Source organism: Corylus avellana, chromosome ca1 (genome assembly GCF_901000735.1).
Source record: "Corylus avellana chromosome ca1, CavTom2PMs-1.0".
Taxonomy (NCBI): domain Eukaryota; kingdom Viridiplantae; phylum Streptophyta; class Magnoliopsida; order Fagales; family Betulaceae; genus Corylus; species Corylus avellana.
Window position 1 is genome coordinate 49,280,151 of NC_081541.1, and position 69,859 is coordinate 49,350,009.

General features: G+C 35.7%; 8 protein-coding genes across 14 annotated transcripts; 5 read left to right on the plus strand and 3 right to left on the minus strand.

Moving 5' to 3' along the window:
* The first annotated feature begins 2,794 nt into the window (after positions 1-2,794).
* On the plus strand, positions 2,795-7,027 carry LOC132180119 (uncharacterized). Its single transcript, XM_059592978.1, has 4 exons — positions 2,795-3,490; positions 4,374-4,529; positions 4,651-5,322; positions 5,406-7,027. Exons 1-4 carry the CDS (start codon positions 3,158-3,160, stop codon positions 6,474-6,476), a joined length of 2,232 nt encoding a protein of 743 aa, XP_059448961.1. The 5' UTR covers positions 2,795-3,157; the 3' UTR covers positions 6,477-7,027.
* LOC132180133 (uncharacterized) lies at positions 5,991-16,028 on the minus strand. Of its 4 annotated transcripts, none has more exons than XM_059592984.1 (11): positions 15,925-16,028; positions 15,632-15,773; positions 15,172-15,232; positions 14,517-14,649; positions 14,103-14,226; positions 13,817-13,873; positions 13,562-13,658; positions 12,018-12,225; positions 8,807-8,867; positions 8,165-8,254; positions 5,991-6,065 (listed from the first exon to the last, which is right to left on the minus strand). In XM_059592984.1, the coding sequence occupies exons 1-10, from the start codon at positions 16,023-16,025 to the stop codon at positions 8,189-8,191; spliced, it is 1,050 nt and encodes a 349-aa protein (XP_059448967.1). In that variant the 5' UTR covers positions 16,026-16,028; the 3' UTR covers positions 5,991-6,065; positions 8,165-8,188. The 4 variants fall into 4 exon arrangements, with proteins under 4 accessions (XP_059448967.1, XP_059448966.1, XP_059448964.1 ...); XM_059592983.1 differs by lacking the exon at positions 5,991-6,065 and adding an exon at positions 7,256-7,673; XM_059592981.1 differs by lacking the exon at positions 5,991-6,065 and adding an exon at positions 7,256-7,744.
* Positions 16,029-20,831: 4,803 nt separating this feature from the next.
* On the plus strand, positions 20,832-25,007 carry LOC132191695 (zinc finger protein GIS2-like). 2 transcript variants are annotated; one of them, XM_059606790.1, is made up of 4 exons: positions 20,832-21,024; positions 21,837-22,091; positions 22,958-23,050; positions 24,187-25,007. In XM_059606790.1, the coding sequence occupies exons 2-4, from the start codon at positions 21,967-21,969 to the stop codon at positions 24,740-24,742; spliced, it is 774 nt and encodes a 257-aa protein (XP_059462773.1). In that variant the 5' UTR covers positions 20,832-21,024; positions 21,837-21,966; the 3' UTR covers positions 24,743-25,007. The 2 variants fall into 2 exon arrangements, with proteins under 2 accessions (XP_059462773.1, XP_059462781.1); XM_059606798.1 differs by having other exon boundaries at positions 20,833-21,024; positions 21,904-22,091.
* Positions 25,008-27,591: 2,584 nt separating this feature from the next.
* Positions 27,592-45,639, plus strand: LOC132166923 (zinc finger CCCH domain-containing protein 19). Of its 3 annotated transcripts, XM_059577799.1 has the most exons (12): positions 27,592-27,715; positions 28,057-29,597; positions 29,726-29,805; positions 32,223-32,410; positions 35,707-36,622; positions 36,726-36,853; positions 37,349-37,408; positions 37,498-37,548; positions 41,372-41,442; positions 41,995-42,149; positions 43,299-44,456; positions 44,610-45,639. In XM_059577799.1, the coding sequence occupies exons 2-12, from the start codon at positions 28,099-28,101 to the stop codon at positions 45,494-45,496; spliced, it is 5,193 nt and encodes a 1,730-aa protein (XP_059433782.1). In that variant the 5' UTR covers positions 27,592-27,715; positions 28,057-28,098; the 3' UTR covers positions 45,497-45,639. The 3 variants fall into 3 exon arrangements, with proteins under 3 accessions (XP_059433782.1, XP_059433767.1, XP_059433776.1); XM_059577784.1 differs by having other exon boundaries at positions 27,593-27,715; positions 43,299-45,639; XM_059577793.1 differs by having other exon boundaries at positions 27,593-27,715; positions 41,995-42,125; positions 43,299-45,639.
* A 4,609-nt stretch (positions 45,640-50,248) lies between these two features.
* Positions 50,249-51,705, minus strand: LOC132167143 (uncharacterized protein At3g28850-like). Its single transcript, XM_059578047.1, has one exon. The coding sequence runs from the start codon at positions 51,504-51,506 to the stop codon at positions 50,379-50,381; it is 1,128 nt and encodes a 375-aa protein (XP_059434030.1). The 5' UTR covers positions 51,507-51,705; the 3' UTR covers positions 50,249-50,378.
* Positions 51,706-55,375: 3,670 nt separating this feature from the next.
* On the plus strand, positions 55,376-56,074 carry LOC132174176 (agamous-like MADS-box protein AGL61). The gene has a single exon (XM_059585871.1). The coding sequence runs from the start codon at positions 55,376-55,378 to the stop codon at positions 56,072-56,074; it is 699 nt and encodes a 232-aa protein (XP_059441854.1).
* A 1,245-nt stretch (positions 56,075-57,319) lies between these two features.
* LOC132174184 (cucumber peeling cupredoxin-like) lies at positions 57,320-58,539 on the plus strand. The gene is made up of 2 exons (XM_059585878.1): positions 57,320-57,542; positions 58,070-58,539. The coding sequence occupies exons 1-2, from the start codon at positions 57,320-57,322 to the stop codon at positions 58,537-58,539; spliced, it is 693 nt and encodes a 230-aa protein (XP_059441861.1).
* A 4,288-nt stretch (positions 58,540-62,827) lies between these two features.
* On the minus strand, positions 62,828-63,340 carry LOC132174192 (putative RING-H2 finger protein ATL71). The gene has a single exon (XM_059585886.1). The coding sequence runs from the start codon at positions 63,338-63,340 to the stop codon at positions 62,828-62,830; it is 513 nt and encodes a 170-aa protein (XP_059441869.1).
* Between the last annotated feature and the right edge of the window lie 6,519 nt (positions 63,341-69,859).

The following is a 69,859-nucleotide window of genomic DNA, read 5'->3' on the forward strand; positions in this document are numbered from 1 at the left end:
ACTAAAAAAGCGCATAGCATTTCCCAAAATCTAATTTAAAAGAATTTTATCCATCTAAAATTAAGGTGTTACATTTTAATTAGTACTAAAAAGATAAGCCTAGTTCTTATTAATGCCCACCTTTTAAGTTTCTCTCACATCACTAATTAATTTCACTACTAATATCTTTATTTGGGCATAACATATGCTAAATAAAATACGTAAAAAGGTCAGAATTGATGAATAGGGGCATGTTAAAAAAGAAAAGTCATGAGATAGAATTGTGAGACGGAACAAGTACGTTTACAAAAGTACAGTTAGATAAAAATACGTCAATAAAAGTATGTATTTTTTTCATTACTTTGTCCCGAGTACATCCAACTAATGGGGACTAAAAGAAAAGAAGAGAAAAGCTATGAGATAGATTTGTCATTGGCAGGGGTCATAGTACAAAAATTGATATTTTCATAACGGTATTCAAAATTCTTGGGGTTACCATGGACCCCAACACAAAGGGTAGGTCCGCCCCTGGTTGTGGCGTAAATGTGAAATTAGTTTTGATTATTTTGTAAAAACTAACTTTCACCTTAATTTCATTTTCTAACTTCCTTCTTTCATATAATTCGAATGATGTGTTGGTCATAATTATTATGAGACTGTCATACAAAATGTTATCAAAAAGCATGTTAACATGCTAATTAAGTGAACATTGGAGTTTCATTGCACAGGCGAAGTGGGACTGAATTGATATAAAATGACTGAAGATAGTGTTTTATAATATAGTGCTTTGATGTTTACAAATCTGAAAACATAGAAATGAGAAAAATGGTAAGATATTGTAGGAAAATAATTTTTCTCTTGAATGTGATTCTATGAAATAAAGAGGGGTTGATAAAAAACAATATAAAGGTTTGTACTCTACATTTCATTCGGCTACTATTCATGTTTATCTTTTTTAATAATATTGATGTTTATGACACGGATATGACAATGGTTGATGAATACTTTTATTATCTTCCTTTTTTTTTTCTTTTTTTTTTTCATTAAATAAATGGAGAATATTAAACATGATCATGAATCTATTCGATGTAATCGAAGATTAAGGGATGATGATTTAAAATATTCAAACAACTTTAGAGTTAGATAATAATATTTTCATTATCGTTATTACCTTGTTATGATGTTTTGCAATTATATCTAATTTTTTAGTAATACTACAAGTATCTCTTGTGTCACTTTTATGTTCCTCCAAAAAATGATATGGCTCTTCTCACCAATGGGTTCATGATTGATCATTATTAAATTTTGATCAAATTGTGATTTTAAGAGTTACGTCATTCTTGGAGGGACACAAAACGGACTTATAGAATTACTCATAATTTCTACATTATTCCATCCCTTTTCTCTTATTAGTTTGTTTTGGTGTAAAATGTTGTCAAAAAATGTTTTAAGTAGAAGACATTTTATTTTTTGGAAAAAATTGATTATTTTCCGCGGTTTGTTTGTAACTCTGAAAATTGTTCAAAAAAATATATTTTTTTAACGTTTAGTTCATATAAAAAATTACCAAATATGTCTTATATCTCTAATAGCTTATTTGGTTTGAGATTAACAAATAGGTCGTTGATCGATTAACCTATATTTTTTTTTCTTTTTTCCTTTTTGTAAGTTTCCAATCTTCAATGTTTTACCAAGGAAAATTAGAAAATGAGGAATGCTGCAAATTTTACATGAATTTAATATAAAATTAGCGAATTAGGGTTAAAGTGTCTGATGTGTTTAAGTAAATGAGTTTAGTTAGAGTTTATCTATATATATATATATATAGCATTAATATCATGTATTGGGTTCAAATCATGTTGGGATATATATATATATATATATATATATCCCAACATGATTTGAACCCAATACATGATATTAATGCTAGTAATTTTTGACACGACGAATATAGTACTCCTACTTCAAAATGAGATAGAAATAAGATTTTCCTTAATAATAGAAAATAAATTGAGCAAGAACGAGAAAAAGAACTTGGCAAGCAATAAATTTTTTTTTTTTTTGTTTTAAAATTCAGTCTAACAATCATTTCATTAATGAAAACATGCTTGAACAATACATTCAACTAATGTTCAAGCTATTTTCATCAATGAAATAATTGTTTGAAAGAAAAAAAAAAAAAAAAAAATTAACGTCTTCCCACGTCTCTTTTTTTCCGTCTTTGCCCAACTTATTTTCTATTATTAACGATTAATCTCATTTTCTCTAGAAAATTCTTCTTTTGAGTTCCGTTAGAAGAATCTTTCAAAATTCAAATAAAAAACTCTTGCAATAATATAATATTGATAATACTCCAATTTTTTTTTTTTTGTTAATATATTAATTCACTATTTACTCTAAAAAATTAAATTAATAAATAATAGTATATTTATTTAAATTAATATTTTAACACTTCTATCAAAGTCCCCTCCAACTTATAAAAAATATTTCAATTAAAATACGGAATAAACTGTAAAATCAATTTTCGAAGTCATGATCTTAATTTTGATATATATTAAATTAACATTAATCTTAAAAATTAATCAATTTAATTTAATTATTTAAAGTAATATTTTAAGATAATGTGTAATTTTCAGTTTTATCCGTAGATTTATTTTTACCTGTTTTTAAGGGTATTCAAGAAAATCCACAACTGATAGAGAGAGTCAGAGAGAGAGAGATGAGGCATGCTACCGGGTTGACAACTTGGCATTGAATAAAATAGAATAACAACAACACGTGTGCTAAACCACTTTGCAACTGATTGTGGAAATAGAGACGTTAGTTCTGAGGAAATTCTACTGCCGGGTTCGATTTGTCTCTCATTTTCCAAAAATATATGTTTATTTGTTAGTAGTTTCTCCGAATTCATTCTCTCCTTGAATCTCCCATCAACTTTCAAAGTCCATTTGTCACTATCTACACTGAATCTTCTTTCCCTTCCGAATCCCAACCTTTTAGTTTCACTGTTCATTTCCTGTTTTCAAACTGCTTCAAAAATTCTGTTAATTTATTATTCAGTACTGAATCTTCGATGCCCATTTCATTAAAGATCTCAACTTTATTTCAAAATCTTCAATACCCAGTTCCTCAAATTTCTTAAATTTCATTCTCTGCCACCCCATCTGGAAATCTGCAAATGGGAGTGAAGCTGATACGGTGGCCGTCGTGGCCACCACTGTCGTCGAAGAAATTCGAAGCAATAATTGTTGTCCGCCGGCTTGAAGGATTAAGTTTAGCTCAAGATATGGGAGAGAAGTCACTGATGATGTGTGAGATCAAGTGGAAAGGTCAGAAGGTAGCTTTGAGGTCACTGAGGCGACATGGGAAGAGACATCTCACCAAAGAAGTGGGCGTTGGAGATGGTGGGGTTGTGGAATGGAACGAAACGTTTCGGAGTGTGTGTAATTTCTCGGCCGAGAAGGAGGGTGTGTTTAGTCCATGGGAGGTTTCATTTACAGTGCTTCTCTCTGTGAGTTTGTTATTTTTTTTTCTTGCTTACGATTTTTCTTTTAATTCTTTGTGTTTGGATGATTTTGGGATTAATTCATAATATTGGTTTTTTTAGAGGGATTTGACTTTTGATGCTACAGAAATTTTGGATTTTTTTTTTTTGGTTGCAAATTCTCTTGTTATTTCTTGTTTATTCACCCTAAACAGAAATTTCTTTGTTTTGGATTGTTGTAAATGGTGGATTATAGGTTTTTGTGATCGTAGATTTATTTTATGGTATTTTTAGTTTGTGGATTATAACCTATTCTTGGTTATTATATTGGAGATATTGTGGATGATTGGTTTGCTCAGTGTAGATTCATTAGTTTCCGTAAGAATATGCTCATGTGTGATTTTGGTGCTGCCTTTATTGTTGATCCTTTTTGAATTAAAATTCAAAATGTCCTTTATGGTTTCTGAATCTACCAATGCTGAAATCTTTGTTGTCACGGCTTTACAACTTGGTTCAAAGATGCCACTTTGACACTTTTAGATGTTTGGCTGGCACGCATATAGGGATGAATGATGCTGGCATACTCTCCTCTACAGAATTTGGTCAATTTTGTTGCTTTAGACTTTTCAATATTTGAGTAAAGGTGCTAATAAACTTGGACATGCTTTATTTATTTATTATTATTATTTTTTCTCACGAGAAAATCTAGTCGGTGTTGTGAAATGGTGTGTGGTGTGGAGCTTGCACTTTTTATCAGAATGTTGTAATTTGTCTCCACCAATTTAAGGGCCATGTCCAACGTTTTATATTGCTTCTGGAGGTTTGTGTTTAGTGTTGATTTGTGGGTTAATTGCTGATACTAAGATTTGGATTTATTTATTTGCATTTGGATTTGTTCTTTTGAATTTAGGGTATGAATGAAGGGTCCAAAAACAGGGTTACTGTTGCTGGAACTGCATCACTGAACTTAGCAGAATATGCTTCTACCGCTGACGGACAAGGGATTCGAATCAATTTTTCCATCAAAGTACCTGTTAGGATTACTGACTGTAGTCCCTCACTTTGTGTAAGTGCCTTATATAGTATTTTAGTAGGATTTTTATATGATTTCTCCTACCATTTATCTCTTTATGTGTGTTCGTGTTTTGGAAATTTGTTTATCTCATTTAAGTTTATTCATAATGCAGTTATCTCTCAATTTATTGGAATTAATAACTGTTCAAGAACCTTCAGAGGTAGTGCATAAATCAATAGTGTGCCTTGCACTGTCGCCCTGTTATTCGGAAGCTCACCCAACTGAGAAAAATGAGTTGTCTGCCCTTAAAGCTGGTCTAAAAAAAGTGAAATCCTTTGCAGATTATGTGTCGATTGGAAGAGCAAAGAAGGCAAGCCGTGAAGGAGAGAGCAGTGATGGCAGGTGCTCTGACAGAAGCGTGGATCTTGAATTCAATTATCCCTTTGACACAGATTCACTTGAAGGTGATGATATCGAGGGGCAATCAAAGGAGGATGATTCTAGCATTAGGCAACCGTTCAGTTATGAAACATTGGCCTCTGCAAACTGTGCCAAAGGATTATCATATTCCAATACAATAAACAATGGTCATGATGAATGTTGGATCTACTATAATAACTGTAAATTCTACAATATTGAGAATTTACATGCATCTCTCTCTGAGCAGATCCTGCAGCGAAATTTGAAGTTTAATATCCTTTCTTGGAAGAAAAGGAAACTAAGCTTCAAGTCTCCTAAACCCAAAGGGGAACCTCTTCTGAAGAAACATTACGGCGAAGAGGGTGGGGATGATATTGATTATGATCGTAGGCAGCTTAGCTCCTCTGATGAGTCTAGCCTTGGGGTATGTATCAAACATTTTCCTCGTTGATGTTCTTTTAAATAAAATATTTATTTTTCAACTAATGTCAATTTATTTTCTGGCAGCGGCACAGGGCTGAAGAAGGTTTCAACACTAGATTGTCAATATCTGAATTTGGGGATGACAAATTTGCTGTAGGTAGTTGGGAGTGTAAGGAAGTAACCAGCCGTGATGGACAATTGAAGCTCCAAACTCAAGTATTTTTTGCTTCAATTGATCAAAGGAACGAACGTGCTGCTGGAGAGAGTGCATGTACAGCTCTGGTTGCAGTTATTGCTAATTGGTTGCATTCCAACCAAGATGAGATGCCCACCAAGTCTGAATTTGACAAGCTGATTAGAGATGGATCATTAGAATGGAGAAATCTTTGCAAGAACGATGTCTACATAGAACAATTCCCTGACAAACACTTTGATCTCGAGACTATTCTCCAAGCTAAAATTTGTCCTGTTTCTGTTGATCCAGAAAAATCCTTTGTTGGATTCTTTCATCCAGAAGGATTGGAAGAGGGTGGTTTTGACTTTCTTCATGGTGCCATGTCCTTTGACAGCATATGGGATGAGATCAGCCTTTCTGCATCAGACTGCCCAAGCAATGGTGAGCCTTTTGTCTACATTGTATGTTGGAATGATCACTTCTTTATCCTGAAGGTCGAGGAGAATGCTTACTATATCATCGACACTTTGGGGGAGAGACTCTATGAAGGATGCAACCAGGCATATGTCCTGAAATTTGATAAAGACACAATAATTACAAAATTATTGAATGAGGGTCAAGCATCAGATGAAAAGCCTGCCAATGCCAGTGATAAGATGCAACCTAAAAGCTACGAGAAAACCTCAGGTGAGGAGACTGTGGTAGTCCAGTCTAATGAGTCATCTGATGAAAACAGTGAGAGTGAAAATATTGTATGTAGAGGGAAGGAATCATGCAAGGAGTATATTAAGAGCTTGGCTGCAATTCCCATACGGGAATTAGAGGCTGATACCAAGAAGGGGCTGATGGCTTCTGCCTCTTTTCCTCACAGGCTACAAATTGAGTTCCATTATACCCGGTTCTTGCAGCCGATGGTTGAATCTCCAGTTGCAGAAACAACAATGGTTGATCCGCCAACAATAGCATTGGTAGTTGCATAGGTGACTGGGATAGAGCTCTATAAATTGCAGAAATTGTTATTATGCTAACCATGTATTTTGCCTGGTTTCTTGTGTTGTGTGTTTAGGCTAACGGTTTAAAAAAAGAAAAGTCCTCTCTTTTTATTCCCTTTTTGTTCTTTCTAGTGTTGCTTTCAGTTCTAATTGTAAAGCGAGGAAATGGAAGCATCTCTTTTTACGCTTTTTGGAGTTGTGGCTATTTTTTCTTGTAAATGACTTTTTATTCATATTGCTAATATTTCTATTTAATTAGTTACATTTCCTTGATTTTTTTAACTTTGACCCTATAGCCCTTATTCAATTCTTTCTTCGGTCAATAATCACATATCCATAGCTCTACCTATCCACGTTGGGGGGGCATGTTTGCCTTGTACAGGTTCAGAGAGTTTGCCCTTTAAAGGTGTAGATGCAAGATGTTACCATTCTTCAAAATCCAACATATTATATTTGTTGTTTATGAGTTGAATGTCAAACAAAAATTTATTTAAAGTATGGTTATGAATATGAAGATCTCAATTCCTTGACAGTGTAAATTATTTTAGTAGTTATCAATCAAGTAGGGCTAGGGTTGTAAACAAACTAAGCCATTATTAGTGATCAGGATTGGGTTTTGCACAAATAAGCTCGACTCGAACTCGGTTTATTTAATAAATAAGCCAAGTTTACTTATAAAAACATAAATAAATTGAGTTTGAACACTAAACTAGGCTGATTATTAAACGAGCCGAATTCCCAAAAACTCGGCTCGACTCAACTTTGGTAATGACCGCCAGATTTTGCGCAGAGATAGAGCACCAGCATAAACATATAATAGGAGTAAATATTATTTAAGATGCTACATGTTAATGAAGATCATGAAAATCTAAAATTAGATCATGGTGCTGCATGTTAAAGAAGCTCATGAGAACCCGATAGCATCTAGTTAAACATAAATTATGGGCCACCATTAGCAAGCTAACTGAAAAGGCTTGTGCATAGGAGCCTGGTAAGTCATCTGGGACCTTGTTAAATTGAATCAATCAAGTAAACTTTGCTGATGTTATCTTGTGTATAAAATTGCTGTCAACCTAACAAAATCCGCACTGAAAAATTAGCTCCATCATCATAACTGAAGTTACTGCAGGCATATGGGCATGGAGCTTCCTAGATCAACAGTTGCAATGCATGAATCCCAATTTTCTAGCACGAAGAAGTTAATTAACATGGAGGCACCATATCGAGCCCAAAAGACGACCATGAACACGCGATAGCTTCGAGTGTACGAAACCAAAATCATATATAAGAAAATATTTCATGTAGTTGTAAATCAACCAATACCATTCTAGTAAAAATTTTTTAAAGGCCCTTAAATGATGAAAACTGTTCATTGAAAGAATAAATAAATAATATAATCCCAGATTCCATGTTAGCATAGCTTATCCTATGAAGAAATGCTTCCTCCGATGAATGAGTAATGCTACTCTTCACACTTATTTATTACGCCCATTCCACACCAGCTGACAGGGAGTGTTTTAAGTGACTTCCCATGTCCGCCACTTTAAAAAAAAAAAAAAAAACAATAATAAAACTACTTAAAGCATGTTACATTAGCCAGTGTGAAATAAGTGTAATAAATGGACATTAGCTAGTTTGAAATAAACGTAATAAATTGGTGTAAAGAGTAGCATTACTCTCGGTGAATTTGCATATAGTAATCAACCACCTCCAGCTGGACAGAGCTGTGAAGCAAGCTCGACTACTCCCCACATGGGTGCATCATTCTGCAAGTAAACATAAGCTGAAATTAGTAGTATAATCAATATAGAGGACATGACTTCTTCTACAAAAGTCTCTCTCTCTCTCTCTCTCTCTCACGCACACCCACACCTCCCATTGTAGGTGGCACCATGGAAGTAATACCAAAATTTTGTGATAGTGCAGGGATTGTCCCCTGTAGCAAAAGCACTTTCTTAACTGACCCTCATTAAAGATTGTACTCGCACAATTTTATGTAATGAGAAATTCTCTTTAGTCTAGGCCCTGCATACGAAATGCTTCAAGAATCGGATGTTGCATGGCCAAGATAATTACCTAAGGACAAGGGTATTCTTAACAGCATAAATATTGCCAAATTCACAGATTCATCTAGATAGCTTCACTACATCTGTCATAAAATCCTTTATTGCTTAATTTAGCCAGATGAAATCATACCTAAGGTTGTAACAGCAGTCCAGGAGAAGATTATCTATATTAGCAAGACTATTATTCTTCAGGCACCCAAAGGAAGGAAATAGACAAACCAAAGACATTTTGTAACAAGGCATTCAACTCACCAGGTAAACAATATCAAAGGATTTTCTGTAGCCATCAAGAGAGTTCTCAATATTGTCGTTCCTGAGACAGCATTTCATAGGTTCAGTTACTGAATTAATTTATATAAAATTATAGTACTCCAGCATTAACTTTTAACCCAAGCAAGTGATAACAGAGTTAAATAATAAGCAAAGCAGATGCATAAGTAAAAGAAGCATCAATTTTACTATGAAAAACCAAAAACTAACTTGCTTATTTTCAGTAGTGTTTGATGCTTGATTACAATGGTACAATATAAACTTCACATAAAACATGTGATCGCTCTATTCTGCCTTTGAACATGACCACACAACACCACCTTCCATCTTACATTTTCCAGCAGAACCAAATCAATGATCCCTTTATTTCGGCTGCTCTTAGACTCCACATACTTATAGTCATTTTTATTCATGTTCTGACTTTCCAATCACTATGGGCTTCTATAGCATACTTGTTTCCTCTCTCTCTCTCTCTCTCTCTCTCTCTGTTTTCCCTGTTTGGGAAGGGGAGGGGGGGCGGAATTGGTTCTACAAAACCAAACCCAAAGGAAAAACGATTAATGCACCCACCTCAAAAGTATTTGTCAGTCTCAGTGCACCTTAAGCAGTCCCTCTTGGTAATCTAACCAAGCATCTATAATAAAACTCATCCAAACCAATCCCTCATGGTAATCCAACCTCCGTAACAAAGACATTGCTCCTCTGAGAATCGTTTGCCATTAATCAAAAGCAATCCCTCTTCCCCTTCTTACAAAAATAACATTTCATTTGTTAGCATTGCGAACCTCGACAGCCTGATGATTGCAAAGTACTCCTCTACAAACCTGACAAAGTGCTTTTTTGTCTTGCACGGACACAGTCACCAAGATCAACAAAAAATCATGTAATTTAATAAACCCTCTTTCAGCAATGTAGACAATTTCAGAATTAAAAATTAAAATCAACAACTTTGACAACAAGGGGTCCTCAGTCAATGACTCACAGTCTGGAAAAATAAAACAAGGCTTAAAATTAAGTGTAACTTGCAACTAAATTGTAATTACAACTTCAGAGAACATTAAAGGAACTTTTTTTTTTTTTTGATAAGTAAAGATATATAGATCAAAAGCACATAGGGGCACAATCCTAGTATATCGAAAGTATACAAGAGAGCAACTAAGAAGAAGAAAAAGAAGAAGAGAACATAAAAAGAAAATCATGGAAGCTGATCACTAGGGGCACTAGCCAACTAGCAGTCCAAGTGAAAAGGGTGTACAAGAAAAAATGAATAAGGTCCTCAACAGTAAGGAACTAAGACAGTAAGGAAAGCAATCCCCTATCTTTCCATATAGTTAAAGGCTGTTGGATTAGTTGCAACCTCTACTGATTACAACAGCAAGTATGCACTTCTGAGCACAATCTATTTTCCACCCAGGTTGCTACCATTAGAACAAGGACATCAAAATTGCTGCCTTTACTTTGTTTCTTTCAGATTTCCTTTATATTGGTATGGTGGGACTGCATCCGTGCCTTGGCCATCATGAATTAAGCAGCAATATGTATGGACCTTCCTAAAAATTGATTCAATGATGGGATCCAATGCTGAAACCAACTCTTACCCTTTTATAATTAGATCTTCTAACAAAGAATTGCAAGAAGTTGATTAGAATGGTTACACCCATTGCTGGAGTCCAAAGACAATGTGAGCAATCCCTAGTTCATTCTATGTTCCCAGTTTCTTGGATTCCCATCATTTTACAAAGTAGTTAAATTACATTGCCACTCCAGTTTGATCAGTATGATACTGAACCTAGGCTCTGCTGGTTCACTCATGCCTCATCAACAGATAACGTAGATTTTAGTGCTCTTTTTTGAAACCACAAGCGACCAAAGTAGTTTGTTATTCTTATTCTTAAAATGGGTGAGCACTTCCTTTTTTTAAGTGATGGTTTACATAATTATATACATAGCAAAAATTTGGTTCACACACACACCCACACACAAAACCCACCACCCAAAAGATTCAGCAAAAGGGCTAGTAATATTAGAAGATTTGTGTCTTACTAGTGAACACTCATGTCCACCTTTGTCCAACAACACTTATTTGGATGCCTATTGAAGAATTCAGCTTCATTCACCCAAGATGTTCAGAACTTGAGTGTTTGGAATTCTTTGTCAAGAAACATATATAACACAGTATATATATACATGTATACATCTAATAATATAAGTCACGAAGGGAAGCATATATAATTGTTTCTCCATGTTTAGATTTTTAAGAGTTGCCTTGTCTTTGCTGAAACACAACATGCATGTCCATGTCCATGTCCACACATTGTAGTTAAAAGGAGAGTTTAAAACTAGAAGAGGAAAAGAAAAGATTCACAACAAGAAATAATGTGGTATTGTCCCATCCGATCTAATATAAAAAATCGAATCATGAATTGATCAAGAACATTTCTGAGCAAATAACTTGTTGAATATATTGCTATGCTAAAGCTGCTAAAACAAATAAGCCTAATAGGAAAAGAGCTCAAACATGAAAATAACAGTTCAGGAAAAAAAAAATTATAAGTAACTAAATTTCATTAAAAAACCAAAGGGTACACGTGAAGTATACAAGTTCATGAAAACTAGAAATATGAAAACAATCACAGGCAGCCATCAAATGGAAGAGAAAAAGTATTTCGAAACAAAACACGTAGTTTACGGAATTAGACACATTAGATGAAGTGCAAAAATATTTAAAAATGCATCTAGCATCTTTTACTAGGATTTGAGAATTGTACATGTTTGATTATTTTCTAAAAGTATGTGAAGGTACTATGGAAGTATTATCCACTCAATAAACTTCTATAGACTATAACTATGAGCAAGTGATGTTAGTCTAAATAAATTTTAACTCAAACTTGTTGTAAATCTTGGAAAATATATTTTCCAATTACAACAAAGGAAAATGATAGCAGCTCACAAGCATCTCCACATTCTGTGGATTCACTGGAGAAGATGCATATAAAGGTGAACATGACTAACTATTGTGAAACGTCATAGAAGCAAGTTTATTCAAAACCAATGAACTTTACAATGAATTTAGACAGAACAAAAGACCTATGTTTTTTAAAAGATGCTTTAAAAAGTGAAGGTAACTTTACAATCTATCCAAGTGACAAAATATATATAAATTGCTGGGGTTGAGGAAGTTTTACAAACTTACAGAAAACCCACAGATATTCGAGTCTCGTAGTTCAAACCATCAGACATTCCCAAGTCCCCAATGTGATCACCAAGAAGCAGCACATTGGTCCTCTTCTTCACTAAGGCACTGCTGTCAGTTGGCCCATCGATATCACCCAATTGATCATGCAAAGGAGCAGCCATATCAAGAGCATGCTCATTTTTATTAAGGCTATGAATTGTCTTCCCTGTAAAAAGTTCCCAAGCAAAATAAAAACAGATATTACATGCAAAACCATACACAAATCAAACAGAATGAATGTATAACTCCCTTCGTCTCAAAATAGACAATGTGTTGTCCTTCTCGGGTTGTTCCAAAATAGATGAAAATTTCCCAAAAAAAACCATCCATTTAACTTTCCATGTTATCCTTAAATTTGAACCCACAATTTTTCAAATTTGAACTCACTTTCTTTTTCTTCTTCTTTTTTTTTTTCTATTCAAAAAGGGCAAGAGGGGGGTGACCAACTATGGCTACTCTACGTGGGTATTACCATGGTAGCACCTACATGCTCAGAATTGCTCAGGAAGGGTCTAGACGATGGGAACCGCATGCATTCTCTCAAGACCAATTGAGCCATAGCTTAACCCAGCCCCACCAAAACATCAGTGAATTCCCAAGGTGGATAATACTAATTAGGCTTGTGTCAGTGATTTTCCATTGCAGAAATTCAAACTCATGTCCTAGTACGTGGATGTTATCATGGTAGCACTTACATGCTGAGAATTGCTCAGGAGAGGTCTAGACGGTGGGAACCACATACACTCCCTCAAGACTAATTGAGCCATAGCTTAACCCAACCTCACCAGGACATTAGTGGATTCTCAAGGCAGATAATACTAATTAGGCTTTTGTAAGTGATTCTCCATTGCAGAGATTCAAACTCATGTCCTAGTACATACCTGGACCTCATGGGGATTTGCTTGAGATCATTGAACAAATTTGAACTCTGCACACGTGTGATCCCATCTTTCTTAGCTCATCTAAAAACATTTTAGGAAGGGTGTTTGTTTCATTAAAATGCATTCCATTTGTAAACTTTCATCTATTTGTGTAAAGATTTATCAAACAAAGAATATATATAACCAAAGTACTAACACAGGTATGAAATGATTAAATACAGCCGTCCTACTTTTGTTACAAAATAGGCACAACTCCAGGATTATTCAATTAATTCCAGAAGAACTTCATTGGACTGAATGTAAACTTCACAAACAAAATAATAACGTCAATTTTTCCCTATATGACACTTTCTTGAGTGTTAGATTTGTCAAATAGACAAATTTGCCTCAAAAGAACTCATTTCTGGTACTGCATAAAAGAGTTGGTAAATACCACAAGATGCAAGCCAATTATACTACACTAGCACAACTCCATGGACAGAAAGCAACCTAATCAGGCTATTACAGATCCTGTTGGAAATTTGGGAGGTGCAAATTTATGTAGAATTATAGAAAAACGTGATTATGCTGAGATCAACCTCATTACTGCCCCCTTTTAGGGCAAGAAGAATCAAATGATACCTTTAAAAGAGACAAGGCAACCGTCACTGTCAAATACCATTTGGTTTGAGACAACCTTAACATTTTTAAAAGATCTGTGAAGTTTCTGCCTCAGGACCTAGCACAGTGAAAAGAAAGCCACGGACAGATAAAATGGGTGAAAACCATACCTAAAATTAATGAATATATATATATATATATATATATATATATATATATATATATATATATATATCTGGAATATGACCACTCCAAAACATTTTTTGTTAAACTAACCTCCTCTATGATATCAGCAAGCCCTGCAGAAAATATAAGAACTGGAATGTCTCTTTCCTGAAAATTATCAAAAGAGAATAAAATATTAAAGGTAAGGTGGACTGTGTCAGATAACCAATAGCAACAAAATGCGATTAGCTACACCAACTAGGACAACCCAAAATCACAAGATAAAATTCCTCATTGGATTGCTAAAGGTAAGGTATATTTTGTCCCACAATCATGCATGTTCCAAAGTGTTGCTAAAGAAAAAAGAAAAAAAAAATTATAATGAAATCAGACATGCCTCCAAAAACTTAAACAGTTCGACAACGCCCTCTCTAAAAGCAATTCTGGCATTAGCAACGGATTGCTTTATCGCATCATATGTAAGGCCTCCCTCAATAAGAAGTGTATGAGTTTTTCCCCACCTGTACCAATGAAACAAACAGTTTTATTCATAGTCCATTTAACCCACATAACGGGCATTCCAAGGAACACAAATTAGTAATTCATTTATCTCATTTAGATGCTTATAAGCTATTGTACCAATGAAACAAACAGTTTTATTCATAGGCCATTTAACCCACATAACGGACATTCCAAGGAACACAAATTAGTAATTCATTTATCTCATTTAGATGCTTATAAGCTACAATAGCGCCTATGTTGAAGCGTATGAGAGTCACATGGAGGCAGCACAATTGCTGAATTCACATACCACTCCTCCATGAGCCTCGTCTTCTCTTCGATTGGAATTGTTGCAGAGAACTCCAACGGATGATAGTATTCATATAATTGCTGCCTCTTGGCATCATATTCCGGATTCCCCTGTTGCAAAAGGCCATGACTGCCTACACATGTTATTAAGAAAATTGAAAGCAAATCCTGTAAACAAAGTTGTAAGGAAGAAAATTGTAACATCCTTGCTCCAAGTGGTATGATATTGTCCGCTTTGGGCTAAGCCCGCACGGTTTTATTATTGGGTTTACCCCCAAAAGGCTTCATACAATTTAGAGAGAGTATATTCCATATAAATACATCTTTTCTATGCCCAGACAATGTGGGATGTCACAATCACCCCCTCTTAGGACCCAGCGTCCTCGTTGGCGACCCTCATGGGCTTGTACACGCTCCTCTCATTTCATGCTAGGCTATGGCTCTAATATCATATGTAACATCCCTACTCTAAGTGGTATGATATTGTCCACTTTGGGCCAAACCCGCACGGTTTTATTATTGGGTTTACCTTCAAAATGCCTCATACCATTTAGAGAGAGTATATTTCATATAAATACATCATTTTTTCCATGCCCAGGTAATGTGAGATGTCACAAAAATAATCAAAAAACAACGAAAATGTTGGAAAGACTTACTTTGCCCAGGTTGGCCGTCGATTGAATACCGTGTTAATGTGCGATCAAAATCTACAATTACCTGATATATATCGAAGATGTAAGAATACCTCACTGCGCTAAGGAGGTAAACAAGAATATCATTCCAAAATTTATTAATGCAAAATTGAATAATCTTTTTTTTTTTTCACTTCCAACAATTTTTTTTTTTTTTTTTTGTAAATGGAATTCATGAAATTTACAATTAAACATTAAATTTATAAATTCGTATTAGCTTAAGCTTTTGAGACATCTCATAATCGACATCATGGGACAAATTCCTTAGCAGGGTTAATATATAATACAACTAATACACAGTTATAATGTAATCGCTAATAGATTCTCGAATAAAAATCGAGGAGTCTTTCGTCTGAATTATTAATCCAACAATATTTTAGAGGAAATGCAAAGAACAGAAAGAAGAAAAAATGCATGAAAAAACCTGGAGTTTTTTGGGACCCGCGCTTCGAATCGCAGCGATTTTCCGGTCCAGAAGCTCAGAGTCACCGATCACGACCTCACAAGCCTTGGAAGCATCATCTCCGTCCATTCCGATTTGGCTCCTACAACAGCGAAACCAAGCCCTACCCAGAAACCAAAAGGCAAAAAGGAAGCAACACGTACGTGAAACAATGAGCATGTGCGTAACGCGAGTATGAAGGAAATGCGGAGAGAAGCGAAGAGGGAAGGCAGGAAATGAAGGCGTGCATGTGTTGTAGGGCGGAGATCACTGACCTGGGAGTGAAGCGGGGCAGAAGAGAGGAGTGTTTCGGAGAGTAGGTGAAGCCGAGACGGGTGTTGATGATGATGCTGCTGCTTTGGAGCCGATAACTCATTTGTGTGTGGGACGGGAAGGCAAATAATTGGCCGAGAGTCGAAGCTTCTTTACACTGTGCTCGCATAACAAAAGGTATGACGTAAGCGAATATGGGTTCAAGTTTATTACTTATAATCGGGTGATTATTCATTTTTAAATAAGGATTATTAAGTTTTCTTAACAACTTTATTTTTTGCCGTGAAGGTTTATTTTTTTATCACATGAGGTACTTCAAGTATATATAAAGACGGATATGGTACTTTCATCTAACTTTCGTCCAAAATTTGACGAAAATTCAAGTAGGGGCCCCTAAAAATTAGATACATGTCCATATGCCTAATTAAAAATAAAAAAATAATAATAATTTTTAAAAAAAATTTAAAACATTCAAAAATTAAATTTAAGTAAATTTTTAAAAAAAAATTTGGAGCCACCCTTTTGGCTCCAAATAATTCATTAGAACCGTGCCTACGAGCAAAAGCTTGAACTTTATTTGACCCATGTGAAGACGGCGCTTTGCACCTAATTGATAATGTATCCTCAAAACTTTTAATTGTGACAATGTTTTTTTTCAAAGTATCAAGAATTGTTCATATGACAAAATTACCCTGAGTAAAATAAAAACAAAAATACTAAACTTATATATAGAAAAAACCTAAAACTAACAAAAACAAATATCCAACCAGTGGCCAAATTTAAAATAAAAACAAATTTTTTTTTACAAGAAAAAAATAAAAATTTTGATTTTTTTATAAAAATTTAAAATTTTCGTTTTTTTATTCTTGTTTTATAATTTTTTTTTTTAAATAAAAATTTCCATTTAAAAATAAATAAAAATTTTCGTTTAAAAATATATATATATATATATATATATATTTTTTTTTTTTTTTTGGGTTTTTAGAACAAATTTTTTAAAAAAAAAATCGTTTCTTTTATATAAAAATTTCCGTTTTAAAAAAAATTCATTTTTTTAAATATATTATTTTTAAATCTTTTTTTTTTTTTTTGGAATTTATAGAAGTATTTTTATCTTATTAAGAAGGGTTAAATATTATTTTTCAGTACTTGTGGTTTGCACCAAAATCAAATAGCCACCTAGATTTTCAAAAAATTATAAATGGTACTTGTGGTAAGCCAATAAACCTACTTGGTACCTTTGACAAGATTCCGTTAAGTTTTTTAACAGAACGCCACGTTACTCTTATACGTGGGCGCCACATGGCGTGGTACCTAGGTTTTTTGGTGCCACGCATATATATATATATATATTAAATCCAAAAAAAAAAACAATAAAAAAAAAAAAACAAACGTTGGGGTCGCCGGCCACCTCGTTTGGCCTGGGGGTGGTTCGGCCACCCCCAGATCGGCCGTGTAGGGATGGTCAAACCACCCTCAAGCCAAATGGGGTGGCTGGCCACCCCAAAGTTTTTTAAAAATAAAAAATAAAAAAATGACATGGCACCAAAAAATCCAGGTACCATGCCACGTGACGCACACGTGTAAGGATGATGTGGCGTTCTATTAAAAAAACTTAACGGAATCTTGACAGGGGTACTAAGTGGATTTATTACCTTACCATAGGTACCATTTGCGATATTTTTTAAAACCTATGTGGCTATTTGATTTTGGTGCAAACGACATGTACTTGAATAGTATTTAACCCTATTAAGAAATCTATATGGACATTTTTATCTTTTTGCTAATCTTTGGGGATATTGACGATGCTTTGGTAATTTTAGAGGACACTGTAACAATTGAAAGTTTGACAATGATATTATCAATTATGTGGTAATTTAGGAACGATATGTAAACTTTACCCATTTGGGTTCCACATGCCTTGAACCATCTTATGGTGTCCCATAGGATCGTAGTACACCCATTTCATATAATATGAAGGTTTATTTTCCTAGTGGTCACGGGTTCAAACCCGCTTGCGATAGTAGTCTGCGAACCAGATGCTTCTAAGAAGGGGCTTTATCAACTTGCACTTTGGTGGGGCTGTGGTAACGGACTCGCCTTCATAGGCCGTAGCTATGGCTCAAACCGAACATTCTACAGCGGGTGAAAACCCCGATAGTCACGCCCAAGAGGAAAAAATTATGCTAGTCACCCCTTCCTGCCTTTTTAAAATTATAAATTAAAAAAAATAAATAAAAAATGAAGGTTTATTTTAATATACAGTTATGAGAGCGTCTTGGGTACTGAGGTTGCACAAAAAGTGGCACTTAAGCTAATCTTACTAGACTTAATTTTAGAAAAAAAAAAGAAAAAAAAAAAAACCTATTTCACCAGATTATACCAAGTTTAAGGAAATAAAAACTTCAAAAATTAATTTTTTTTTTTTTTTTTTAAAAAAAACAAATTAGAAGTGGTGGCTGCCAAGTGGGCGTTGGGGGTGGTTTGCGCGACCAACCCCACCTAGGGGGTGGCTGCGCAAGCCATCCTCCACCCATGGAGAGAGTTCCGGTGGAGAGAGAGAGTTTCGGCAAAGACAGAGATCCAGCCGAGAGAGAGAGGGGAGAGATCCAGACCACAGGGGGCGGCTTGTGGCCACCCCCCAGGCCACAAGGGGGTGGCTCGCAGCCACCCCCATGCCACAGGGAGCCATCGGCGAAGAGAGAGAGATTTGGTCGAGAGAGAAAGAGGGAAAAGATCCAAACCACAGGGGCGGCTCACGGCCACCCCCATGCCACAGGGCTAGGGGTGGCAAGCCATTTGCAAAACCTTTTTTTTTAAAATAAAAATAAAAATTAAATGATTAAACCTGATATAATCAGATGGTAGTGTGTTCATGTTGAGGTGGCAACTAATGAATGGTTTGCACAAAAAAGGACTTTTGTGCTACGGTTATTTCAAAAGAATAACTACAATAGTTCAACAATTTATGAATGTTCCGAATTTTTATAAAAAACCGTTAATAATTCGTCTTCTTAACGTTAATCGGTCTACCGGTTCCTTTATTTCATCTCTCATATCCTCTCAAACACTAATGTGTTGCAGTTTTTTTTGCTCATTTTTGGATTCGATCAATTTCTCATCATTTAAACCTGGCCTATGTGGTCCCAACGTTAGAGTAATTAAAGTAATAAATAATTGCTCAACCTAATCTCTAATTAATTGTTTAACCCTAACTCTTCAGTCTTTTTATTTTTAATAGTGATACTAATTTGGTGCACATCATTATCACAAAACTATATTTAAAACGAGAAAAAATACAAATAGGTCTCTCTCTTTTTCCATTTAAATAATCAGCTTTCAATAATCACATAACAATCCGTTACGGTTAACTATTAAACGATGTAAGGATTGTTGTTCCAATTATTTAAAAGGAAAAAATATAAAAAAGCCTCCAAAAGGGTTAAAGTAGTCCATCAAATTACAAAAGTGTGTCAAAAAGGCCACATCTTTTTTTATATTGCTATAATATCATTATTCTTTTAAAAACTAAAATAAAAAATTAATAAAATAAAAAAATAAACTAAATTATTTTTTAAACATAAAAGAAAAAAAAAGGGGGCGAATAAAACTACAAAATATATTGTTTTTTGGAATAAATAAAAAATTAGTTACTATAGTTGACTTAAATTACAAATCGCTCGTACGGTATAAAAAAATATTGATAAATACAAAATCAAATCATGTGGTTGGCATAAATTACAAATCGCTCAATGTCATATGAAAGTGAAATCAGAGGTTTCCTGTAGTCTAATTCCATAAAAACATTTGACAAATTTTGTTAAATGTCACATCAAAGCCAATAAAATAGTGACATGGGTCATTCTTAATAAAAAAAATTAATATATTAAGCTAAAAATTTAATTTTATGAGTTTTTCTTAAAAAAAAAAAAATCAGAAGAAAAAAGATAAAAAAAAAAAAAGGAAAGTCCACCACCTTGGGGGTGAGGCCACCTCCAGGAGCCAACCCTTTCATTTTTTATTTTTTATTTTATTTTTAAAAAAATTTTATTTTTTAGTTTTTTATTCTATTAATTTTTTATTTCAATTTTGAAAAGAATAAAGGTATTATAGAAATAGAATTTTTAAAAAATTGACATTTTTGAATTACGGGTGTCAAAAAAAAAAATGGGTACCAACTAGTAACCGGAAAACCAGTTTTGAAACCGATAACCGAGTACCCAGTTCCGGTTCCGGTTTTTGGCACCCGGTTATAATCGGGTATATATATCTATAATTTTTATTTTTTTAGGGCATTTTTAAACATTGGATTTTTATTTTTTAGGCCCAAAAAAAGCCCCCCAAAAAAAAGATTTTTTAGGATATTTTGGGATTTTTTAGGTTTTTTTTTTTTTTTTTTTTAACAATCACATCAAAGGCCAACTTATTGAGACAAAAATGCTAATTGTGTTTTTTTTAAAATGGGCAAAAAATTGTTAATTAAGCACAAGAATTAGACCCAATACCTCAAATAAGCCTAAAAATTAGGCTCAATGCCTAAAATAAGCCCAAAATGAACTTGTTTTAAAAAAACCTGTTACCCAGTCCGGATAACCGCGTACCAACCGGAACCGGCCGGTTATTGTATAACGGGTATCCGATTCGGGTTCCAGTTTTTCAAAATTAAAAAAAAAAAAAAATTAGGTACCTTAGTTCCGGTTTCCAGTTTTGGCCAATAACCGAAAACCGGGATCGAGTTAACACGCATAACTTTAATAATTTGATAGACCACTTTAATACACTTTAAATATCATTAGGCTTTTTAAAAAACGGGTATTACTTGAGGGATTTTTTTTTTTTTTTTAATATATAGTTTTCCAAAAAAACAAATAGTCCCTCAAAATTACTCCGACGACGTCGTTAGAAAGAAAAACGAAAAAAGAACACCCAAAACCCCAGTCCCCCAAACTCGGCCTCCGATCTGTTCGCTCACAAGTCACAACCACCTGTTTTGGAAACCCTAAGCTTCAAGCATCCGATAGCCGATCGTCCACCACACGAAATCTACCATCCTCGACGACGACGTCTTCTTCGTTTACCGAGGGATTGAGCTTCCTTTCCAGGTACCCATTTCATTTCTGGTTAAATTCTTTGTGTGTACTTGGTATTCGTGCTTCTGTTGTGTTTCGGAGAGAGTTTTAATCAGAAATTTGAATTTTGTGTGTATTTTTTTTTGTTTTAAATTGGTTCTTTTGTGTTTATGTGTGCGAGCTTTTGTTTTTTTTGTCCTTAGTTTGTTAGATTCATGAGTTTTATTTAGTATTCCTCTTGCTGTTATATATGGGTTTTGGCTGTTGTTCTTGCTAGGCTGCTGTGTGAGTGGAAATTAGGTTGTAATGTTGTGTTTCTCTGTGATGGTGATTGTGATTGTGAAAGTTTGGGCTTGTTTGTAATTATCCTTGGAAATTGTTTTATTTTTTTGAGTAGTTTTTAGTAAAGTTTGCCAATTTGTATAAATTTATGCCATTTATTTTTATGTTGAAGTAATTATAGACGGTTCGGGCCGATTTGGTCTCTGAACTTTAAACCTCTGCCATTTCTGGTTATTTGAACGGTCAGGTGCAGTCTGGATCTCAAAACTATGGCCACACCTACTGTTGAAAAGATTTCTCGCTTCTGTCAAATAAGGAATTTGTCCCAGTCTCGTCCTCTCTTTCTTTCTCTTTTCAATTGCTTTAGGCTACTATCTAAAGAAGTCCTTCTACTTTAGATGATTTCATGAGAAGTTGGGAGTTTGAATCGATTCGCTTGAATTTCTAATGATGGGTGTGGATGAGGGACTGGGTTATTGACATCTGGGTGCTGAGTACAGTGATACTAGTTGCTTGTTGAAAATAATTTGTTGTTTGCTGTTGGGGTGTTTTCTATTTTGAAGGAGAATGTAAGGGGTTTGGTTTGGACGAATGGATGTGATCTTGGGTGTGTGGTTGTTGTGTGGACAGGGAGGAGGCAGCAGCTGTTTGGTGTTGTGGTGGTGGTAGGTATTGTTAAGGATAATATTGAACATGAGTTCAGACAGCAGGAGCCGAAGCAGAAGCAGGAGCAGGAGCCCATTGGATCGTAAGATCCGTTCTGATCGCTTTTCTTATCGTGATGCACCTTACAGGAGAGATTCACGGCGGGGTTTCAGGTTTTCTGACTTTTGACCATTTATATATTATTTCTTGTCTACAATATGTGGGCTAGGGAAGAAAAAGTAAACTCTTATGCTTCACCAAAGACAGTGTATGAATATAATTATCATCCTATTTGTGTTGAGTAATGTTAAATTACCATTTTTTCCAAAAGCTTAAGTTAATAAAAAGAGGTAAATTTAATCATTTAATCAACACTTTAATACTCCCCATTACATGTGGGATCAAACTTCCTTTAATAAGTGAGGCCCAACACTTAGGAATATTTAACTGAAATGAGGGTGAATTGACTCAAGACCTTTGGCTTTGATATCATGTTAAATCACCAATTTTTTCAAAAGCTTAAGCTGATAGAAAGAGGTAAATTTAATCATTTAATCAACACTTTAACAAAGTAAGACTCTTACTACTTGAATTTGTTTTGGAAATCCTATATTATTTGTATTTTATAATTTTTCTTGTGGATGATTATGTGTTTTTGATTTATTTATTTTTTGAACTATTGTCTTGAAATACTGTAATTGTCAAAGAGCAGTGCCAATCTGATGAGGTTTCAGTTGCAGAACACACCCCCAACCCCGCCCCTCCCCCCCAAAAAAAAAAAAAAACTTGATGCTACATAAATAGAGATCTAGTATTAGATTTTGTATGTTATGTATACATTTGCTGAACTCCTAAAAACTGTATTTCATCTGCTTTTGGAATCTTTACAGATTGACAGCATATAAGTGACGTTTTGCATTTTCAATGCAGTTTCTGTGCATATTTTTATTAGATTATGCATATGGTTCTTCCCAGGAAGAACTTGTGTAGGACATTAACCCATTATTGTGGTGTTTTCTGTGTTTGGTTTTGTTTTCAGCCGAGACAATCTATGTAAGAATTGCAAACGTCCAGGTCATTATGCTAGAGAGTGCCCTAATGTGGCAATTTGCCACAATTGTGCCCTGCCTGGGTAAGTAAACTTATTCTGGCTCTGCATTCTCGGTGTTCATGCTGTTACATTACTCACGTTATAGTCCCACTTAGTTGTTCAACACTTTTTAGTATATATCATTCGAATAATATAGAGTAGTCAGTTTTTGTATTTTAGTCCATGCCTGTAAATCCTGGAATCTGTAAATTTAAGCCTCTCTTTTTGTCACTTCATCTAACACTACCACCTCCACTTAACCACCTTACTGCAGCTGCTGTTACAGATTCGGCTGCTATACCACCTTGCTACCCCTGCACTGCATTTGAGATACTGCCACCTCCAAAATTAGCTACTCCCTCACTACCTTTATCAGTTCACTATCTGATCCATCTCCACTGTTAAGCCAGTGTGGACGCATAAACCGCTTGCATCAATCAATTTGTGATGCAAGCATCTGTTGGCTTCATCAAAGCACCATTACTACTACTATTTTCACCACCCCCCATCACAATTTTGCCTCTGCTGTCCTGTCTCCACTCTGTTCTACTCCACTATCACCTCTGCCTCTGCCTTACTTTTGCATCTGCTCTCATCAGCTTCAGAAACAATGGAGGCGTTTTGGCCTAACGCCACTTTTCATCAATGGCATCCAACAGTACCACCTCTATTGTGTGCCTTACTGTTATTTTGACTGCACCACTCATCTCTCAAGAGAAAGAGGGATGGTCCTGGGCAATAACAAGGCTGCTGTGTATTAGAAAAACTGACATTCTTTTAGCTTTTGCTAGCATTTATAATAGCTGCAGCCATGGGATACCCAACCTCCACATTATTAAATTACCTTAAGCTCAGACCAATCTCTGTGCAAAATTATGTGAGATCCCCAAAGGATGAGAACAAAAAAATCTTCCAAGGTTTGGGTGTTCGAGAACTAGAGCTTGGACATCTTAAGACTTTCAGTATGTCTAGCAAAAGTAGAGCATGAGCTTATGAAGAATGTGGCAAGGGTGTATCTTACTTTGTTCATTTCACTCCAGTGATAATTATGTAGGTTTCATATAATGGGAATGTAATTTGTGTCCTCATCCAATAGTACTGATATTTCTTCTTTCTTTATTTTATTTTATTTTAAATGGGACCTTTCATTCAATACCGACATATTCCTGTCTTTCCAGGCACATTGCTTCAGAATGCACTACAAAGTCGCTTTGTTGGAACTGTCGAGAACCTGGCCACATGGCCAGCAGCTGTCCAAATGAGGGCATCTGTCATACCTGTGGTAAGGCTGGACATCGGGCTAGAGAGTGCTCGGCTCCCCAACTACCACCTGGGGACTTGAGGTTGTGCAACAACTGTTATAAGCAGGGCCATATTGCAGCTGACTGCACAAATGAAAAGGCATGCAACAATTGTAGGAAGACAGGCCACTTGGCACGTGATTGTCCAAATGATCCCATCTGCAACTTGTGCAATGTAGCTGGGCACGTAGCTAGACAGTGCCCAAAATCCAACATTCTTGGAGAGCGGGGTGGTGGTGGCGGCGGCGGCGGCGGCGGTGTTCGCAGTGGTGGTTACCGCGACATTGTATGCAGGAATTGCCAGCAGCTGGGTCATATGAGTAGGGATTGCATGGGCCCCTTGATGATATGTCACAACTGTGGTGGACGGGGACATCTGGCATATGAGTGCCCTTCTGGCAGGTTTATGGATCGCTATGCCAGGAGGTACTGATGATGGATGGCAGATCATTTTCTGGGAATCTCTTTTCTTAATTATGTTTTTACCTTAAGCACTAGTTGCTTAGTTTTTGGACAAAATTGAAGGTCGAGACTTAATAGATTATGAAGAGTGGATTTGAAACTTTATTTGGTAGGGTTGTGCTGATATTGATGTGGAGCTCCTATTTTTCCGCAAGAACTTATTTTGTATGATTGTGCTTGAGATCAGAATAGATTTAACTATTTATAAAAAGCTGTATGCCAATTATGTTGGATGATGTGATCATGTATAAACTCTTCTTGTAATGTCTTAGGTATTCTATCTTCCATGATTTAGAAGCTTGCAAGGTGGCTAAATATTTTACTTCTGTTGAAAAGGTTCCTGTTTTACTTTGGTTATACTTATACTGTTGACCCTTGGAATGTGCAATCTATGGTAATGAAACAGGAAATTGCACTCAGCTTGTGGAGTTAGAAAACTGCTTTTCCTCTTACCAGAAGCTGGTGGAGTTAGAATTTTACCAGGAGCTGCCCAACCATTTCTTGGTTTCTTTTTCTGATGACTGTGGCGTGGTTTCAAGGTATTCAATAAATATTTGAGTCTGGTTAATCAGGGTTCCTTATCAATAAAAAAGAAATAAAAAAAAAAACTAAACTAAAATAAAAAAAACTCGGGTTAATTACTTTTTTAGTAGTTCTCACTTTTTTTTTTTTTTTTTTTTTTTTTTCACCTATGTTACAAATCGTATAACAGATGATATATGACTTATGGGAACAGATCAACTTAATACTTTTATCACATTTTGTTAGCCCAAACTAACGGATTGTCGCGTGTCACCCCAAAAAAATGCCACATGTCCTAAAAAAATAAAAATAATTAAAAAACCAATTAAAAAAGATAAACCCTAAAAACAAAATTAAAAAAATTATGGTACCCCATTTTGGCCTTTGGGAGTGATTTCGGCCACCCGCCCCTAATAGCCAAAATGGGGTGTTCCGACCGCCCCATAATTTGCTTTCAGTTTTTTAAGGACGTGGCATTTTTTGTTTTTAAATAATTTTAATTTTAATTTTATTTTTAAGGACATGTGACATTTTTTTGGGGTGACATATGGCAGTATGTTAGTTTAACATAATGTGACGGAGGTACCAAGTTGGTCTTTTCCTATAACTCAAGAACCATCTGTAATACAATTTGTAACCTAGCTGAGAAAAAAAAAAAAAATTTATAAAAAGTAAGAACCTTGGTATTAAAAAGGTAATTAACCTGAGTTTTTTTTTTCTTTTTTTTTTAAATGTTTACACTTTACTCCCCAAAGTAATTTATGTTTAGACTTTACCCCTGTGGGCATTTTCAAACTTTTTGGCTGAAAAATGTCACGTGGCTTGGTTTCCGTCCAAAGTGACAGCCAAAATAAACGGATGAGCTTTTTTGTTAACGTCTAAAACTTTGGGACGGTCTTATGTCACTTTTTAAACATTGGGCGCCAAAACGCAAATGTGTTGATACTTCAAGAGTAAAATGTATTTTTCTCCAAAATTAAAAATGTATAATAAATTATGAGTTAATACGGTGTTGATAAAAAACAAACAACAAATTCTCAATACTCATCCTAAACACAAAGCCCACAACAAAAATTAGAAGTTTAAACTATAAAAAATTTAAAATGTATAATAAATTATGGGTTAATACAATATTGATAAAAACACAAACAAGAAATTTTCAACACTCATCATAAACACAGAAGATGCCTTATAATTTTCGCAACCCATGAAACCTCATCCTGAAATTTTTCACTGTTTGAACTGTTTTCACAATCATCGATTGCTCACAATAGCAAAATCGCTGCAGTGAAGATTAAGCACTGCTTTGAGTAGAACCAAGCAATGCATCGGGACTTGAGGTAGTATCCATCGTTTTTCCTTTCAGCACAAGAACCCTAGTTGCTCTAAGTGAGGTGAGATGCGTGCTGGTGATGGACTTGATGGTGATCTAACTAGGGTTGAGTTGTGAGCTTGGGTGAGGGTAAGGCCTAATCGTGTGGGTGGAGGCATTTTGGGGATCACATGATCACATTTCCGTCAGAGAAGATGACACTCACTAACGGATAGACCGAATTGAAAAAAATTTACACTTTGGGGGGTGCACTGCAAAAATTGAAACATTGAGTATCGAATTGAAAATCGGCTCAAATTTTAGAGGGTAAAATGTAATTTTTCTTTTTAAAAGGGGAAACTTCACTTTAGACCTTTGAACTACTACACGTTTTGAGAAAACTCCCCAAATTTCAAAAACTCTTAATTTAACCACCTGAACTTTCAATTTGATTCAATTGACCCCTCTATCAAATCGGTTGTTAACCCCTAACATAAATGAGTAAAAAACCCAAATTATCCTTTGATTTTTGTTTTTGTTTTTGTTTTTTTTTTTAATTTGAAATTTGAAATTAAGGGTAAATTTGAAATTAAAAAATTAGTGGTATAAAATGTAATTTTATCACTTTTAAGGTTTAAAATCTAACGGAAATGGGTACATTGCATCAAATTGAAAGTTTAGGGAGTAAAATTGAGAGTTTTTTAAATTTGAGGGTTTTTTCAAAATGCGTAGTAATTCAGAGGTCTTAAGTAAAATTTTTTTTATCAAAATATTTGATTGTTCAGGGGTCTTAAATAAAATTTTATTTTTTAAATTTTACGTTTTGAAATTGCAAATCCAAACCGACGATAAACATCCCTAAGGCTAAAAGAACCATACAAAAAAGCATAATGTATAGGATAAAAGCCCATTAAGGCACTCTTGGCCCAGTAAAACAACGGACTTTTCCTAAAACTGAAAAAAACAGAATCCGGGCCTGAGCTCCAACTCTTATAACCGAAGGCTTCAATCGCCGCTCTCACCCAAATCGCGCTTTTCACAGACTCGAGACTCACAGTTTTTGTGCTCGTTCGTCTAATTTATCCGCTGCTCTCGACGCCACAGCATCAGGTTCCTTCCCCTTATCTCCGCTATATCAAATGATTCATTGTGCTGTCTTTCATGCGATAGATTTTTAGGGTTAGGGCTAAATTTCTTTTTCCCTTTTTCGTGTTTAACCGTTTTGTGTACATGTATAAGTGTTTTTTGGTTTTATTTTTCCTCAGTAGTGATAATTAGGGTTACTTATGATGTGGCATTTCTGCGTGATTCGAATTGTTGTGAGGCTTATGGTGAAAAGCAAAGATATTGTTTGTTTTTCGTTGTAAGTCTTGTGGGAGCAAAGCGAATGCTTGTGGGATTGCTGTGGGAAAACCAGAAATATGATTTCTGATGGTGTTGGAAATGTGCAGATAGGTTTGAAGGAGATGCTTAGGAGTAGGGTTGAGTAGGATATGGCTGATGTGACACAGGAGACGGGGGTGGTTGAGGAGGCAGGAGTGGTTGGGGATTTGGCCGATGAGACGGAGCGGACAGAGGTTGTGGATGTGGCTGGCATGGCAGATGTGTGTTATGTGGAGGAGGAGGAGGAGGAGGATGAGGGTTGCTCGGTGGGAATGAGGGAGGTTGTGGAGAAGGGGGATGTGGCTGGCTTGGTGGATGGGAAGGAGGTTGGTTTAGAGGAGGAGGCATTGGCTGACTTGAAGGAAATGACGGAGGTTGCTAAGGAAGAGGATGTGGCTGACTTGGCAGAAACGAGGGAGGTTGCAGAGGGAAATGTGTCTGACTTTGTGGAAACGACAGAAGTTGCAAAGAAAGAGGATGTGGCTGACTTAACGGAAATGAGGAAGGTTGCAGAGGAGGAGGTTGTGGTTGACTTGGTGGAAACAACAGAGGTTGCAAAGAAAGAGGATGTGCTTGACTTGGCGGAAACAACACAGGTTGCAAAGAAAGAGGATGTGGCTGATTTGGCGGAAACAACACAGGTTACAAAGAAAGAGGATGTGGCTGACTTGGCGGAAATGCGGGAGGATGCAAAGGAGGAGGTTGTGGCCGACTTGGCAGAAACGGGGGAGGTTGCAGAGAAGGAGGTTGTAGCTGACTTGGCAGAAACGGGGGAGGTTGCAGCTGACTTGGCGGAAATGAGGGAGGTTGTTGAGGAGGAGGATGTGGCTGACTTGGCGGGAATGAGGGAGGTTGTCGAGAAGGAGAATGTGGCTAGATTTGCAGAAGTGACAGAGGTTGCAAATGAAGAGGATGTGGCTGACTTGGCGGAAATGAGGGAGGTGGCAAAGAAGGAGGATATGGCTGACTTGGTGGAAATGAGAGAGGTTGCAATGGAGGGTGTAGGTGACCTGCCAGAAATGATGGAGGATGCAGAGGAGGAGGATGTGGCTGAATTGCTGGAGGAGACATATTTGGCTGGCCAAGTGGTGGAAGATGGGGATTTGCCAGGCCCAGTAGCTGAGGAAACGGATTTGGCAGGCCCAGTGGCTGAGGAGACAGATCTGGCAGGCGCAATGGGTGAGGAGACAGATTTGGCAGGCCCGGTAGTTGAGGAGACGGATTTAGGCGGCCATGTGGATGAGATAGAAGAAGCAGCAGATGAAGCAAACGTGGCTGAAGTTTCAACTGAGACCATGGAGGCAGAGGAGGACTTGGCAGAGGAGGAGGCCATGGAGGCAGACGAGATAGAAGCCGTAGAGATGACGGAAATGGCTGAGGATACCGTAGAGGCAGAAGAGATAGAGGCCGCAGAGGAAATGGAGGTGACCGAGGAGATGGAGGTGACAGAGGACATGGAGGTGGTGGAGATGAGTAAGGGCAGTGGTGGAGGGAAGAGGAAGCGTGGCAAGAACTCTCGGGCCCCGGCAAGAGTCCCAAGGAAGAAGGTCGAAGAGGATGTTTGTTTCATTTGCTTTGATGGGGGTGATCTTGTGCTTTGCGATCGCCGGTGAGATTATCATGTGCATTTTTCTTTGTGATATTTGTTGTGCCAGTATTTTGCTTCTTTAAGGTTTATGATCAATTTAATGAGATTGTGTGTGTGTGTGTTTTTTTTTTTTTTTTGTGGATTCTTAGGGGATGCCCTAAGGCGTACCATCCTTCTTGTGTTAATCGCGATGAGGCATTCTTTCGAGCTAAGGGTCGATGGAATTGTGGTATGTTGCTGCTTTGGTCTTTGATTTCTCTATTGTAATTTAAACTTAATGTTAAGTTTTGGTGATTGGTGGTGTATATCTGATGTGATATAAGTTTGTGGTATGTCAACTTTAGCTATAATTGTAGAAGTTCGATAGTAACTACAGTTATTCTGCGGTAATAATATTATTGATTGTTTTATGCTATGCAAATAAAATTCTTCATACATGATGCAGTGTAGTTTTTGTGCTGCGTTTTAGTTTTATATGCTAGTAAGTGAGTATTGCACAAAAGTTGAGGACATTCAAAACTTGAACAGTACTCTTCTGAGTCATTTCCTCAATTAGAATGTCGAAATATGTATTGAAGTTGTTCTTTTCTTTTCCTTTTGCAAAAGGTTTGATGCATACAGCAACCATGAGTGGACTGGTGTAATGGGGCTGGGAGTTCAATCCATAACTATTGACCAGCACACTCTTTAAGTTTTGCAAGCTCGTCAAGTTGGTAATTTGCTTGTGAAGTTTAGTCGTTTCTGGTGATGACTGGATAAATGAGTACTTCAAGGTCTGGAGGTAATTGCTTGCCACTAGCAAAATTTTGGATTCAATTGCTATTCCAAAGGTTGAAGGTGTGGAAAGGGAAAGGAGAGGCCTAAAGCTGAGGTGTATTATATGTAGTAAAGAAGGATCATAGAAAGAAAAAAAGAAACAAAAAAGAGTTATTTAATTCAATGGGTCAGGGTTAAGGTTTTGTGAGTTGTGTTGAATTAGGATATAGAAGGTTTTTATCACTTTGACTGTGACTTGATCATCTTTTACTAATTGAGTCTTACGGCCACTTGAATTTTTCTGTATTCCAGGCGGTAAAGAAGGTGTTTTTTGACCTACAATTGGCTTTCTGGTGTCTTATATCTGTGATGTAACTTGCTAAAAGTGGTGAGATTGCGAGTTACTAGTTGCAATAGAACCTTTCTCTGTTACATTTACATGAAACTATATGACCCTTGCCCATTGGGGAGCATAAAAGTAATGGTCTTTCAATTGTAATGAACAACTATTACCAAGTACAAGAAAATTTTCTCCTTTACCCCAAAGAAATTTCAACTCAAGTTAATCATGGCTTTCATTCTGTTCTATATGGAGAAAGGGATAAGCACCTAGAAATGTTGTCACTTATTGTGTTCAACTAATTACAGGACTGAGGTGATGATGGGGAACATCACTGGCAGCCCCCTTTGAAGACTTATAAGCGGTGAGGAAAACCTGGTTCTAATGCTCAAGCTTTAATATGGGATATTTCAGATGATGGGGACCTTGCTGAGCTAGTCTAAGTTGATTCAAGTTTTAATTTGTTGTTTATCTGGGTTAGGTTGCTGCTAGTTCAGTTTTATTAAGTTATACTAAAATATGGTCATCGAGTAATTTTTAAATTTGCTGTACTCATGGCCCATGAGTCTTATTGTATGTTTTGGAGTAATTTTTTATTTTTTTAGTTGTTTCTTCATGGTTTAGTAGTTCTTTTCCCTTTTTATTCAATAATCCTATTCTTTGTGGGAAAAAGATTAGGAATTGCCTGGTTCTTGAGAGGTTTTCATGCCATTTGTTAGGTTCATAGAACAAGTTGAATAAAGTTACAGTAGCCTTTTTTAGAAGTTTTGAGGGTGTGATTGCCTTCTCCTTCGTTGGTGTGATTGCTTAGGAAACCTAGGTGTGGTTGCCTTAGCTTTACTTGTCTTTTCTCATTCCATTCACCTATTTAATATGAAAGCATCAAATTCCTTCAAGATTCAAATCTTTTATAACCTAAACATCCCTAAATTCCTTAAACATCAATCCATTTAAGAAACCATGGAGAGCCTACGCTAAACTCTTATCTAGTGCTAAACATTTAAGATATTGTATCAGATTTGTTACATGAGGTTTTATTGATTCTCTTCCTTTCTTACTGTAATTTTTTAGGAGAACTTAGTGTATACATCTTGTGTACATGAGGTTTCCCTGTTCTCTATTGAAATATATTCACATAAAATATGATTCTTTTAAATCCCGTTTGGTTGTCCCATTTTCCTTTGTTTAGGATTTTATATGTAAATCCATCCATTTGAACTGAGAAAGTATGACACTAAAATCATAGACATGCTTTATATTGGAAGATTGAAATGGTGCCATTTCACAAAATCACGTTAATGGTGCTTTACTCTTGTGGTTACATTTTCCTTTTCCAGTGGCTGCATCTTACACAGTAGATTTATACCTGTCATATGTACATTTTGATTTACTTATACTCAATTATCATGGGACTATCATTCCACCTCGAGTTTTCATGATCTGGTTTATTAAATTATTATTACGTATTGAATTTCCAAATTTAAAAAGGGGTCCGTCACTTCTGTTGCTTAGCCCTATCTAATTTAAGTGCCTATGTTCATGGATTTTAGGTTGGCACCTGTGTAGCAACTGTGAGAAGAATGCCTACTATATGTGTTACACCTGTACATTTTCCTTGTGCAAGGCATGCATCAAAGATTCAGTTATCTTATGTGTGAGAGGAAACAAAGGCTTCTGTGAGACATGCATGAAAACAGTCACGTTAATTGAACACAATCTGCAAGGAAACAGGGATATGGTATGTGTTTTTTGCTTTCTGTTTTCTTGTCTTTCTTCTTTTTCTCTCTCTCTCTTTTTTTTTTTTTTTTTTTTTGGATTCTAAGATTGTGCTCGCTCCTCATTCAATGGGTCATTCTCATTGTTAAGACTGAATTATGTAGCTGTGGTTTAGTTTATAGAAGGGGAAATATTTGGAATTGTAGCATATTTGGCCTTAGAATTTATCCATATTTATGGGTCAATCGTTAGTCATTATGCATTTTTTCCTTTCCTTTGATTAATTGAGACCTGGCCAGCATAGTTTTGTTGTCATTGATTGCTTCAAAGTGAGGTAAAATATGAGCTCAATATGTTGGTGCCCTTGGGCAAAATCTGTTTATTTTTGCATGTTCGCTGTGTACTTCAATGATTATGATGAATAGTTTATTCTAGTTTTATGTGTACTGCCTGTGTTCGTAGGGGCGCCTTACGCATTTTATAAAATTTTCCATTGCTTATCAAAAAAATTATTTTTGTGTTTATGGTGGATAATTAATGAGTGTCGTGTTTTATTGCTGTTGCCTTTTGTCACTATTTCTGCATTCACCTTGGGTAGTATTGCTTTAGCTGAACTGCATGTATAGAACTTTTTGGACTAGCACATAGGCGGAGGGTTAGCATTGTAAATTGTAAACTTGAATAGCTGCCATGTACATTGAATCGTTTGCTTAAGTAATTATGACCTTTTGGACCAGGCAAGGTATGGATTTGTTTTTAATAACTGGCTGGTATATAAAGTGTGAATTGTAAACAATAAATTGTAGTTTTTCTTTTATACTTAGATCTACTAGAAGTAACTCATCCTCCTTTAGTCAAATACAGCAGCAGAGATTGATAGGCAGCAATAAGTCAATTTGTGACCCTCTTACACAACTTGTGGTCATCCTGAATCCATATGTAACTGTTGGTGCTTGGTTTCATGTAGCTTCTATAGTTCTGGCCAATCGATAGAGGAACATGAGACCATTCTTTTTCAGCAGAGCTACAAGAAATGGGTGGGGAATTTGGTTTAGCTCATGCTTATTCAGTAAAGTCCTTGTGTGGTATTTTTGAAAAACTCTAGTTGATTGCCTGATACCGTGTGAATCTTATAGCATCTTCTGTCCATTCCTATACCCCCAAATTTCCCTGTACTTCTCAAGCAATCATTTGTATTTTACCATCTTGGTTTAGACCAAAGAAGGTATTTATTCTGAAGAAACCTATTTCACCATGTATTTCTAATTTCTACCTTTCAGAATGGCCCCTGTGGCACAAAGAGACAAGCAATGATGGCATTGGGGAGTCAAAATGTGAAAGGCATAATCATGAAGAGCTGTCGGTAAATAAGTGTGAAGGGATCCCAATGTTTTGCGGAAATGAGCAGGGTTAAAGTTTAAAAACCAAAGAAAATCAGAAACAATAGTGTTTTCTTTGCAAAATTGGCTGCTCTTTACCTTGATGTAGGTCTTCCTGGAAACTGCCTGACTTATAGATCACTCTCCATCTTTATCCTAGATGCCACTGATTTAGGGAAGATCCTCACCACGGATAACCTAAGGAAGCGGCATGTTAACTATGCCTAGAAGAGTGGTAGACCTTTTCGCTGGTTGGAGAGGGTAGTATTCAGAATGCTGTAGTGTGGAAGATTGTTCTGTCCTGCCTAATGTAATGTCTTTGGAGATAAATAAGTGATCGGAGTTTTAAAGGCCATGAGCAGATGGTGGTGGAACTAAAGGAGTTTTTCTTCAAGACACTTTACCGCTGGGCAGCTGCCTTTGGCATTAATATTTCTAGCTTTCATGTTTTTTTATCTGTTTTCACTTATCAAAAAAAAAAAAAAAAGTTTTTTTTATCTGTTTTCCTTTTCTGGTTAGGTGTATCTCTTACTTGGGTTGCACCTTTGCGCTTTTTAAGAAAATTGCGATTACTTATAAAAAAATCTAGAAATAAATTCTAAATTGGTGTGGTGCTTCTGGAAGCTATCTTCTATAGTGATCTTCGGTTGCATTGTATAACTATGCAATGGCTTTGCATTATATCATTAGCTTATGGTAGGAATGATAAATGAGCTCCCTATTGATATAAAAGGGGATGGAGGTGAAATTTTCTACAAGTTTTCAGCAAAGGAACCACTGCTTTATAAAAAATACTTGTTTATCTGTCTTAGCCTTCGCCATTCCAAATTGCTATAGGTAGATGCGGTAGTCATGGCTTCAAAAGATATTTGTTTGGAAGCCCTGAAACTTTTTGAGAAATTTTCATTTTGGTGTGTTCTATTCCCTTTAGCTTCAAAAACTGTAGATTTTTTTATTTTTTATTTCAATTCATGCAAAATCTACTACCCTTTTTAGATGTTTTTTATGGCATGTGTGGACGTACTAGTTCTATGTAGAATGATCTCGTGTTGCGGAAGGGGTCTCATGAAGCATGTCATTTGTGGATGATATTGGGCTAGTTTGTGAGCAATTTGAGGTTAATTCTAAATTGGAGATGAAGTGACACACTTGGACTCTATAGGTTTAGGTTAATAGGACTAGGAGGAACATAATGGTGCAAGTTTCGTGTGGTTATGATACAAGTTGGTGGTATAAAAAAAGAAAAGAAATTTTTGGTGTTGTGGATTGGTTAGTCATAAGGATGGAGAGACTGAGAGATGTCATTCCTGGTCCTGAGCAAACTGGTTGAGGTTGAAAAGTTCATTGGGAGTTGTTTTGATGGTATCATAATGGTTAGTGGAAGGAAGAATTTTGCTGGAAAAGTTAGGGTCTAGTACACTTAGTTGTGAAAGACCAATTAATGCACCATTGAGATAAAGTAATTTGATTCAAGAGGGGGGAAGAATGAATGACTCCTTACAACAGGCTCAATACCTCCCTTCTGCCCCGCCCTACCTAACACTTCTGCATAAGGAGAGTGTTGTATTTCTAGAAGTATTAGTTTTTGATGGGAAACTCATTATAATTTTTTTTAGGTCAATGTTTGTGTCTGGCTCTTTGAGCCTCCAGTGCCCAAACATCTGTGGACAATAATTACTGTATTTCCAGAAATCTTTGTTTGAGGTGAAAAACTTTATTATGTAAATCCTTCAACACTGAAAGAACATTTTATTGTCATCTTAGGATTTAAAATGTAATTACTATTGTTTTTGTGAAATTATGCCCTTGCATTTACCCAGCTGTGGTTGATCTGCCTGATGTGTGCTGTTGTATGTTAATTTCAATATGTTTTGGCTATCACATTTATTGTGGTGTCATATTATTTTCTCTTTTGCTCACTTTCCTTGTGCTTATGCAGGGTCAAGTAGATTTTGATGACAAAAGTAGCTGGGAGTATCTTTTCAAGGATTACTGGATAGATTTGAAAGAGAAGCTGTCTCTGACTTTAGATGAACTAAATCAAGCTAAAAATCCATGGAAAGTAGCTGATTCATTTGCGGGTAAACAGGAATCGCCTGATGAACTTTATGATGCTAATAATGATGAGGGGTCCGATTCAGACAGTTCTGGGAATATAGAAATCAGCAACTCTAAAAGAAGGAAGGCCAAGAAACGGTTGAGGCCCCGTTCCAAGGAGGTTGATTCAGCCGCCCCTGCAACAGAAACTGATGCTGAAGGTCCATCCACTGATGACAATGCTGAATGGGCATCAAAAGAGCTCTTGGAGTTTGTTATGCACATGAAGGATGGTGACAGATCTGTTTTATCTCAGTTTGATGTTCAGGCTCTCTTACTAGACTATATAAAGAGAAACAAGCTCCGTGATCCTCGTCGCAAAAGTCAAATAATTTGTGACTCCAGGCTCCAAAGTCTATTTGGGAAACCACGCGTGGGGCATTTTGAAATGTTAAAGCTTCTTGAATCTCACTTTCTTATAAAAGAGGATTCACAGGTTGATGATCTTCAAGGGAGTGTTGTTGATACTGAAGCTAGTCAGTTGGAGACTGATGCTGATGCCCTAGTAAAGACTGGTCGAGATAAGAAACGTAAAACTCGTAAGAAGGGTGATGAGAGAGGACCTCAATCAAATGTAGACGACTATGCAGCCATTGATATTCACAACATTAATTTAATTTACTTAAGGCGTAATTTAGTAGAAGAACTACTCGATGACATGGAAAAGTTTCATGACAAAGTTGTTGGTTCTTTTGTGAGAATAAGGATTTCTGGTAGTGGTCAAAAGCAAGATTTGTATAGGCTGGTGCAAGTTATAGGTAATTGTTTAGATAAATTGTCTTGTATACTATTTTTGACTTTTGAGTGTAGAAGGAATAAATCTTGCAAGATTGTAAAATTTCTTAATGATTTTGTGGACAGGTACATGCAAAGCAGCTGAGCCATATAAAGTTGGTAAAAGGATGGCGGATATCTTGCTAGAAATATTAAATTTAAACAAGACAGAGATCGTATCAACTGATATAATCTCAAATCAAGAGTTCACTGAGGTGATTGAACACACAAGATTTCATACTTTTTATTTGTACTTTTCCGATTCAAGTCATCCTGTTGGCTTCGTGATGAGAGAGGGAGATAGTGACCCTTCCAATCTACCTTTCTAATGATCTTTTTCTTTTTTAGTTTTTATGGATGTTTGGTTTATGAGTGAGATATAGCGAATGTTAAGGGAATACCTGAATTGGAAGTTTCCACGTTTTGATGAGGGGATATCCCACCTTAAATGTGGCATTGAAAAGTTAAATAAACTATTAGTGAGTAATACATGTTGCAATGAGGGAAATGAGCAGTATTATTGGCACTTGGCGGCTTATTTGATAGGCTTTTTCTTTAATTGAGAAAAAGAAAAAATGCTTGTGGTGTCCAAATTTATAGCATTTACAGTCATTGGAAATGATTTGGGTTGAAGACTTATGCCCACTCTGTTTATGTAGTTGTTATTTCTTTCTTTAAAGATTTAACTCATTTCTTCTTTATATCTCTAGGATGAGTGCAAGCGTCTGCGCCAAAGCATAAAATGTGGACTTATCAACCGGCTGACTGTGGTAATCTCATGCTCTTATCTCCAATTTTATGTGTTGGCATTAAGCATCTAAATATTCCAAGTTCTGAGAAAATTAATGTTTGTTTGTAGGGAGACATTCAGGAGAGAGCAATTGCACTCCAGGAGGTCAGGGTTAAAGATGTAAGTTTTTTGGTTTGTCAATTGTCATTACAATTGATTCTTTCTCTGCTTGTATGTCTGTGCTCAATACTTCAGAACTTTATTAGATTTTCTCGACATATGTATTGACACATGGGAAAATATGTTAGAAACGTCATAAGGTTCGAGATCATGGTTTTCTAATTAGTTAAAAGCTGATGACTTTCCCCACTTTCTCATTCTTCAACTGCTTAGAAGGATTTTAACCTTAGGCTTTAGACCTGACGCCCCAAACTTGGAAAGATGTTAGCTCATTTCTGAACACTAAATTGATTGTGGATGAGAAGATAGTGAAATTCCTTTATGCAAATTGTGCACACAATGCGCAGGTTTGGCATAATCTATCCAGACAGTTTTCAATTTACATTGTGCCTATAATGAGAGGAAAATGTTTTGGTTCTTGTACTCCGAATGGGGAATGCCTGGTAATTAATAGGCTACCCCCAAGTACTACTGAAAGAATGGGCAAAGTGCTAAGGGTTCTACGACCCTATTGTTGATATCCTGTCTGGCCTCCTAACCTTTCTTAAAACTGGTACGGAGATTAAGAAGTCTTCCTGAACACCTTTCACTTGTATGTGGCGTGTATAAAGTAAGGGCATGACTACTGGGTTGTAGCCCTAGGTGTAGGTTTTTCTTGTGGGTTTGCTTTTGAGGTTTCTTGGATGGGTCTGTTTGGGTCTCTTGTGGGCGCTCCTAGGCGCGCTCCTTTTATACTTCTTGTGTAATAGGGTTGCACCCTTTTGTGCTTTTGATATACAACATTACTTATAAAAAAAAAAAGAAGTAATCAGATACATCTCCTTCATGAATTCGTCCGCTCTTTTTTCCTTGAAAACTATCACATTACATCTTTTCTCTCTTTGGAAATAATGTAATAATACGGATGAGTGGGATCATTTAAAGTTTAGGACTATGGTTGGGGATTATTTTATTTTATTGATAAGTAAACCAATCTCATATGGTTGGGGATTATGGTTAGGGCTTATTGTAGATTACTTTAGGCTTGATTATGGATCTGTTAAACAGTGGCTGCTTTAGTAGATGGCACAGTCCAAAAATGCTAGAATTTCTCTTTAAAATACTAGAAAATTGTCTTTACACGTGGGTGTGGTGCCCTGGGAGCAAGACTCTTGGATGCGTGCGCACATGCTCTCTCTCACATATGGACATGAAGATAATTGTGCTGGCAGTGTTGGCGAACATATCACCTACAAATATGGGGTGATGGGTGAGATCACAAGTTTAAATCCTTTTGGGTCCCTGAGTTATAATCACCAGGAAAATACATTTAGTTCTCTTTACTAGCTTGCCCCTATATGATGTGTTTGAGTCTAATGATACGGGGTTGGAACAATTGTAACCAAGATTAATCAAGTTTACATTTAAGCATCCCATCCAAGATGGTCAGGATAGATTATACAGACAATTTTGCAAAGACGCAGCAACATCTTCCAAGCTAGCTTCCTAATTAATCCAAAAAGATTTATCCCTCAAAGCGGCCATTTTATCTCTTGTGAGACAACTTTGGCTCAAACTCTAATTATTTTTTAATTGCTTCTTGATGCAACATGGCGTGTGGGAAGCAAAATATGCAAACACAACTCAACTCTTCTATAGAACCTACAAAAATGCCAAGAATTATAGGAAAATTGAAGGAAAACACTCTCTAGGGTATTTTTATTGAGAAAATTGATAATAATGAACAAATCTAACAACTGGGCGGCCAAGCCAGCCTTATTATGCTTAAATAGAAGTAAGGGATGCACTTTACATTACTTATAAAAAAAAGAAAAAAAATAAGTTTTTTTTTTTTTTTTTGATAAGTAAAAGAAAGGTAACGCACTTATAAAAAAAAAAAAAGTAAGGGACGCAGCCTTGAAAGCAAAATTACAAAATTATCATTTACTAAAATAAACTCAAACTCGCTTGAGAGAGCACTATGTGAGTGTAGACTAAAGTTTCTATCCTGCGATTAGCTGCAATCTTGCTCAAGCCAATGTCGCACGTAGGGTTGTAAACGAGCCGAGCTTGAGTGGTTAGTGCCTGCTCAAGCTTGACTCGTTGGTTTTTTTGTCGAGCTCGAGCTTGACACGAACCTCATTTCGTGTCCAAGCTTGGCTCGCTAGGTTGGGTACTCTATCTGAGCTCAAGCTCGAGCTCAGCTTGTATCAGATTATTTAAATTTTGTATTTAAGTATAATTTTTTTTTTCAAAGAAACAATATAAAACAAATTTTATTAATGATAAGACCATCAAGGAAACAAGGTGGATGTGACTTGTGAGGGAAATATAGGGTGAGAGGGGAACGATTATACCAAACAAGACCTATCTTCACGTCATGTAGCTTCCTCTCTTTGTGAACATTGTCATGGCCATCGCTGTATGAAGCAGAGCTGGGTAGAGGCGTGGCCACTAGGTGTAAGGAGCATTAGACATTATGTCTAATTTGGGATGATTTAGAGTTATATTCAAATGTGAACAGTGAAGACAGGAAGGAGACGAAATGAAGAGTCGAAGCTGATTTGGGGAAAGTAAAGCAGAGATTGGGATTAATAAGAAGCGCATATCTCAAGATGATTTGTCAGAGAGAGGAGCTCAGATTAAATGGTGGGATGCAGCTGGCGGCCATTAAGATGAGTGTGCATTTTATGTGTTTCAGCATGCCTTTTGAGGTGTACGTTTTGTGTTAATTCAAATTTGTTTTAAAGACTTAAGAGGGAAGAGGTGTCAAACATTCTTTTCTTTCTTGTTTTTTTATGTGCGTTTTGGGCCGTCATGTGTTGAAGAGAAGTTGATGTTGTGTTACCAAAGTGCAATCTAATAGTAACAAAAAAAAAAGTTCAATCTTCTCTCATTTATAAGAAAAATAGCTCTAGTTGACCATTTTTGCAACTAAAATATGTTATAGTTTTAATAGATTAAATGTAGTTTTATAAATTATAAGAAATTTATACTTAATCTATAATAATATGATCAAGTATAATAAGTTTCCATTCAATCATATGATTAACAATTCAAATTGTTGATTCAACTAGCATTAGATACTTAATGGTTAGATCATTTAAGATATGACCATATGATTAACTTTTATCATTAAATTATATACTATATTAATTCATAAAAATATTTATATATTTTTATGAATTAATATGTAAATATATAAATATATACGAGTCGCGCCAATAAGTGAGCTGAGTTTTGTACGGGTATGTATCGTTTAATAATTGAGTATAGGTTCATGTCCACGAATGACTCATTTAATAATCGAGTTGCGCATGAGCCGAGCTTTATTGAGCCGAGCCCGGACGAGCTCATTGGTAGCTTTGTTCGTTTACAGCCCTAGTCGCACGAGATTTTCGAACTAGTTTTTTGGACTTGTTGAAAGCCCTTTTTGAGGTAGAAATTTTTTTGTGAATACAAAATTGTAACCCTTTAAATCAACTTTATAATGCCACCAAGTTTGTCTTTATTTGATATCGAAATCAAAAGATATGACAGTTTGACTTTGACTTGTCTGCTTGGTTTCATGTTATCAATTTGTTGGTGCACCAACTTGTACTTCCATCACTTTTTTCTTGCTAGAATTAATTCCAAACTTTTCCATGAAGCCACATGTAATCTGGACTGCATTACTTTGAGCATGAAACGCATGAATTGCATAAATTACCTGTACATTTCAGTTAGTTTTACTTATCAAAAAAATATATCTTCATGTTTTGATATTGTTATACTGTGTGGATATTAGATTTAACATCTACAACCATTTTCCCTCTCATGCATTATGCTCTCTATTCTGTTCCAGTGGCTGGAAACGGAGGTTGTGCGACTCAGTCATCTTCGTGATCGAGCTAGTGAAAAAGGGCGTAGGAAGGAATATCCTTTACTCTTCAACACTTTTTTATTATCATTGTTCACGCAGTTGGGCTGCTTTTTATTTCTATGGTGCAGAGTATAATATGCAGGAAAATGAGGCCCGAGTGTGATATATATTTATTGTAGTTTTTTATTACTTTCTATTTCCTTCTCTAAGTCATTTAGGTAAGGTTTTAGTTTTTCTGTTCATAAGTTGTGGTAGGTATCAGGAAATTTGATTTGTCAGCAATTACTGATGTCAGGTGGTGATAATTTAAATTGCTGCTGCTTAAATTTCTTCTCTCTCTCTCTCTCTCTTGTCATGTCCTTTATCCCTAAAGTAGAGCACTCACAACATGGTATTTGGTACGAGGATTAAAAGATATGCAAAACCATTTATAGAAAAATCAAAGAAAAAAGCTTTTATAAAGCTACAACATTTTTATTATGCAATCTTTTATTGTTTGGTTGTTTGTTACTCATCTGTAGTTTGACACTCGTTATGTGTTCCTTTGAAATGGAAATGGCCCAACGTATCTAGCAATACTTCAGTAATCCTTGACTTCCTTTCACGCTCAGAGAATGTGTGGAGAAATTGCAGCTTCTCAAGACACCTGAGGAGCGCCAGCGCAGACTGGAGGAAATTCCAGAAATACATGCCGACCCACATATGGATCCAAGTTATGAGTCTGAAGAAGATGAAGGTGAAACAGACGATAAGAGACAAGGTTCCTTTCAATTTTTAAGTCTTTATTATTTATATTTCATTTAGGAAAAATATAAAGAAGGCCCCTAACAACTGTTTTTGAAATAGTCCCATGAAGTTTAAAGTGTGCTAAAGTAGTACACAAACTACCAAAGTATGTTAAAAATGCCACCTTTTTTTAATTATATTCCTGTAATACCCTTATTCGCTTAAAAAGCTGAAATAAAAAATTAATAAATTAAATGCTGTTTATCCGAACTCTATTCCATTGGGTGGACGCTTCTAATGTGTCTCAGTTTTCTACTATGTTTCAATTTTTGGCTTTTTCTTTCTCTTTTTGCCTTTAATGGGGCCTTTCTTTGTATACTAATACATCCTGTATTCTAGGGTTGCGCCCTTCTGTTATTTTCAATGAATTACTTATTTATAAAAAAAAAAGGATAAAAAATTAACCTTTAAGTGGCTCGCGGGCCATCTCCAAAGGGGTGGCTGCCCAACCAGCAGCCACCTCATTATTTATTTATTTATTTTTAAATAAAAAAAAAATCAGAAAATTAAATTTTTAGTTTAATATATTTATTATTATTTTTATTAAGAGTGACATGTCCATTTTATTGGTGTTGACATGACATCTAACATAATTCGTAAAATGTTTTAATGGAATTTGACTCCAAGGACTTAACTGTTTTTTTGGCATATCCCAGAGACCTTTGAGTTCACCTTCATATGGCATTGAGCGATTTGTAATTTAGGCCAACCATAGGGTTTGATTTTGTATTTATCCTTATTTTTTATACCGCATGAGCGATTTGTAATTTAGGCCAACTACAATGACTAATTTTTTATTTACCCCAAAAAAACTTTTTTTTTCTCTTCGTATTTATCCACCCCTTGGTTTTTTTTTTTTTTTTCTTTATTAGTTTTGTTTAGTTTATTTTATTTTATTACTATTTTATTTTAGTTTTTAAGAGAATAAGAGTATTTTAGGAATATAATAAAAAAATTGACATTTTTGGCACACTTTGGTAGTTTGATGTACCACTTTAGCACATTTTAAACTTCATGGGACTTTTTTAATAACAGCCGAGGGGGCTTTTTATTTTATTTTATTTTTTTCCCTTCATTTATATTTATCATTTTTTTGAGTTAAATTTGTTTCCGGTGCATGCAGAAACCTATATGAGACCGAGAGGTACTGGCTTTAGCAGGAGGGCCAGGGAGCCAGTTTCTCCACAAGCAGGAGGTTCTGCTTTTAGTGATTCCTGGAGTGGGACAAGGAATTATTCCGACACGAATAGAGAATTGAGCAGGAGCATGTCTAATAAGGGGTTGTCTTATAAAGGAGATGATACTTCTGTTGCTGGCGATGTGCTGAACGAACGAAATCAAGGAAGAGACAGAGAAACACCACAAGCAAGTAGTTGGGAGAAGCAAAAAATTGCTGCAAGTTTGGAAATTGGCGCTAGTAAGACCCATTCTGTGCTAAAGTCTGACACAACTTCTGCTGTGTCAGAAATTTCAGCAGCATCTCTCTCTACCGCAGTAACACATTCCGCTGCCTCAATCAATGAAGCAGAAAAAATGTGGCATTATCAGGATCCAAGCGGAAAAATCCAGGGACCATTTTCCATGGTGCAGCTGCGTAAATGGAACAACACGGGATATTTTCCTGCTAATCTGAGGATTTGGAGAGCCGCTGAGAGCCAAGATGTTTCTATACTTTTGACTGATGCATTGGCTGGAAAGTTCCAGAAAGACCCACCATTGGTGGATAACAGCTTTCCGAAGGCTCAAGTGGCGCACAATTCAAATATATCATCCTCATATTCTGGGAAACCTCATGGAGCATCCTTACAGCAAGCTATGGAAGGTCAAGTTGGTGAAAGATCTAACTTTGATCAGAATCGTGGAGCTCTGAATTCACATTCTAGTCTGGGTTCTTCTGGCCAATCTGCAGGAGGAGGAAGTTGGAGATCTCAAGCTGAAATCAGTCCTGCAGGAAGGCATTCTACCTTGTCAGTTGAGGTCCCTAAAACTTCTGCAGATGGGTGGGGTTCTAATTATCGCAATGATTCAGCAAATCTTCCTTCGCCTACTCCAGTCAGTGCTACCACAGGTGCGACTAAGGGGCAACCTCATGAAAGCAAATGGTTGCACAATCCTGTTCAGTCAGCTGGTTCTGTCATGGGAACTGGTCCATTCTTGGGAGCCAACGGAGAACTGCAACCGCCTTCTGCAGTTATCCAAGAGAGTGCTGTGCGAGGTTCTGAAAGTAATGGTGCTGCAAGTTCACATCCTGGAGCGACTCCTGTACCCAATCCAGAAAAAGGTATGCTAGTAGGCTCACTAAATGCTCTTCAAATGCATGTTCAATCAACAGTGCCGTCATCCGTTTTGGCTAATGCTAATGCTAATGCTGCCACTAATTTCCACAATTTGGATCGGTCTGTGGTTCATCATAATCCTCCTATTGAAACCCAAGGATGGGGTTCCGGTTTAGTTCCAAAACCTGAAATGACTGCTTCATACCCGATCCCTGGGAGCGAATCCCAAGCCGGTGGAAGTGCTCCATCCCAGAAGGTAGAGCCAAATAATCCTGTTACTATGCCTGTGCAACAGCTTGCTCATGGCCACTGGGGCGATGCTCCATTTATCCACAATTCTGCTCCATCATTCAGCTCAGGCAATCCAGTGGGGAATTTCCCCGCAGCAGGCTTCTCAGGTTTACCTCCATCTGAACCTTGGAGACATTCAGTTCCAGGTAATCAACCAAGCATTCAGCCTCCAGCTCCACCCACCCTAACTTGGGGCATGGGTGTTGCAGAGAACCAAGCTGCTGGTACAAGACCAGGGCTAGAGAATCAAAACACCAGTTGGGGTCCAGTGCCCGGAAATCATAACATGGGCTGGGGAGGACCAGTTCCACCAAATGCAAACATAAATTGGGGTGCTTCTGGTCAGGGTCCACCACCCGGAAACGCGACTGCAGGATGGGCTGCACCTGTTCAAGCACCTGGAAATGCAGTTCCCGGTTGGGTCCCTGCTGGTCAAGGGCTACCTCTAGCAAACACAAATCCTGCTTGGATTGCTCCTGGTCAAGGGCCACCACCTGGAAATGCAAATCCCGGTTGGGTGGCGGCACCCACAGGGAATCCAGGCAACAACGCCGACAGGTTCACAAACCAAAGTGTTAGGGGTTCTCATGGTGGAGACTCTGGTTATGGTGGCGGGAAAGCTTGGAACAGACAGTCATCATTTGGCGGAGGGGGAGGAGGCTCTAGGCCTCCTTTCAAAGGCCAAAGAGTGTGCAAGTTCCATGAGGGTGGGCATTGCAAAAAAGGAGCTTCATGCGATTATCTGCACCCTTGAGTCTTTTTTTTTTTTTTTTTTAATTTTCTTATCAGTAGAGCAGTTAATACTGTACAGTAATTTTTCAAAAAAGCTTTTTGACTTTGTATAAGCTTTTGTGCTTTCTACATATATAAGTTAGTGCAGGTTAAAATCTCCCCCGATTTTGCTTCATTCAGTCTCTTAGTAGATGCTTTTCTTTGCATTTCTAATGGGAGTCCTGCTAAAATCCTTGGAATCCATGGAGCTGGTGCTTCTGGATCACCTCGTTCAATGCTTTTAGGGCCTCCTTTCCTGCAAGATTGCTGGGGTCTGTAGGCAATTGACATTAGAATATCGGGCAATGAATCGTGCAGTGCTCTATCAGCACTGCACGATTTTTTTTTTTTTTTTGAGAAATAAATTCCCCCTAGTTATTTGGATATCGTATTGTGTACAGCATGCTTTGCAATATATTTTATTACTATGTGGGTAACCTAATGTGCGGCTGATTTCGATAAATTTGTATATTTTAGCAACTACACTTGTTTCAGCAAGTCTAATGCATGGATAGCACGACTTGCTTCAAAGGCCTTTTATCAATTCACAATGAGCCTCCTCTAATGGGGTGATCGGCTGGCTACCTTAACAGAACAATTTGGGGTGGCTGCTCCACCCCCGATGAGCAATAGGGTTGGCTGCAAGGGGTGGTTGTGGCCACCCCAGTTTCTTAGGGTAGCTGACTACCTCCCGGAGAAAAAATTATTATTATTATTATTTTGTTGGGAAAATGCTATTCCATTTTAAGGGGAGTAATTCATCTATTTTTTGAGAATAATTATTTCTCATTTAGGGGAATAGCTAAGAGCATCTCTAGCAGCATTAAGTATTTTACCTAGTGAAAAAGTACAATTTTTTACTTTAACTATTGTTTTTTTACTACACAGTCCAACTGATTCTCTATTTCATTTTTTACTTGTTTTAAAATATTATTCCTCATTCTTTTTTTATTATATTATTGCCAACACTTAATTGAAGGGAAAAACAAACATATATATAGAAATAATTCATAAAAGCAAAAATAAACACATATGAGGAACATTCATCCCACATGTAGGTACTAATTCTTAAAATTAATAACATAAATAAATTTTTTTCATCCAATTGCAATTGGTTTGTTTCAATCCGTGTGTTTCTATGCAATAAAATTTTTTTGCATTAAATTTTTTCATTAAACTGCAATTGATTTGTTTCCATTTGTGTGTTTCCATGAAATAAATTTTTTCTGCATTCAATTATTTCATCCAATGTGTGAAGAAATTTTGTGAGCGAGAGAGATAAATTTTGTGTGAAGAAATTTTGTGTTTGAGAGAGAGACATAGTAGATGTGAAGAGATGTTCAAAAGAAACAAAAGATGTTGGGTGAAAAGAGGTGAAATAAATAAACAATAAACAAAAGAAAACTAAACAATATTTTATTCATCTAGTGTGCTATAATGAATAGGCACCGAGTGATGTTATTGTAGCAATGTAGCTATTCTAACTAATGACAAGTTACTCTCTTGGAACTAAAAAAAGAGCAATAATAGCTAAATATAGCCAATATTAATCTTTTAACTAAGCTGCTGGATATGCTCTAAAGAAGACTCGATTACAATTGTTGCCAATAATGATGGGTCAATGGCAGAAGTGTTGGGGGATCTTAGATTGTTGTACAATGGGCACTCTTCCACAATTGCCTCCTCAACTGGGTCACAAGAAGCAACGTGGCCATCAATTTCCCCATTCCACTGCTAGGGTGATGCCTTCAACCTGAAAACATTTTCGGTTGTCTACGGAAACATTCTTTAATTTTTGTAAAACGTTTTTCCTTTTTAAATTATAAATCATTTTTTCGAGTTTGACCTTCTCCTTCTCAAATCGTTGGAGTTTGCTAGACCATCGCTGAAAGCTTCCAAACCTTTGTTGGACCACAGACCACCACAAGAGCTTGCTAGACTACTATTGGACCATTGCCAGAGTTTGTCGTACCTCTGCTAGATGTTGTTAGAAGTTGTTGGCCGTTTTTCATTGTCACTTATTTTCCTTACGAACCAAATGCCGAAAGGTATAGTTTTTTAAATAATTTCATTGAAAATATTTTTCAAAAAAAAAAAATTTATGTCGAAACAAATCAACCTACATTAAAATAATTTTCTCCAAACTAGAGCGAAATTCTCTGTTGTCGCATCTAGATCCTTAGCATCCAACTTTCTCCATAATAAAGAGAGAGGAGATTGAGGTGTTAATAGTACTAAAACAAAGAGGACAAAAAAAATTAAGATGCATTGAAAGCAACATTACACTAAAATAAAAGAAAGGTTGAAAAGTAAAAAAAAAAATAAAGAAAGGTTGAATGGGAAGACCCGTCCTTCAACTTTAGGATACCATAGTGGATCCATTAGTTTCGTTTGGCAAAGGTCCAGCACGTAGCTGGAACGGTACTGTTCCAGCTACAGTGCCCCAGCTGACATAGAACTTGTTTTAGATTAATTTTTTTTTTTAAGCAAGATAAAAAAAAAGAAAAAAAAAAAAAGAGAGGCTTATTTGGGAATTGGCTCGATACCCATGGCCAAAATAGGTGTGGGACCCCATTTTTTAACAATGTTTGGAACCTGGCACAATCTGAGGTACAGTGGGGCCACCAGAGTGGCCAAATGAGGTAGAGCCACTTTGCCATTTAAAAAAAAAAAAAGGAAGGGGTGTATTTGGGGGTGGCGGGGCACCCCAAGGAAATTTGAGAGTGGGTTCGTACCCCATGCAGTAGAATAAGATTTGGCCGAGAGCCTGAAATGATCACGTCCATCTTACCGATCCCACTGAGGTACTCCTGACTCTGGGGGTGGTCGAACCTAGAATCCCGAGAAAATGGCGGCCACCCCTCAAGCCAAAAATGGGGTAGTCCATTACCCCATTTTGACAGAAATTAAGCTGGAACCACCCCTATCCTCTTGTTTTCTTTTTTTTTTTTTTTTTTTTTTTTTAATATTTTAACAAAAATAAAAAACAAAAACGAAAAACTGCCGATGTCGACCCCACTTGTAAAGCTGGAAACAGTCGCGGTTCCCGTCTGAGACTCCCTTAGCAAACTGAAGCTATCAGTATAAATTGCATTCAAATATTCACCACTAAAGAAGAATCTTTGAAACATTCTCTCCATAGGACTAATGATTACCTTTGTAGTTTTTTTCTTCTTTAGCTTCTCTCTATTTCCCTCAATGTCTGTTGCCTTTTGCTTTGGGGCTGATTGATTTAAACCTTTGGGTAGACCTTATTCTTGGAAATCAACTAGCAATGGGAGAATGTCTAAGAAATTATGGGACACTTAGGATTGTAATACAAATTTCTGGTATTAAACAAGCTCAGCCGTCACAGTTAGCCTCTAACCTTTGTGTCTACCTAGGGTTCGTGGTCTATACACCGTTTTTATGTTAAATCACTACATCTTGAAAAAAAATATGAATTTAATAATTTAATTAATGCTTCTCCTTACAAAACTCTCTCAAAAAGTAATATCAAGACATAAATTATTTAACTGAAATATGAGTAAACTCTCCTCGGGTGGCAACCTCTTCTAGTGAAAGCAAGGGTGATGATGTCTTTGAATAGCAGGAGGAGGATTTTTCTGAGTGAAAGAGTTAGGCCCCAAGGGGGAAATGAATTCCACTAGCCAAAGGAAGCACTGCCTAGTGTGGAACCAAGATTGTGAATGAAGAGCTTCATCAGATGCAGGGAATCAAAGAAAAAGTTGTTCAAAGCTTTATATTTACATTGGAGAAGAATTTCCATCCTCATCTCAAAGTGCAGCCAAGACCCAAGAAGGGCACATATAAGTGATCTAAATGTCTTATTAGAAGTAATGCTAAAAATTTATCTTGTGTTACTTGAAAAATGAGATAACTTTTAAAATTGCCATTGGATCAAAATTTAATAGCGATCAATCACAAGTCAAATGATGAGTTTAAAAGTTGTATCATTTTTTAGAATGACACAAGAGAACAGAATAGGAACTTGTAGCATTACTCATTCCTGAGTAGCTGAGTAGTTTATATGGGTGGCTTGATTTGTTGCAAGTTAATGTCTGATGCCAATCCTCTTGGGCAGTGGGAGGTTCTATATAGGGCTGTCATTTTTAATATGATCCCGCAAACCTATCATGTAACATAAAATTAACGAATCAGGGTTGAAGGGTCTGACCTGTTTAATTAAATGAGTCAGATTATAGTTGACTTATATAGTCTTATACTCATACTTGACAAGACCCTAATCTAACATGAGACATTTAAGATTGATAATTTTTTACATTACCTGCAAACCCAACACGAATTCAACGCGAATCTAGCAAGGTTAGGGTTATAGTCTGACTTATATAATTTTATACCCTTACTTCAACACGACACGAAGTCGACACACGAATACAAATTGCCACCCCTACACTTCTTTATGATTGCTTCTGGTTTTTGTTATGAAGTAGTTGCCAAGAGGCTGTCGTCTGTTGGCTGTGGGAGGCTGTTTGACAGTGAAAATTCAGGTGAGAGGCTAGAAATTCAGGTGCAGCAGGAATTAGGGAACCCCACTTCGGCTATGAGTTTTGTTGCATATCTCAATGTGTGGAACAATCTTACCTACCAAAAGAAAAAACTTCGAAAGCAGCAGCAAAAGTGGGGAAAAACCAAAATAAAAGCTTAAAAAGCTCCCAAATTTTTCATTTCAGATTCTTACTTTACAAAGTAGAATCTTAGAAATCTCTCAAAATGTTAAAGAATGTTTATATGTATATATATATATTCCAAAACTCCAAGCATCACAAAAGAATTGAAAGAAAAAGAAATTACAAAATGAAGTAATATAAATACACAAGAAATAACAGTCTTTTGATGAATGTTCAGCAGCAATAGGGGCATAAAATTAACCCATTTTCATTGCACACCTCGCACTGATTTGACTTTCCATCATCGGCAACCACTCTGTGGCTTCCATTGCAGTTGAAACAGAGCACAAACCTAACTCCGGCACACCCTTCGCAGGCGCCGTTGGACAGATCCGTCGGAACCCCATGAAAGAGCGGCCGGAGCTTCCCTTGCTCGTGGAGCACCAAAACCTCCTCTGCTCCGCCGATGTATCTCCCCTTTATGAAGAGCCTCGGCGGAAGTGGTTTTACTTTTCCATCTAAAACCCTCCACATCTCGTCCTTGAACTCCATGTGCATCGACACGTCTCTCTCGAAAAACAGAACCCGGAAGCTCTCCAAAAGAAATCGAATGCTATTACACTGCTCGAAAGTCTTCCTTATCCCTCGCAGCGTCGTCGTGTAGAGAATTACAGAATCAGCGCCTCCCGGCGGGCACTTCTCTTCGAAGCCGAAGAGAGGGTCTTCGTTGAGGTCGTCCTCATCGTCAACACGACGTGCTTTCGATGGCGGCTCTTCTTCCTCGTTCTGTTGTGCAAGGCTCTCTTGCTCTGTTCTGGCTCTTCTCTCTGCTTCACTGATTCGCACATGCTCTTTCACCGCTTGCTCAAAGGCGGCGAGTAGGTTCGGGTCGAAGAGGCTTCCGGAGTTCAATTCCGGCCGCCGGAAAGACGAGATGTCAATCTCCGACAATGGGTTTTGTCTACAATCACCAGGCCTAGATTCCGATGCTTCCGATGCTCTGTTCTGCCGAAATTCGGGCTCCGATCTCAACGAATTCTCCGATTTCGGTGGCCCGATGTTCTCTTTGTTTTCAATATCTTCATCGAAATCTGTATCTTCGTCTTCAAGACCTCTCATAAGCTCCGCCACATCGACAACCTCTGGCTCTTCCACTACCACACCGCTCTGTACGACCTTCTTTGGCCCCATTTCTTTGCAAATCAACTCGGTCTGAGCCTTGGGGCTTTGATTCTCCGAATGAGACTCAACATACCCATCTGACACTGCATATGCTTGAAGAATTCGATCTGGTTTCAGATACCCAATGGGTCTAATCGATTTGAGCTTCTTCAATAACTTTCCCTTCATAATTCCCTTCATTTTCTCGACGCTCAAGTACCAAAATCTGATCTGGGAAAGGGATATTCAAAGCTCAAAATGGGTTTTCTTAGCTGATGATATATGATCCCGAAGCTGACAGCAAAAAGTGGAACGTTTTCTTCGTCCTCTGGGTTTGGACGCAGAGAGAAGAGAGAGAGAGAGAGAGAGAGAGAGAGGGAGTTTTCCAAGGTACAACGGCTAGAAAGTTGTTGTGGCATTTTAAAATTGGAAAACGTTGATGCTTTCATGTAATGGACCGCGGTGACATTATCATTGCCGCTAACGGTCATAAATCCCTTGGCGGTCCCTACAGCGGCTTTAGTGTGCATGATTTGATCATGAGCTTTGCTAAGAATAAAACAAAAAAGATGAGCTTTACCATTTTTCCTTTTCCTTTTGTGTTTCTCGTCTTGACCTTAATTTCCCTCTCTTTTATTTTTAATTTTTTTTGTTTTCTCAATTTGGGCAAAAGATTATATTAAATCACACAAAATTTATTTTTATTTTTCTTTCCTTTCATGACCTCGTTTTCTTTCTTGTTTTATAAAGATTTTATAATGTTAAATAGATATTTTAAAATCTCTCTTTTTTTTTTTTTTTATATATTTTTAAAATTTGAAAAAAGGGTTTAATTTGGAGGATAAAAATTTAGCTAAATATCATAAATAAAATGAATCTTGAATACATATTGACAATTCTGCAAAGTAAATAATTGCGTAAAGGTCTTCAAGTGATAGCTCAATCGGCTGTGGACAACATCTTATAAAAATTTAGCGAAATATCAGCAATAATATGAATCTTGAATACATATTGACAATTCTGCAACGTAAATAATTGCGTAGAGGTCTCAAGGGGTAGCTCAATCGGCTGTGGGCCACGTCTCATGAAGCGGAGGTCACTAGTTTGTATTACCCCTCCTCCCACTTCCCTTGTATGGACATGTAAAAAAATAATAATAATAATAATTGCATAAAGGGTTTAATTTGAATATATGTTGACAATTCTGAAGTGATGTACGTGGACCCAAAAAAAGAAGAAGAAAATATTTGAGTGGAGTCTTATATCTCAATGATGCAACCAAATTCAAGGAATAATAATTTGGGACTCAAAGACCAAGTAAGGATTTCAAACTTCCAGAAATTAAAAAAAAAAATACTGTTTTTTCTTTTTGGTTAATTATTAGTAAGAGAAAGAGACAGGTAGATGCATGAAACTTATTATAAGCTTAACTCCTTAGCTCATTTTAATTCGAGTATTCTAACTCTTAAAGAGAGTTTGGCATTCATAAACTCATGTCCTTAATCACTCCTTAGAAATAAATGTTTTTATAGCATTAGCTAGAAATAAAAAAAATAAATAAATAGAGAGAAAAAAGCGTGCATAAAAGATAAGTAGAGGTGTAAACCGCATTATATGGGTGGATAATATACCTTTATTCCGTATCCACATTTATATGTACTCTACGGAGGGTAGACGTCCAAGGCGGGTGGAATCCGCCCATAACCGTACACGAGTGAATGGTTTTTTGGTACTAACCGCCTATGACATCTGTTCTGCATTTTGGGTTCTTTTTTATCTTTTTTTGTTTTTAATTTTAATTATAAACTTAACTTATATGGACATGTTTCTTTTTTAAATCTTTTTATTAAATGGGTTTTTTATATGAGCTTTTTTAGACAGACTTAGGGCTTATTTGAGATTCGTTTGAAGAGCTTAAAAATGCTTTTAATACTCAAAAAGTCCATTTGAGGGAAAAAAAAAAAAAAAAAAACTCGTTTGGTAAAAAAATTAAAAGCGCTTTTAAGGGTCTAAAAAGCCTAAAAATGGCCAAAAAATACTTTTGACAAAAGTTTAAAAATGAAGTTTTTTCTCAAAAACTCTTTTTGACTTAAAAGCTCTATTTCTCAAACACAATCCCAAACAAACCCTTAATCTAATTTAGATGAGCTTTTTTAGATAGGATTAATCCAATTTTTAGATGGCCATTTCCCTAGACAAAACAACTTCGTTTTGGAATTAAATCTCGAAATAGTGTTGTTTTGTAAGACAAAAATATTCTTTTTTATATATATGAATTGGTGGATTTATCTGCCTTTGCTTAACCATATATATTTTGCTATTCACCCGCATATGTGTGGATAGCGCATACCATATGCGCTCACCTAGAGTTAGAGGATGAAAATCTATTCATAACCCATACCAATGGGCGGGTAGCAAATACAGGACGGCTTTTAACCGCCTACCTAAACACTCTAAAGATAAGCTAGTAAGAAACATGTGAGACGTATGATATGATAATATATTGCCAACTCAATTTTTAATTTTTTTTAGAGTATTCCATAGTCAAATTTTGTGCCCAAATTGATATGGGTATCTTAGAATGCAATAAAATCAAACATGTGTATTACAAATTAAAGTCTCATCTGGAATATCGATTTTTGAAGATGAAATACATGCAGGTATACAACTGATCATAGTATTTTCTAGATTAATAAGTCTGTCAAAATAGTATTTTCTAGATTAATAAATTACGGAATAAAATCTTTTCACCAACTTTCTTATTATATAATATAATTTTTCTTACTAGCTTGCACCCTTCTAGTTGTATTCGAATTAGATGAAACCAGCCCCCTTTTTTATAGAGGAAATTCTTTGAAATTGAATTAGTGAAAAAAAATATTTAATGAGAATTTGAGCTTTATTTAGTAACAAATTAAGGAAAAATACAGATCGCATGGAGTCAAATCCAGCAGATCTTTTATGGAATTAATTAGATCCTTCTCACAATCTCCTTTCATCGATATATCAATGTATATAGCTAGAGCTAGAGCTAGAAGCATCCATCTTTATTTTCATTTCTTTTTCATCTCTATACATAATTCCTTTTAGTTATTATCTACTTCCAAAAAAAATAAAAAATCCTTTTAGCTATATATTTGTTTTGGAAAACACTAGGCGTACGTACAATCTCTTTACGAACTCAAAAAATTAAGTAACAAAATTTTGCAGATAGATTTAAGAGTAATGCTAAAAATTACATTTTTATTTTACAATTATCTCACAAATTGCACTTTTATCTTAGAATTATTTTACAATATGATGTGTCAGTCATAAGTTCATAACTAACCTTTATTTATTTTTAATAATGACTAATCTATCCTTCAAAAAAAAAAATAATAATGACTAATCTAATTAAGGGTTGATTGTGACTGATTTAAGGGTTGATTGGGATTGACACATCAATATTGTGAGATAGTTATAAGATAACAATGTGCATTTTAGCATTACCCTAAATTTAATTATTAAGTAATGCTAAATATTACACATTCATCCCATTAGACTGATGTGACAGTCTCTATCTGCCATTAATTATTATTATTATTTTTTAACAAGGTCTAATAAATATTGCCACATCAACACAGTAAAATAAGCTTTACTCACAATCCTTCTTTTCAGGTTGGTGTAGTATTTGATCATACGTGTGCGTAATTAATATTATCAAGAACATTAAAAAAGAACAAGAAAAAGAAGAATGTTTAAGATTTTTTTACTACATTCAGCTAGCTGTTGACATGATCATTTCTCATCATGGAAAGTTCTGAATTATCGTAAATTAACAAAAAGAAAGGAAGATATGTACACAATTAAGGATCTTTTAGCCGCAAAATTATAGGGTAATTGACCCTTGGATAAAGGAGCCACCAATTATAAATATTTTGCACATTCGTGATCCCCTCCCTTATTTACACACACATCTCTTCATCATCATCAACTTCTTTCAATATATAATATATTTTGTACATGCTCTTCTTCTTCTTCGATTTATTTTATTTTATTTATTGAATTATATATATAGAGAGGCTGCAGAAATGGGTTCGCAGAAGAAGATGATCAGCAAAGGGAGGAAAAGCATAGGCCGACAAAGGATAGAAATCAAGCAACTTGAAGAGGAGAGCAAAAAACAGGTGACCTTCTCAAAGCGCCGCGCCGGACTCTTCAAGAAAGCTGCCGAGCTTTGCATATTGTGTGGCGCCGAAGTTGCCGTCATTGCCTACTCCACGCATGGCAACGTCTTCTGCTTCGGCCACCCCGACGTCGGAGCCGTTGTTGACCGCTATCTCACGGGGAACTTGTGTCACTCATCCGAGAGCCTTGATGAGGTGCCTGTGGATGATTTCAACAGGCAACACGCAGAGGCGGAGAAGGAGTTGGAAATGGAGAAGAAGCGTCTGAAGGAGATTGAGAGGCAGGCGAAGGAGAAGGTGGAAAACAATGGTGGTTTCTGGTGGGAGGAGGCGGTGGATGAGGATATGGGGTTGGAGGAGATGGAGCAGTACCTCAGGGCTTTGCAAGAGGTACGCCAGAAAGTGGCTGCCAGGGTGGAAGAGTTTAGGATGATGAGAGCGTCTTCTCTGCTGTCGCCAGTGGATATGGCGGCCGGAGGTGTAGAAAATTATTTTGGTTCGGGAAATGATTTTGTCATCCAGGATTGGGAAGGTGGCAATGGAGGTAGTGGGTTTGTTGGGTCTCATGGTTTTGGTTATGGTTTTGGACATGGGCAGATCTGAAGAGTTTGTCATTTTATTTTCTCTTTTTAGGGTTTAGGGTGAAGGGTATGAGGATTTGTAGAAGGATCATAACTTTCTCTTGTAGTGTATAATCATTATATTACTCTTTGTTTAATACTCTTGTTTTTCGCTCGAAACCTAATTTTGACTAGCCAAACCATTTTTGTTCTCAAGCCATTTAATAGTAAAGATTTAATGTTTTGTTGTATGTGACGGTACTGTAAATGATATCATGTGATAAATATGTTGTCATGCCATTCAAAAAAAATTTAAAAGACGTGACATCATTTACATAATTAGATACAACAACATTAAATCTTGACCATGAAATGGTCCTCCGATCCATTTCAGGTCATGAAATTGAGAGGATCTTTGTCCACAACCTTCCTTACACGTCAACACAAGAGGAGGAGTGAGATTCAAACTAGTGACCTCCGCTTCATGAAACGTGGTCTCAAGCCGATTGAGCTGCCTCTTGTAAACTTGTCCACAACCTTAATTTATTACAAAGTTATTTACAAATTAACTATGAAATGTTGATAAAGTAATTAAGCAAAAAATTTAGCTTTTCAATTTCTTTTAATTATTTCACAAATTATGAATTATGCACTTATGAAAATTGTCAGGTGAGTTTGTAAGGAGTTACAGTAAATACTATAGTCGGAACAAAGAATTCCTTCCTAATATAGAAAAATCAAACAGTCAATTGCTTCATTATAATTCTCGATCGTTTTGAAAAACATTCTCAAGCTTTTTCTCCAGTCATCAAAAACTTGAGTTGGAGCTTGGCAAAGCTGAGGAAAACCGATTGACTAGTTTTTCAACGCTCTTCTAAATATTTTTCTAAAATAATTAAGCAAACAATTTAGCTAACTAATATTTTTAATTATTTCATTAATTCACATAAATTTGTAAGGAGTTGTAGTAAAAGTAATACTAACCTAAACATTTTCCATTTAATTTTCCTTCCAAATATAAAAAATCAAACAGTCAAATGGCCTTCAATATAATCCTCCAATATCGTTTTGAAAAACATTAATGAGCTTTTCTCCACCCATACAAAACATGAGTTTTTCAACGCTCTTCGATCCACACATTGATAAGTCCGTTATAGTTAAGCACGTAAAAACGTTATACTTTTTTTCCTATATTAATAACCCGTTACATCTCCTTGTTTGCTGTCTCATAAACACCTCTTCATTCTCTAAATCTTCTGCAATAGAATCTCTGTGTCTATCTTCTCCAATGGCTGCTCTCAGCGACTCTCTCATTGTATTAGAAGTGGTTATGGCGATGGCGGTGGCTCAATTCTTTGGTTTCACACATGGTTGCTGGTCTGGTTGCCCATCAGCATGCCCACCTGGTGTGCAGTACCAAGTCGGAGGCTCGGTCTGGTCTATACCGCCATCCCCTCATTACTACACCAACTGGTCCTCCTCCCAATCCTTCCGGACCGGCGACTCTCTCCGTAACTCCGACCACCCTTTTCAAGCTCCATTACTATAATATATAGTCACGTTGTATAGGCCAAAAAGGCCATATTAGAAATTCATTCATACTTTAACCCTTAGAATCAGAAATTTTGGTTTTCTCACTTAGCCCTCCAAATTAGAAATCTTAATTGGTTCCGTCTTTATTTATATATGTGTATGTTTTTAGCATAGGCTTCATCATTCATTCATACTTTTAACCTCCTGAATCAGAAATCTTGGTTCTGTTTATTAACCCTTCAAATTAGAAATTTTGGTTCCACATCTGCATCTTGTGTGCAAATTACACATACATATTATTCATTCATACTTTAACCCTCCAAATTAGAAATTTTGGTTCCGTCTTTGCATCTTGTGTCCGTGCAAACACGTACATATGATTCATTCATATTTTAACCATTTGAATTAGAAATTTTGGTTTAATTTCATCCCTTACATATTGTGAGCGAATTACATGTACACATGATCTAATTCTAATGATTTTTCTTTTGGCTATCTCTTGTAGGTTTTGGATTTGAGACCGGAAATAACGATGTGATTCAAGTGACAAAGCAAGAGTATGAGAGTTGCACTGCATGCAACCCCTTAAAGGTCTTGAACAATGGTCCGGCTATTGTACCATTGACGGAGAAAGGTGTCTACTATTTCATCAGCAACTTCTCAAACTACTGTGCTCTAGGGCTGAAGGTTTCGGTTAAGGTGCGCGATTGCCCCCAGCAATCTCCACCGACTCCACTGCCGTCGCCTTCCCCGCTCCCTGCTCCTCCATCTTCATCACCCGTGCCATCTCCACGTGCGAGTGGTGGATCTAACTCTCCAGTGCCATCCCCTAATTATGGCTATCCTCCGGAAGCTGCCGCTCCTAGTCATGACAAGTCTATGGCGTCTGCACTTAGCCGGTTTCGTAGGGGTTCTTTTGAAACCCTATTTGGCTGGGCTTTTGAATTGTGTTTGGTAGTATTTGCCATTCTCTGATGATCAAGAACATACTTGAAATTTGATTCTTTAGGATGTGATCACTTCTTGTTCATTCCACTTGCACTGTTAGAATCAGATCAAAAATTTGGAACTACGAACGAATTGAAGGTCTCTTTTTCAATAAATTTACCTTAAATTTTCTATGTTGTAATGTTTTAGTTTTACTTCCCCATATTTACCTTCTTGAAGGTTATTGCATATAAGAACCTTTTTTCGAACTCATAACATATGCAATAAACGTTATATATATCATTAATTTCAGCTTCCCCATCTCCCCTGCGTTGGCATTAGTCCTTTAATTTCTGCTTTTTTCTAGTCTTTCTGAGAACCCATTTCTCAACCACATTTAGGGTGTGTTTGTGATTGCGATTTCGTAAGAATAATCTGCATTTTTAAAAGATACCGCAAAATGTAAGGCTTTAAAATAGGAAAAAAAAAATGCGATTTCTATAAGTAGTCTAAGGGATGCTTATTCGAAAATTCGCGAATTTTAAACCAAAATCACGATTTCGCATAACAAATATTTGATAAAAAGTATTTTTTAACATATTTTTAAAAAATACTTTAAACCAAAATCCGTTTGGGAGTGCGATTTCAATAAATGCGATTTTAAAATTTGCGTTTTTTAAAATTGCGCTTTTAAAATTGCATAGGCATTTGGTAAAACATACTAAAAAGTATTTTTTTTTTTTTTTTAATTTTAATTTTTTATCAATTGAGTGTTTGGATAACATTAACATATAATTGCAGTTTCATGGCCAAATTACCAATAGGACATTTCTTTATAACAGTAAAATAATTAACATTGTTTATAAGCCTCCATTTTTAACACCTATACAAACAAAAGTATGACTTATAATTTGACATTAACTTTGAGTTTTCTACTTAGGAAATTATAAATTGCTATATTACTTGCTTCTATATGCTTCTTTTTTTTTTTTTGATGTTTTTTTTTCTTGAAACATATTCCAAACAGAAATATAATAATATAATAATATATATATATATATATATATATAACCAGCATAAATTGTTACGGTGCACTACCCATTAAAAAATAAAAATAAAAATCCATCACAAATGGTTATTGTGCATGGTAATCTAAATAAAATTTTGAAAGTCGAAGAACATAAACGCATATAAAAAAAAGTTATACAGAAAGAAAAAAAATATTAAGGTGAGATTCTTACCTGGTAGAGGAGCAGAGAGAGGATGGACAACAGACACAAGAAACAGCAAAGGAACGGAGAACAGATGATGAGGCAGAGAGAGGATGAAGAAAAAGAAGATAAAAGTAGGGTTTTAATATATTTTAGATGGGTATTCTTAGTATTTTTTTCATTCCCGCTCAAAAATAGGTAAATATTGCACAAAATATCTTTTTAATAGAAATCGTGATTTTTGGTTTAAATTCGCACTTTTTCGAATAAGCACCCTCTAACCAGCTTATGGAAATCGCAGATTTTTCCACGATTTTAAAATTTGCGTTTTTAAAATCGCAATCCCAAATACTCTTAAATTGCGATTTGGTTTCAAATCGCAGATTATTTCTTTAAAAACGCACTCTCAAACGCACCCTAAACACCTTTGAGATTTTAAAAAGTAGCGATTTCAAAAATGCAATTTTAAAAAATAATGATTAAGTAATCAAATTTACCTCTTCTTACCAACATAAACTTTTGGACAAGTGGTGACATGATTTAATATGGTATCAGAGCCAAAGATCTTGGGATCGAACCTTGATTCCATTAAATCACTTCCCATTAAATTAAATATTTCACGTGTTGAGTCTTACCTCTTTAAAAAAGAGTTCGAACCCACATGTGAGGGGGAGGTGATTTAACATGTTCAAAGGGGAATATCACTACAACACTTTCAAACATGCATGGATTTTCATAGAAAAAAATTACAAGGAAGTACAATTCATAGTTCCTAATTTGGTGCAATCTGAGATCTCCAGATACTTGAGGGCACATCCATTTAGATTGTTAGGAGACCACATCGATTTGGATTGTCAAAAGACGCAGACGCTTTTGATTGTTGTTACTTAGCCTTCCGTTAAGTCACATAGGCCTCGATTTCTAATACTCTAAACAAGGCCATAAAAAAGTGGTTCGTAGAAATAAACTAAAGAAAATAAAATATGGAACTAAACTGTATATTTTTGTGATGATTTAACTGTAGTCAAGCCATGGTTATTTATAGCTAAATGTGGCCCCATTCAGAATAAGAAATAATCAGAGACTTAATATGAAATATTACAGAATAATATCAAACTGTACAAGTAAATAATTCTGTATGTAATCGAATTAGGCCAACAAGGAAGGTCATATTTAGAATATATTCTAACACTTGCCATCGCCTTCAGCAGTCCTTAATCTTCCAAATATATATATATTTTTTGTTTCTTTGTTTGAATAGAAAATGGTTTAATTTGGACGAAGTTATTAATTAGCTTATAAATAATTTGATATTTAATTCTATTTCTATATATATATATAGTTTTTTAAAACTCTAAAAAATTAAACGTTGCTGTTTGGCAACGGGGAAGAAAGTTTAAAAGCGACACTAGAGTTAACTTGCTGCCACCGATACAGAAGAAGGATCCTTCTGTGAAGCTGCCGCGATACTAGTACTGGTCAATAGACCCATGTGTTTAGTACAGAAAATAAATAAAATTAAAAAAGAAAAAAAAGAAAAAAGAGTGCATTCATTTTTATTTGTTCTTTCTAATTTCTATGATTCATCTTAATTAATTTGTTCCACTTTCTTATTTATTATTTATTTTGGAAAAATTTCACCTACCTCTCCTTTTTTATTTATTTATTTTTTATCACCGTTGCAGTCATATTCTTAAATTATGTCATTAATTTACAGTTATCATATTTTAAAAATTTGTAATGCCAACCCTTTCATGAAATTTTGAAAATACTCTTAAAATGTTTATAAAATTACAAAACTATCTTGAATTTTAATTGGACTAGTATTTCACTTTCTCTGTTAATACTTGACATTGCAAACTTCTGAAAAACCATAACTCTAAATTAACATTTATTAAAGTTTGAATGGGGCTATCTTGAATTTGATGAAAGACCAGTATTCCTACTTACTTATTTATGGATTAATTGGATTATTGATTTTATGACAATTAGTTGAGGAGTATAGTATAATCCTAATTGTCCTTGAGAATTCAGAATTCCATGAGACTATTTGCATTATGTAAAAGTAGCTTCTTAAAAGTACCCCTCAAAGCGAACTTCTTACTTTATTCCTAACTGTAAAAAAAAGAAAAGAAGAAGTAAAGAAAAAAAAAAAAAGTAAAATGAAAAAAAAAAAAATCAGAAAAAACGAAAATTGGAAAAAAAAAATCAGGAAAAAATGAGAAGAAAAAATCAAAAAAAAAAAAAAAAAAAACCCTTCCTAAGCCACAGCCCAGGCCATGGGTCACGAGTTTTTTTTTTTTTTAAAAAAATTATGGTTATAATTGTATTTTTATAAATTTTATAGGACTATAATATTGCACGTTTTGCATCACGTGTGAGTCATTGCGCTTGTGGTTTGACCTAATAGAACTTTCTAACGGAACGAGAAATATTGTAACCCTAATGATAGATTGGAGGAACATTGTAAATCTTGAAAAATTGGGCAATATTACAAATTGAATGATAAATTGAAAGAGAATAAATGCCATCCCGAGCACTAAATGTATTATTTTGTCATCATTTGAAGAAGTGCATAATTGTAACTTTAGTTATAATAGAATAAGATTCTCTCTATTTTAAATTAAAAGTCAAGGAACTTTAAGTTTTAGATTTTGTTATTATATTTAGTATTAAATCATTTATTTATTTATTTTAAATACGATAATTAATAATATGTTTCCTATATAGCAACATATACAGAAGAATTTACTATTTCCAAAATGAAAATGAAGCAGAAGAATACGTCATTTGGAACATGTTTCCTCTAATCCCAATTTCTATGGAGAAAAAGAGATCACGTAGACCCTTCTGAATGTTCTATTACCAAAAAAAAAAAAAAAAAAAGTTCTATAAAAAAAAACTCTACAGTTCACGGATTGGATCACCATGGATCTTTCTAGTCACTCTTGCCGTAATCCCAAGGGAGGCGTCTGTGACACCACCAGAACCGGAGCCGGAATCAGCGACTTCTGACAAAGCGGACGAAAAAGGTGCGAAACATTTGAATGTCAATATTATTGGGGTTCAGGACATAATCCCAACAAAATGCTCCGAGAAAATTTGATCATCATCAATCTTTCTAGTCACTCTTGCCGTATTACCAAGGGAGGCATCTGATCAACAAGAGGAGACACCGCCGGAACCGGAGCCAGAGCCGGAACCAGCGACTTCCGGCAAAGCGGACAAGAAGGGTGCAGCCTCAACCAAGGGTTGACGCACTTCAGATGGAAGAGATGGCCGCAATCCGGCAGCAGCTGCAGCACATCAGTTTGTCTATAATCCGCCAAGCAAATGGAGCAGCAAGAAGTAGCCGAGCTTGTTTTCTGCAGATTGTATTGGGAGTAGAACAGCTTCGGGAAGCTGTGCAGAGTTGCTTCATCGAGGCCTAATTCAATGGCCACAAAGTTTTGGTCAGCCGCATTTTGTGGGGGATTACTGTTGTTGCTGTGGGGGAGGCAGAAGCGGGTGCAGAGATAGGAAGCAACGGTTAAGATTAGAGATATCAGGAGAACACTAAGAGGAAAAGTGACAGCGAAAATCAACCCGTTTTTGCTATGATCCATGGGATGATCACTGGATATCTTGCTGTTGTTCATGTGGAGAAGGGAAGGAAATCTTTGTTGTGTATAGATCAAACCATTTAAGGACATGTTGTGTTTCTTATTAATGACGTTATTTATTGCAAGATAATGTTTGGAACAATAAAATATGTTACTGACAAGTTTGTTTTTGGTTCTTACTGTCATTAAAATAGTTTTTGGCAAGATTACCTGCAAAGAAAGGAAGTAAAATATATATATAAAAAAAGATTAGGAGAATAAACTAGCTTATGGTCTAGCAATGCTAACGATGGCTTGTCCTACTTTAGCCATATAATTTGTTTGAGTCCTTAATTAATTACAACATGACAAACAACGTACGTACTTGTCCCCAAGACTATCCGCTTAAACCCGATTATACTTAACCTTTACATATGGAAGATAATTAGGCCATATATAGCACTGTATGGCAAGATCCACATACCGCCACCGTTTGCAAGTGACTGAACGGCGTCAGCTCACAAGATGGCCCTTGTCCACTTCCACGCCCAAACAAAGATAAAAACTGACATCCACCTGCGGGAGTTAGGTGACAACTCACAGGTACGTCGTCGGACAAGAAACTCATGGACAACTATTCTAAGCCAAGGGATGTCGACTCGGGACTTGAGGGGTAGTGGTCATACACCGCATGAACACATATGATTCAAAAAAGCCCGACTAGCAGGACAAGTCGGGCATAATTTTCTTGATCTAGGGTAGTCAAATTATCAAGAATTTCTATCCTTATTAGTTTGATCATTGAGATGTAGATGTAGGGCATAATTTTCTTGAGTCGAGCTGAGTAATTAATTTTAAGGCTCGTTTTAATTGAATTAATTATATGGGTAGTTTAATTTGGCTCGAATTTGAGATGAACTTTGAACATTCAATTCATTCAAACTCGGCTCGCTTGAGCTTGAACTCGGCTAGGTATCCCCTAATTTGCTAGCCTTGTTTAACCATTCAAATGTAGATGTAGGGCTGTAATTCAACTAAGCCGAGCTAAACCAAGTATTAGACTTTTGGACTCGTCACTTGATCATATATATAAGTGTTCAAACTTCGCTCACAAAACCATCTGTTGAGCTTGAGCTTGAGCTCAAACTTAACAAAGGTACCTAACTAACTACCTGACCTATCACCTTTAAGGTATTTAATTAATATTGGGGAAAAGAAATGGTATATTCGCCTAATTTAATTAGACCAATTATAAAGACTAATTCTACATTTATCTCTAATAATAATAATATTACTATTATTGTTATTATTTCGGATAAATGCTATAAGTCTTTTTATGTCTTTTTATTTCTTTAAGATTATTATTACATTAAAATTTAATATTAATATTTCACAAATCCAATAACGAAAAAAGACGCAACTTTTCAAAGCATGAAAGACGATAATGAATCCATAAAAAAAAATATTTTTTGAACTATTTTCAGGATTGCAAGCAAACAACAAAAAATAATTAATTATTTTTTAAAAAATGTTTTCAACTAATTAACAAACCTTTTCCGACAGAATACATATTTTTCTTCAGAGAGAGAACGTGTGATGCCTAGCTAGTTGCTTATATGGTGAGAGTTAAATCACATAATCTGATATATATATATATATGTTTGGAAATAGAATTATGAACTTGGGCCTAGGGTACTAGAGTAATGCTACAAGTCCCTCTTGTGTCTTTCTTGAGTCCTTCCAAGAATGATGTGGCTATTAAAATTACCATTGAACTTGTGATTGATCATTATTAGATTTTGATCAAATAATAATTTAATAGGCACATCGTTCTTGAAAAGACACAAAAGAAAATTCTATTATTACTCTCCGATCAGGCCTCCTTTCTATTGTTTGCAATAAAGAAAGGCAATGTAATTTTGCTTGAAGCTTCTGTAAACTCTAGGCCTAAGCTCAAAGCCATCTATTTTACAACCTTCATTTCTGACTGTTTTTAGCGACGACAAAAAGTTGTTAAAAGTCTAAATATCGTCGCAAATGACTTTTAGCGACCACAGTTAATTTAAGGTATATATACTGTTTGGTGAGCTCGGACCTTAAGCTTGAGCCGAAGCAGTCTCTGGGCGATGGGCCCCCGACTAGCTAGGCTCTCTAGGCCTTTCGACATTTGGGTACTCCACAGAGTAGAATAGGATATAAATAGGTTCCATGTGCCTTTTATACAATGGATTATGCATATTAATTCTACAATTTCAATTTTTAGTTGCTGTTTTATTAGGATATGTAGTTTTACTCTTAAAAAAGTGGGGTGGGGGATTCGTGGAAACAGAAAGGAGAAGAAGATACCCAATATCAAAGCGGTATCAAAGTGTAGAAAAAGTTTAACTAATAAAAATATAATTGCACCTAATTCACACCAAAATTTCACATCGCAAGCTATGGATAGTAATTCATGTTTATGTGCCGTCGGGTTTAATTCGTACCGAGACTGGAGTATAAGAGTAAGACTATATATGTTAACTCTAATTTAATCAATTTAAATAATTGAGTCAGACCCCTTAACCCCAACTTACTATTTCTTGTTAAATTCATATAGAATTTGCAACTTCATTGAATGAAACAAATGTTACTACTAGTTTCTATGGTTCTTGCCCGTGATGATGTTTCAGTTTTTTGGGCTCTTAAAGCCCGAGGCCTTGGAACTTTTTAACTTTTTCCCCACTTATAAGGGGCTTTCTCTTAGCTTTCGGATTTACATGTACTACGGAAGGTCTCACTAAGAATTGGGCTTTTGAAGGTTCTCTTAGCTCTGAGGTCCCACAGTCGCCAAACCAATTCCACCCGCCTTCCACGTGGGTAGTCTCAATCTTTGAACGTCATAACTCTCTGCTGGGCTAACGAAACCGATCTCTCCATAAATTTTTTCTTAATTAGTCTTAATTAGTTTGAAGGAAATATTCATTTAAAATAGTGTTAAATATATATAAATATTTAAAAAGCATTAAAAGACACATTAAATTTAGTCTAAGTTAGTAAACTGCGATTAATAACGTTAAGAATTTCTTGTGTTTTTTAAATGTTTATAGACACATGGCACTATTTTAACTGGATTTGAGGATATTTGAAATTTTTGTCCTTTATTTAGCGCATTTAGGAGAATAAATTTGTTTAAAAAAATTGTCTCTCAAAAAATAAAGACAATATTACACTCTTAAATACACTAAATTGATTTTTTTTTTTTTACATGTTCATACAAGAAGGGGAATTCGAACTAGTGATCTCTACTTCATAAGACATGGTCCTCAGCTGATTGAGTTACCCATTAAAGACACTAAATGAATACTCTCATGAAATAGAGACGATCTTTTTCGGGCTAAGGAGGGATTTGGTTGAGGAGGTGAAGTAATATATATATATAGTCACATAGGGAAAAGTCTAATTTCCCTAATCCTTATTTTTATTACTTAATTGGCCTTGCCTGCTCAACACCAAATAGTTGGCAGAATCCTTATACTTTTTTTTTTTTTTTTTTTTTTTTTTTTTTATACTTATTATTATTATTTTTCCTTCAATGTTTAAAGTCTGTTTGGCATTAAGATTTTGTAAATAAAAAAGACAATTTTAAAATAAGTCTCAAAAAAAATAAATTGTTTGGATTTAACTTTTTAAAAAATTATGGTTTGAAAACGTAGAAAAAAAAAAAAGAAAAAATATAATAAGAAATAAATGTATATAACATATTTCTCTTTTTGAAAACATATTTATGATGTTTTCAAATTAAAGGCGAGAGAATGTGCTTTTCTTGCATCAAGGTTTTGCTTTCCTCGTGAACACCAAAACAGCTGGCACGCACCACTTCTGAGCATTTATCTTTAAATAATGCTTTTACATCACTCTCTGCATAATCTCCTCCTCCTCCTCCTTTCAGATCTAAATTCTATGGCGTCGCTTGATCTTCTACGAGGAGGAAGATTATGTTTGCGTGCTCGCTCGCTGTGCAAGGAATCTGAACTTCCACCTTCGTAAATCAAGCACCAAAGCAACCGACGGTGGATGTTGGAATCGAACATGATTTGAGGGAATCGCTTGATGTTCGTAGAAGATCTGGACAATGATGAAAAGGAGTAGGCATTGGTATTGTCCGGATCTTCTATAAACATCAAGTGATGTCTTCTGTGTTGTGTTCGATCGAAGATCTCCATCTCTTCCGTGTACGGTTGTTCGGTGCATGATTTATGAAGGAGGAAGTTGCAATTCCATATATCATTTCAGAAAGATGATAATCAAAGTTTATGGTAAGCAGATCTAAGACTAAGATCTACATTATTCTTCTCCTTTTCTTTTTCTTTATTGTTTTTTTGGTTACACTCTCATAAAATTATAAACATTAGCAGTCGATTTTTTTTGCTAAATAATATTTATTTAAAAAAAAAATGGAAACATGCATTTTTGATTATAAGGTTTGGGGATTTTTACAAAAAGTTCCTGGTGTCTTAAAAAGTGATTAATTACATTTCAGGTAAGAAAAGAAAATTTTCCACCCGTAGAAAAATTGGCAGAATCTATTAATCTGTTAATGTTGTGTTATATCATCACTAATCAGAATGTGACATGTGTAGAACAAAAAAAAAAAAAAAGAAGGCGGGGTTGGTTGGTTTGCTCTCTCTCAATTAGACAAAGGGTATGATTCGACCACCATATGTGTTTTTCATTTTTTCTATATATGTTAGATTTTGTTTTTTATAGTTTACTATCACATTCTAATTTGTAATGATGTGTTATGTTTAATTTGTAATGATGCCATGCTCTTTTAATGGCATGGGTCTTTTTTGTTGGGAAAATGATTCTCTTCAGTTTAAAATGAACCGGAGAATATTTAGTTAATGGTCATGATCTCTTTAAATACGACATATCTTATTAATAAAAAAAATAAAAAAAATATTATATATTTTTTTAAAAAAATTATAAAAAATTAAAGGGTGGCTAACCATCCCAATGGCTTGACCACCCTAGTTGGAGCTGGGCTGGCACCCCATGGGGTGGCTCCCAAGGGCCAGATCGAAGAAAAAAAAAAACAAATTTGTTTAGCCCTTGAAGGTGGTTTGGCCATTGGGGTCAAACGATTTTTTTTTTTTTAATTTGGGTTAGAGGGTAGTCCAGCCACCCCATGGCCCTTGGGGCCAGTCCGGCTATCATTATGGCCAAGGGTGGCCTTATGTTTTTTTTTTAATGTAAAATATATATATTTTGATAGTGGAACATGTGTCTTATTTGTGGCTTTAGAATTTTTGTGAAAAAATCACATTATTGAACCGGATATGAGAGGGTCCCCATTTTTTGTTGGAAATGTTAGAATGCTATTATTTACTCACATTTGGCCATCAAAAGCTGATGTGGCAGGTCATTTTTATTATTTTATTATTAATTTTTAAATCAAAATTTAAACAATAAAAAACATAAAAAAAATAAATAAAAAAAAAACTAAAAAGAGGTTGAAGGGGTGGGTTCTCACTAGGAGTGGTCGGCCACCCCCAAGGGCCATGGGGTGGCTGAAGCCACCCTCCATGGGCCATATCAAAAAAAAAAAAATATTTATTTTGGCTATTGAGGGTGGCTAGACCACTCTCAAGGGTTTAGGGGTTGCTTCGACTATCTCAGACCGCCCGTTTGTAGTGGCTAAACCCTAGCCAAAACTAGGGTGGTTTGCCAGCCACACCATGCAGCTTCTTTTAGTTTTTTATTGTTTTAATTTTGATTTATAATAATAAAATAATTAAAGTGGCCTGCAACATTAACTTTTGATGTCCAAATGTGGGGAAATAATTGCATTTTAAGCTAAATGATTGCATTTTTTTTTTGGTTAATTTTGTTTAATCATAAGTGACATGTGACACTCTAATTAATGTTGATGTGCTACATTAACTCATTATGTCATGTCAACATTTTCAAGGGAATGAACTATTAACTCGTTAGAAGCTTTTAGAGAATGTCATAAAACTAATTTAATTTCTGAAGTCAAATTTGACCGATTCCATCATGTTTCACGATAGGACTAATAAAATTACAACATGTGTCCCTCTTAATTAAAAAAAAAAAATATATATATATATATATATATATATATATATATATATATATATAACTTTAAAAAACAAAAAAAAAAAGTTACAAATTTTTGTTAAAAAATTTGATGAATTTTGTTAGGTGTTAATAGTAATACTAATAAAATGATGAGACCTGTCACTTTTAATAAAAAAAATACATATATAAATATATAAAATGTTAAAACAAAAAAAACTACAAAATTAATCTAAAAAAAAATAGCCACTCCTTTGGGGGTGGAGGTGGCCGGCTGCGACCAATTCAGCATCAGCATACCAAGTAAGAACCCAAATTCGAACCAACCCAGATCAACCCAAAAACACCAACAAATCCATCCATGTAGAAACAAATAATAAAATAAAATCATCCCACAATTGACCCATCAAGCATAATCCCATTGATTTAGTTTGCGAGAGTACCCGAATGGAAGTCCTACTCATACAAGTTATACAACCCAACCCCTCTTTCCTCTCA

What these genes read in the sequence shown, in the direction of transcription:
- LOC132174176 (XM_059585871.1), top strand. Translation starts at nt 55,376, where the DNA reads ATGGGTTCGCAGAAGAAGATGATCAGCAAAGGGAGGAAAAGCATAGGC.
- LOC132180119 (XM_059592978.1), top strand. Translation starts at nt 3,158, where the DNA reads ATGGGAGTGAAGCTGATACGGTGGCCGTCGTGGCCACCACTGTCGTCG. An exon ending in CATTTACAGTGCTTCTCTCT is followed by an intron (nt 3,491 to 4,373) that starts GTGAGTTTGTTA and finishes TTTTGAATTTAG; the next exon opens with GGTATGAATGAAGGGTCCAA. An exon ending in ACTGTAGTCCCTCACTTTGT is followed by an intron (nt 4,530 to 4,650) that starts GTAAGTGCCTTA and finishes TTCATAATGCAG; the next exon opens with TTATCTCTCAATTTATTGGA.
- LOC132166923 (XM_059577784.1), top strand. Translation starts at nt 28,099, where the DNA reads ATGGCTGATGTGACACAGGAGACGGGGGTGGTTGAGGAGGCAGGAGTG. An exon ending in AGGAGGTCAGGGTTAAAGAT is followed by an intron (nt 37,549 to 41,371) that starts GTAAGTTTTTTG and finishes ATTCTGTTCCAG; the next exon opens with TGGCTGGAAACGGAGGTTGT. An exon ending in GAAAAAGGGCGTAGGAAGGA is followed by an intron (nt 41,443 to 41,994) that starts ATATCCTTTACT and finishes ACTTCCTTTCAC; the next exon opens with GCTCAGAGAATGTGTGGAGA.
- LOC132174184 (XM_059585878.1), top strand. Translation starts at nt 57,320, where the DNA reads ATGGCTGCTCTCAGCGACTCTCTCATTGTATTAGAAGTGGTTATGGCG. An exon ending in CCGGACCGGCGACTCTCTCC is followed by an intron (nt 57,543 to 58,069) that starts GTAACTCCGACC and finishes TATCTCTTGTAG; the next exon opens with GTTTTGGATTTGAGACCGGA.
- LOC132180133 (XM_059592984.1), bottom strand. Translation starts at nt 16,025, where the DNA reads ATGAGTTATCGGCTCCAAAGCAGCAGCATCATCATCAACACCCGTCTC. An exon ending in TTGCTGATATCATAGAGGAG is followed by an intron (nt 13,659 to 13,816) that starts GTTAGTTTAACA and finishes TCACTGTGCTAG; the next exon opens with GTCCTGAGGCAGAAACTTCA. An exon ending in CGAATATCTGTGGGTTTTCT is followed by an intron (nt 8,868 to 12,017) that starts GTAAGTTTGTAA and finishes ATGCTGTCTCAG; the next exon opens with GAACGACAATATTGAGAACT.
- LOC132174192 (XM_059585886.1), bottom strand. Translation starts at nt 63,340, where the DNA reads ATGAACAACAGCAAGATATCCAGTGATCATCCCATGGATCATAGCAAA.
- LOC132167143 (XM_059578047.1), bottom strand. Translation starts at nt 51,506, where the DNA reads ATGAAGGGAATTATGAAGGGAAAGTTATTGAAGAAGCTCAAATCGATT.
- LOC132191695 (XM_059606790.1), top strand. Translation starts at nt 21,967, where the DNA reads ATGAGTTCAGACAGCAGGAGCCGAAGCAGAAGCAGGAGCAGGAGCCCA. An exon ending in GATTCACGGCGGGGTTTCAG is followed by an intron (nt 22,092 to 22,957) that starts GTTTTCTGACTT and finishes TTTTGTTTTCAG; the next exon opens with CCGAGACAATCTATGTAAGA. An exon ending in CACAATTGTGCCCTGCCTGG is followed by an intron (nt 23,051 to 24,186) that starts GTAAGTAAACTT and finishes CTGTCTTTCCAG; the next exon opens with GCACATTGCTTCAGAATGCA.